Source organism: Arachis hypogaea, chromosome 7, assembly GCF_003086295.3.
Source record: "Arachis hypogaea cultivar Tifrunner chromosome 7, arahy.Tifrunner.gnm2.J5K5, whole genome shotgun sequence".
NCBI classification, from domain to species: Eukaryota; Viridiplantae; Streptophyta; class Magnoliopsida; order Fabales; family Fabaceae; genus Arachis; species Arachis hypogaea.
The window spans coordinates 38,777,085-38,838,390 of record NC_092042.1 but is presented as its reverse complement, the minus strand read 5'-3'; the positions used below and the strand labels follow the sequence as shown (position 1 = coordinate 38,838,390).

Sequence of the window (61,306 nt, the reverse complement as noted above, 5' to 3'; positions counted from 1 at the left end):
TGAGGGATTGAGCAAAACTCTGAAAAAGGCTGACAAAAGGACTGCTGATGTTGTTGGAATCTGACCTCCCTGTACTCGAAATGGATTTTCTGGAGCTAGAGAACTCCAATTGGCGCGCTCTCAACGGCGTTGGAAGGTAGACATCCAGAGCTTTCCAGCAATATATAATAGTCCATACTTTATTCGGAGATTGACGACGTAACTTGGCGTTAAACGCCAAGTTCATGCTGCTGTCTGAAGTTAAACGCCAGAAAAACGTCATGATCCGGAGTTGAACGCCCAAAACACGTCATAACTCGGAGTTCAACTCTAAGAGAAGCCTCAGCTCGTGGATAGATCAAGCTCAGCCCAAGCATACACCAAGTGGGCCCCGGAAGTGGATTTATGCATCAATTACTTACTCATGTAAACCCTAGGAGCTAGTTTATTATAAATAGAAATTTACTATTGTATTAGATATCTTTTGACCACTTTAAGTCTTTGATCATTCGGTCACTTGATCATGGAGAGGGCTGGTCATTCGGCCATGCCTGAACCTCTTTACTTATGTATTTCCAACGGTGGAGTTTCTGCACACCATAGATTAAGGGTGTGGAGCTCTGCTGTACCTCAAGTATTAATGCAATCTATTTTCTTTTATTCAAATCTCTCTTATTCGTATTCCAAGATATTCATTCGTACCCAAGAACATGATGAATGTGATGATAAGTAACCTCATTATCATTCTCACTTATGAACGCACGTGATTGACAACCACTTCCGTTCTACATGCAACGAGCTTGAATGTGTATCTCTTAGATTCCCCAACAGAATCTTCGTGGTATAAGCTAGATAGATGGCGGCATTTATGAGGATCTGGAAAGTCTCACCTTGTCTGTGGTATTCCGAGTAGGATCCTGGGAATCCGGAAGGTCTAACTTGTCTGTGGTATTCCAAGTAGGATTCTGGTAATGAATGACTGTGACGTACTTCAACTTGCAAGTGCTGGGCGTTAGTGACAGACGCAAAAGAATCAAGGGATTCTATTCCAGTAGGCGCAGGAACCAACCAGTGATTAGCCGTGCTGTGACAGAGTGCGTGAGCATAGTTTTCACTGCGAGGATGGGATGTAGCCTCACCAGGGTGATGCCTCCAGACGATTAGCCATGCGAGTGACAGCCGCAGAGGATCATTTTCCCGAGAGGATTCAAAGTAGCCATCATCGACGGTGAACCCCTATACACAGCTTGCTATGGAAAGGAGTAAGAAGGATTGAGTTGAAGCAGTGGAGAGCAGGCGTCCTTGAGCCATACAGTATCTCCATTCGCTTATCTGAAATTCCACCAATGAATCTGCATAAGTGCTCTATCCCTTTTATTATTTATTTTCTTATTTCTATTTTCAAAACCCATAAACCAATTTAATCTGCCTAACTGAGATTTACAAGGTGACCATAGCTTGCTTCATACCAACAATCTCTGTGGGATGGACCCTTACTCACGTAAGGTTTATTACTTGGACGACCCAGTACACTTGCTGGTTAGTTGAACGGAGTTGTGTTCACCGTGCCAATTAAATTCATAAAAATAATTAGAATAGTGATCACAATTTCGTCCACCAAGTTTTTGGTGCCGTTGCCGGGGATTGTTCGAGTATGGACAACTGACGGTTCATCTTGTTGCTCAGATTAGGTAATTTTCTTTTCAAAAACTTTTTCAAAATTTTCTTTTCTTTTTCGTTTTTCCAAAAATGTTTGTCGAAAAAAATTAATAAAAATACAAAAAAATAGAAAATATAAAAAAAAAAATATTTTGTGTTTCTTGTTTGAGTCTTGTGTTAATCTTTAAGTTTGGTGTCAATTGCATGTTTTAAAATTTTTCTTGTATTCTTTTCGAAAATCCATGCATTCATAGTGTTCTTCATGATCTTCAAGTTGTTCTTGATAAGTCTTCTTGTTTGATCTTGATGATTTCTTGTTTTGTGTTGTTTGTTGTTTTTCATGTGCATTTTGCATTCATATTTTCCATGCATTAAAGATTTCTAGTTTGGTGTCTTGCATGTTTTCTTTGCATAAAATTTTTTTCAAAATTATGTTCTTGATGTTCATCATGATCTTCAAAGTGTTCTTGGTGTTCATCTTGACATTCATAGCATTCTTGCATGCATTCATTGTTTTGATCTAAAAATTTCATGCATTGAATATTTTTGTTGTTTTTCTCTCTCATCAATAAAAATTTCAAAAATCAAAAAAATATCTTTTCCTTATTTCCCTCCAAATTTTCGAAATTTTGGGTTGACTTAGTCAAAAATTTTTAAAATTAGTTATTTCTTACAAGTCAAGTCAAAATTTCAATTTTAAAAATCTTATCTTTTCAAAATCTTTTTCAAGAAATCATATCTTTTTCATTTTTTTATTTTCGAAAATTTAAAAATTAATTTTCAAAATCTTTTTCTTATCTCTTATATCTAATTTTCGAAATTAGCTAACAATTAATGTGATTGGTTCAAAAATTTGAAGTTTGTTACTTTCTTGTTAAGAAAGGTTCAATCTTTAAGTTCTAGAATCTTATCTTGTAGTTTCTTGTTAGTTAAGTCATTTTAAAAATTAAATCTTTTTCAAAATATCTTTTTCTTAAAACTTTTATTTTATCTTTTATCTTATCTTTTTCAAAAATTTTATCTTTTTCAAAATTTGATTTCAAAATATCTTATCTAACTTCTTATCTTCTTATCTTTTTCAAATTTTGATTTCAAATCTTTTTCAATCAACTAACTAACTTTTTGTTTGTTTCTTATCTTTTTCAAAACCACCTAACTACCTTTCCCTCTCTAATTTTGAAAATATCTCATCTCTTTTTCAAAAATTCTTTTTGTTTTAAATTTTAATTTTAATTATATTTTGTCTTTGATTTCGAAAATTACTAACCTCTTTTTCAAAAAATTATTTTTGAAATTTCTCTTCTCTTCTCTTATTCTATTTAAATTAATTAATTACTAACACTTCTCTTCACCTCTCTTCATCTAAGAATCCGAACTTCTTATATCCCTTGTATTGATTCTTCTACCCCTTTCTTCTTCTACTGACATAAAGGAATCTCTATACTGTGACATAGAGGATTCCTCTTTCTTTTCTTGTTTTCTTCTCTTTCATATGAGCAGGAACAGGGAAAAAGGCACTCTTGTTGAAATTGATCCAGAACCTGAAAGGACTCTGAAGAGAAAATTAAGAGAAGCTAAATTAAATTATTCTAAAGGTAACCTTTCAGAAATTTTCGAACAAGAGAAGGACATGGCAGCCGAAAATAATAATAATAATGCAAGGAGAATGCTTGGTGACTTCACAAAGCCAACGTCCAAGTTTGATGGAAGAAGCATCTCCATTCCTGCCATTGGAGCCAATAACTTTGAGCTTAAGCCTCAACTAGTTGCATTAATGCAACAAAACTGCAAGTTTTATGGACTTCCATCTGAAGATCCTTATCAGTTTTTAACTGAGTTCTTGCAGATCTGTGAGACTGTAAAGACGAATGGAGTTGATCCTGAAGTCTACAGACTCATGCTTTTCCCTTTTGCTGTAAGAGACAGAGCTAGAATATGGTTGGATTCACAACCTAAGGATAGCCTGGACTCCTAGGATAAGCTGGTCACTGCCTTCTTAGATAAATTCTTTCCTCCTCAAAAGCTGAGCAAGCTGAGAGTGGATGTTCAAACCTTCAAACAAAAAGATGGTGAATCCCTCTATGAAGCTTGGGAAAGATATAAGCAGTTGACCAAAAGATGTCCATCTGACATGTTTTCAGAATGGACCCTATTAGATATATTCTATTATGGTCTCTCTGAATTTTCGAAAATGTCATTGGACCATTCTGCAGGTGGATCTATTCACCTGAAGAAAACGCCTGAAGAGGCTCAAGAACTCATTGATATGGTTGCAAACAACCAATTCATGTACACCTCTGAGAGGAATTCCGTGAATAATGGAATACCTCAGAAAAAAAGAAGTTCTTGAAATTGATGCTCTAAATGCCATATTGGCTCAGAACAAAGTGTTGACTCAACAAGTCAACATGATCTCTCAAAATCTGAATGGGCTGCAACATGCATCCAACAACACTAGAGAGGCAGCTTTTGAAGAAGCTTATGATCCTGAGAACCCTGCCATGGCAGAGGTTAATTATATGGGTGAACCTTATGGAAACACCTATAATCCATCATGGAGAAATCATCCAAATTTCTCCTGGAAGGATCAACAAAAGCCTCAACAAGGCTTTAACAATGGTGGACGCAATAGGCTAAGCAATAGCAAGCCATATCCATCATCTTCTCAGCAATAGACAGAGAATTCTGAACAAAACACTTCTAATTTAGCCAATATTGTCTCTGATCTGTCAAAGGCCACTTTCAGTTTCATGAATGAAACAAGATCCTCCATCAGAAATTTGGAAGCACAAGTGGGCCAGCTGAGTAAGAAAGTCATTGAAACTCCTCCCAGTATTCTACCAAGCAATACAGAAGAAAATCCAAAAGGAGAGTGCAAGGCCATTGATGTGATCAATGTGGCCGAATGCACAAGGGAGGAGGAGGACGAAAATCCTAGTGAGGAAGACCTCCTGGGACATCCCTCAAGCAAGAAGAAGTTTTCCATTAAGGATCCAAGGGAATCTGAGGCCCATACAGAGACCATAGAGATTCCATTAAATCTCCTTCTGCCATTCATGAGCTCTGAAGACTATTCTTCCTCTGAAGAGGATGAAGATGTGACTGGAGAGCAAGTTGCTCAATATTTAGGAGCTATCATGAAGCTGAATGCCAAGCTGTTTGGTAATGAGACTTAGGAAAGTGAACCTCCCTTGCTCATTAGTGAACTAGATACTTGGATTCAGAAAACTCTACCTCAAAAGAAACAAGATCCTGGCAAGTTCTTAATACCTTGTACCATTGGCACCATGAGCTTTTTCAAAGCTCTATGTGATCTAGGGTCAGGGATAAATCTTATGCCACTCTCTGTAATGGAGAAGTTAGGGATCACTGAGGTACAACCTGCCTTGTTCTCATTGCAATTGGCAGATAAGTCATTGAGACAAGCTTATGGAATAGTAGAGGACGTGCTAGTAAAGGTTGAAGGCCTTTACATCCCTGCTGATTTCATAATCTTAGACACTAGGAAGGAAAAGGATGATTGCATCATCCTTGGAAGACCTTTCCTAGCCACAGCAGGAGCTGTGATAGATGTCAACAGAGGTGAATTAGTCCTTCAATTGAATAGGGGACTACTGATGAGCGGATAATTTATACGCTTTTTGGCATTGTTTTTATATAGTTTTTAGTAAGTTTGAGCTACTTTTAGGGATGTTTTCACTAGTTTTTATGTTAAATTCACATTTCTGGACTTTACTATGAGTTTGTGTGTTTTTCTGTGATTTCAGGTAAATTCTGACTGAAATTGAGGGATTTGAGCAAAACTCTGAAGAAGGCTGACAAAAGGACTGCTGATGGTGTTGGAATCTGACCTCCCTGCACTCGAAATGGATTTTCTGGAGCTACAGAACTCCAATTGGCGCGCTCTCAACGGCGTTGGAAAGTAGACATCCAGGGCTTTCCAGCAATATATAATAGTCCATACTTTATTCGAAGAATGACGACGTAACTTGGCGTTAAACGCCAAGTACACGCTGCTGTCTGGAGTTAAACGCCAGAAAAACGTCATGATCCGGAGTTAAACGCCCAAAACACGTCATAACTCAAAGTTTAACGCCAAGAAATGCCTTAGCTCGTGGAATGATCAAGCTCAGCCCAAGCATACACCAAGTGGGCCCCGGAAGTGGATTTATGCATCAATTACTTACTCATGTAAACCCTAGTAGCTAGTCAAGTATATATAGAACATTTATCTATTGTATTAGATATCTTTTGACCACTTTAAGTCTTTGAATCATTCGGTCACTTGATCATGGAGAGGGCTGGCCATTCGGCCATGCCTGAACCTTTTGCTTATGTATTTTCAACAGTGGAGTTTCTGCACACCATAGATTAAAGGTGTGGAGCTCTGCTGTACCTCAAGTATTAATGAAATTCTATTTTCTCTTATTCGGTTTCTATCTTATTCTTATTCCAAGATATTCATTCGTACCCAAGAACATGATGAATGTAATGAGTTCAATTACCCTCATTATTATTCTCACTTATGAATGTACGTGATTGACAACCACTTCCGTTCTACATGCAACAGAGCTTGAATGTATATCTCTTAGATTCCCCAACAGAATCTTCGTGGTATAAGCTAGATAGATGGCGGCATTTATGAGGATCCGGAAAGTCTCACCTTGTCTGTGGTATTCCGAGTAGGATCCTGGGAATCTGGAAAGTCTAACCTTGTCTATGGTATTCTGAGTAGGATTCCGGTAATGAATGATTGTGACGTGCTTCAAACCTGTAACCTGCTGGGCGTTAGTGACAGACGCAAAAGAGGGATTCTATTCCAGTAGGGGAGGGAACCAACCGGTGATTAGCCGTACTGTGACAGAGTGCGTGAGCATTAGTTTTCACTGCGAGGATGGGATGTAGCCATCAGCCATGGGTGATGCCTCCAGACTGGTTAGCTATGCGAGTGACAGCCGCATAGGATATTTCCCCGAGAGGAAGAAAGTAGCCACAGTTGATGGTGAACCCCTATACAAAACTTGCCATGGAAAGGAGTAAGAAGGATTGAATAGAAGCAGTAGGAGAGCAGGCGTCCCTGGGCTCTACAGCATCTCCATCCGCTTATCTGAAATTCCTACCAATGAATCTGCATAAGTGTTCTATCCCTTTTATTATTCCTTTTTATTTCTTTTTTCCAATAATCACAATTACCCTTTAATCTCCCTAACTGAGATTTACAAGGTGACCATAGCTTGCTTCATACCAGCAATCTCTGTGGATTCGACCCTTACTCACGTAAGGTTTATTACTTGGACGACCCAGTACACTTGCTGGTTAGTTGAACGGAGTTGTGAGAATAAACAGTGCCCTAAGAGTAAATATATGCTAAAGCTCAAAAGATAGAAATCACAATTTCGTCCACCAAGTTTTTGGCGCCGTTGCCGGGGATTGTTCGAGTATGGACAACTGACGGTTCATCTTGTTGCTCAGATTAGGTACTTTTCTTTTCAAAAATCTTTTTCAAAAATTTTCTTTTATTTTTCGTTTTTACAAACTTTATTTTCGAAAAAATATTAATAAAAATTCAAAAAAAATTCATAAAATCATAAAAATAAAAAAATATTTTATGTTTCTTGTTTGAGTCTTGTGTTAATTTTTAAGTTTGGTGTCAATTGCATGCTTTTAAAATTTTTCTTGCATTTTTTTCGAAAATCTCATGCATTCATAGTGTTCTTCATGATCTTCAAGTTGTTCTTGACAAGCCTTCTTGTTTGATCTTGATGATTTCTTGTTTTGTGTCTTTTCTTGTTTTTCATGTGCATCTTTGCATTCATATTTTTCATGCATTAAAGATTTCTAAGTTTGGTGTCTTGCATGTTTTCTTTGCATTAAAAATTTTTTCAAAATTATGTTCTTGATGTTCATCATGATCTTCAAAGTGTTCTTGGTGTTCATCTTGACATTCATAGCATTCTTGCATGCATTCATTGTTTTGATCTAAAAATTTCATGCATTGAATATTTTTGTTGTTTTTCTCTTTCATAATTAAAAATTCAAAAAATCAAAAAAAAAAATATTTTCCTTATTTTCCTCCAAATTTTCGAAATTTTGGGTTGACTTGGTCAAAAATTTTTAAAATTAGTTATTGCTTACAAGTCAAGTCAAAATTTCAATTTTAAAAATCTTATCTTTTCAAAATCTTTTTCAAAAATCATATCTTTTTCATTTTTGACATAATTTTCGAAAATTTCAAAATTATTTTTCAAAATATTTTCAAAAATCTTTTTCTTATCTTTATATCAAATTTTCGAAAATTAGCTAACAATTAATGTGATTGGTTCAAAAATTTGAAGTTTGTTACTTTCTTGTTAAGAAAGGTTCAATCTTTAAGTTCTAGAATCTTATCTTGTAATTTCTTGTTAGTTAAGTCAATTTAAAAAATTAAATCTTTTTCAAAATATCTTTTTTCAAATATATCTTTTTATCTTTTATCTTATCTTTTTCAAAAATTTTATCTTTTTCAAAATTTGATTTCGAAAATATCTTATCTAAACTTCTTATCTTCTTATCTTTTTCAAATTTTGATTTCAAATCTTTTTCAATCAACTAACTAACTTTTTGTTTGTTTCTTATCTTTTTCAAAACCACCTAACTACTCTTCCCTCTCTAATTTTCGAAAATTCTCCCTCTCTTTTTCAAAAATTCTTTTTTTAATTTTAATTTTAAACTTATTTTATTTTTAATTTTCGAAATCACTAACTTCTTTTTCAAAAATTATTTTCGAAATCTTCTTTCTCTTTTCTTATTCTATTTAATTATTTAATCACTAACACTTCTCTTCACCTCTCTTCATCCAAATCCGAATCCATCCCTCCTCTTTCTTCTACCCCTTTCTTCTTCTACTAACATAAAGGAATCTCTATACTGTGACATAGAGGATTCCTCTTTCTTTTCTTGTTTTCTTCTCTTTCATATGAGCAGGAACAAGGATAAAGGCACTCTTGTTGAAATTGATCCAGAACCTGAAAGGACTCTGAAGAGAAAATTAAGAGAAGCTAAATTACAACAATCCAGAAACAACCTTTCAGAAATTTTCGAACAGGAGAAGGACATGGCAGCCGCAAATAATAATGATAATAATGCAAGGAGAATGCTTGGTGACTTCACAAAGCCAACATCCAAGTTTGATGGAAGAAGCATCTCCATTCCTGCCATTGGAGCCAATAACTTTGAGCTTAAGCCTCAACTAGTTGCATTAATGCAACAAAACTACAAGTTTTATGGACTTCCATCTGAAGATCCTTATCAATTTTTAACTGAATTCTTGCAAGTCTGTGATACTGTAAAGACGAATGGAGTTAATCCTGAAGTCTACAGACTCATGCTTTTCCCTTTTGCTGTAAGAGACAGAGCCAGAACATGGTTGGATTCACAACCTAAGGATAGCCTGGACTCCTGGGATAAGCTGGTCACTGCCTTCTTGGATAAATTCTTTCCTCCTCAAAAGCTGAGCAAGCTGAGAGTGGATGTTCAAACCTTCAAACAAAAAGATGGTGAATCCCTCTATGAAGCTTGGGAAAGATACAAGCAGCTGACCAAAAGATGTCCATCTGACATGTTTTCAGAATGGACCCTATTAGATATATTCTATTATGGTCTCTCTGAATTTTCAAAAATGTCATTGGATCATTCTGCAGGTGGATCTATTCACCTGAAGAAAACGCCTGAAGAGGCCCAAGAACTCATTGACATGGTTGCAAACAACCAGTTCATGTATACCTCTGAGAGGAATTCCGTGAATAATGGGGTACCTCAGAAGAAAGGAGTTCTTGAAATTGATGCTCTGAATGCCATATTGGCTCAGAACAAAATGTTGACTCAACAGGTCAACATAATCTCTCAAAATCTGAATGGATTGCAACATGCATCCAACAGTACTAGAGAGGTAGCTTCTGAAGAAGCTTATGATCCTGAGAACCCTGCCATGGCAGAGGTTAATTACTTAGGTGAACCTTATGGAAACACCTATAACTCATCATGGAGAAATCATCCAAATTTCTCCTGGAAGGATCAACAAAAGCCTCAACAAGGCTTTAACAATGGTGGACGCAATAGGCTGAACAATAGTAAGCCATATCCATCATCTCCTCAGCAACAGACAGAGAACTCTGAACAAAATAATTCTAATTTAGCTAATATGGTCTCTGATCTGTCAAAGGCCACTTTTAGTTTCATGAAGGAAACAAGATCCTCCATTAGAAATTTGGAGGCACAAGTGGGCCAGCTGAGTAAGAAAGTCATTGAAACTCCTCCCAGTACTCTCCCAAGCAATACAGAAGAAAATCCAAAAGGAGAGTGCAAGGCCATTGATTTAATCAAAGTGGCCGAATGCATAAAGGAGGAGGAGGACGAAAATCCTAGTGAGGAAGACCTCCTGGGACATTCCTCAAACAAGAAGGAGTTTCCTATTAAGGATCCTGAGGAATCTGAGGCTCACTTAGAGACCATAGAGATTCCATTAAATCTCCTTCTGCCATTCATGAGCTCTGAAGAATATTCATCCTCTGAAGAGGATGAAGATGTGACTGGTGAGCAAGTTGCTCAATATCTAGGAGCTATCATGAAGCTGAATGCCAAGCTATTTGGTAATGAGACTTGGGAAAGTGAACCTCCCTTGCTCATTAGTGACTTAGATACTTGGATTCAGGAAACTCTACCTCAAAAGAAACAAGATCCTGGCAAGTTCTTAATACCTTGCACCATTGGCACCATGAGCTTTGAGAAAGCTCTATGTGATCTTGGGTCAGGGATAAACCTTATGCCACTCTCTGTAATGGAGAAGCTGGGGATCATTGAGGTACAACCTGCCTTGTTCTCATTACAATTGGCAGACAAGTCAATGAGACAAGCTTATGGAATGGTAGAGGACGTACTAGTGAAGGTTGAAGGCCTTTACATCCCTGCTGATTTCATAATCCTAGATACTAGGAAGGAAGATGATGAATGCATCATCCTAGGAAGACCTTTCCTAGCCACAGCAGAAGCTGTGATAGATGTCAACAGAGGAGAGTTAGTCCTTCAATTGAATGGGGAATACCTTGTGTTTCAAGCACATGGTCATCCCTCTGTGACAAAAGAGAGTAAGCATGAAGAGCTTCTCTCAGTTCAAGGTCAAGAAGAGCCCACACAGTCAAACTCTAAGTTTGGTGTTGTGAGGCCACAACCAAACTCTAAGTTTGGTGTTCAATTTCCATATCCAAACTCTAAGTTTGGTGTGGAGACAACACACTAAATTGACCTGATCATCTTGTGGCTCCATGAGAGCCACTGTCAAGCTATTGACATTAAAGAAGCGCTTGTTGGGAGGCAACCCAATTTTATTTATCTAATTTTATTTTATTTTGTTTTGGTGTTATTTTTGTGTTGAATTAGGTACATGATCATGAGGAGTCACTAAAAAATCAAAAAAAATAAAAACAGAGTCAAAAACAGAAGAAAAAAAATTTTCACCCTGGAGGACGCACGGGCTGGCGTTCAACGCCCAGAAGATGCATCTGGCTGGCGTTCAACGCCAGAACAGAGCATCTTTCTGGCGCTGAACGCCCAAAACAAGCTACATCTTGGCGTTTAACGCCAGGATGCGCACACAGAGGACAATCTGGCGCTGAACGCCAGAAACAAGCTTGAAACTAGCGTTCAACGCCAGAAACAAGCATCACATGGGCGTTTAACGCCCAGAACATGCACCAATGGGCGTTTGAACGCCAGAATGATGCATGAAGGCAATTTACACGCCTATAGGGTGAAGGAATGGTATTTCTTTTCACCTCAGGATCTGTGGACCCCACAGGATCCCCACCTCAGGATCTGTGGACCCCACAGGATCCCCACCTACCTTTTCTTTTAATCCTAATCACACTCTCCTAATCCAAATCTCATTTTCAATGTCACACTTCCCAAAAACCTTCACCAATCACCTCAACCCCTCTTCCCAATTTCCCCATGCACCATTCACATCAACCTCCTCTTCCCCATAAACCCCACCTACCCTCATCAAATTCAAATTCAATTTCCCACCCATTCCCCCCCAAAATGGCCGAAACCCAACCCTCCCTCTCCCTATAAATACCTCTCCTTTCTTCTTCATTTTCACACAACAAAAACCCCTTCTTCTCTCCTATAGCCGAACCCCCTCCTCTCCTTCTCTACCAAAATTTTCTTCTTCTTCTTCTACTCTTCTTTTCTTTTTGCTCGAGGACGAGCAAATTTTAAGTTTGGTGTGGTAAAAAGCCTAAGCTTTTTATTTTTCATTCACCATCAATGGCACCCAAGACCGAAGTTTCCTCAAGAAAAGGAAAAGGGAAGGCAAAAGCTTCCACTTCCGAGTCATGGGAGAAGGAGAGATTCATCTCCAAGAGCCACCAAGACCACTTCTATGATGTTGTGGCAAAGAAGAAGGTGATCCCCGAGGTCCCTTTCAAGCTCAAAAAGAATGAGTATCCGGAAATCCGACATGAAATTCAAAGAAGAGGGTGGGACGTCATAACCAACCCCATGCAACAAGTCGGAATACTGATGGTTCAAGAGTTCTATGCTAATGCATGGATCACTAGGAACCATGATCAAAGTATGAACCCGAATCCAAAGAACTATCTCACAATGGTTCGGGGGAAATACTTAGATTTCAGTCCGGAAAATGTGAGGTTGGCGTTTCATCTACCCATGATGCAAGGTGATGAACGCCCCTACACAAGAAGGGTCAACTTCAATCAAAGGTTGGACCAAGTCCTAATGGACATTTGTGTGGAAGACGCCCAATGGAGAGTAGACTCCAAAGGCAAACCAGTCCAACTAAGAAGACTAGACCTCAAGCCTGTAGCTAGAGGATGGTTGGAGTTCATCCAAAGATCCATCATCCCTACAAGCAACCGATCTGAAGTTACTGTGGATCGGGCCATCATGATTCATAGCATCATGATTGGAGAGGAAGTGGAAGTTCATGAAGTCATATCCAATGAACTCTACAAAATAGCCGACAAGCCTTCATACGTGGCACGGCTAGCCTTCCCCCACCTCATATGCCATCTATGTTATTCAGCCGGAGTTATCATAGATGGAGATGTCTCCATTGAAGAAGACAAGCCCATCACCAAGAAAAGGATGGAGCAAACAAGAGAAGTTCCTCACGGCCCTCAAGAAGAACATGAGGAAGTTCATCATCAACAAATGCCTCAAGGAATGCACTTTCCTCCCAACAACTATTGGGAGCAACTTAGTACCTCTTTGGAAGACTTGAGCCATAATGTTGAACAATTAAGGGTGGAACACCATGAACACGCCCTCACTCTCCAAGAAATAAGAGAAGATCAAAGAGTAATGAGGGAGGAGCAACAAAGGCAAGGAAGGGACATAGAAGAATTGAAGAACATCATTGGTCCTTTAAGAAGAAGACGCCACTAGAGGTGGATTCATTCCTTGTTCTTTATTTTCTTTCTGTTTTCGGTTTTTAAGTATTATGTTTATCTATGTTTTTGTGTTTCTACTTCATGATCATTAGTGTGTAACCATGCCTTAAAGCTATGAATAAAATCCATTAGTCTTTCACCTCTCTTAAAAGAAAAATGTTTTAATTCAAAAGAACAAGAAGTACATAATTTTCGAAATTATTATTGAATTTAATTTAATTATATTGATGTGGTGGCAATACTTTTTGTTTTCTGAATGAATGCTTGAACAGTGCATATTTTTGATCTTGTTGTTTACGAGTGTTAAAATTGTTGGCTCTTGAAAGAATGATGAACAAAGAGAAATGTTATTGATGAACTGAAAAATTCATGAATTGATTCTTGAAGCAAGAAAAAGCAGTGAAAAGCAAAAGCTTGTGCGAAAAAAAAATAGAAAGAAAAAGCAAGCAGAAAAAGCCAATAGCCCTTAAAACCAAAAGGCAAGGGTAGCAAGGATCCAAGGCTTTGAGCATCAATGGATAGGAGGGCCCAAGGAAGTTAAATCCAGGCCTAAGCGGCTAAATCAAGCTGTCCCTTACCATGTGCTTGTGTCATGAAGGTCCAAGTGAAAAGCTTGAGACTGAGTGGTTAAAGTCGTGATCCAAAAGAGTGTGCTTAAGAGCTCTGGACACCACTAACTGGGGACTCTAGCAAAGCTGAGTCACAATCTGAAAAGGTTCACCCAGTCATGTGTCTGTGGCATTTGTGTATCCGGTGGTAATACTGGAAGACAAAGTGCTTAGGGCCACAGCCAAGACTCATAAAGTAACTGTGTTCAAGAATCAACATGCTTAACTAGGAAAGTCAATAACACTATCCGAAATTCTAAGTTCCTAGAGAAGCCAATCACTCTAAACTTCAAAGGAAAAAGTGAGATGCCAAACCTGTTCAGAAGCAAAAAGCTACAAGTCCCGCTCATCTAATTAAATTAATATTCATTGATATTTTGGACTTTATAGTATATTCTCTTCTTTTTATCCTATTTGATTTTCAGTTGCTTGGGGACAAGCAACAATTTAAGTTTGGTGTTGTGATGAGCGGATAATTTATACGCTTTTTGGCATTGTTTTTATATAGTTTTTAGTAAGTTTGAGCTACTTTTAGGGATGTTTTCACTAGTTTTTATGTTAAATTCACATTTCTGGACTTTACTATGAGTTTGTGTGTTTTTCTGTGATTTCAGGTAAATTCTGACTGAAATTGAGGGATTTGAGCAAAACTCTGAAGAAGGCTGACAAAAGGACTGCTGATGCTGTTGGAATCTGACCTCCCTGCACTCGAAATGGATTTTTTGGAGCTACAGAACTCTAATTGGCGTGCTCTCAACGGCGTTGGAAAGTAGACATCCAGGGCTTTCCAGCAATATATAATAGTCCATACTTTATTCGAAGAATGACGACGTAACTTGGCGTTAAACGCCAAGTACATGCTGCTGTCTGGAGTTAAACGCCAGAAAAACGTCATGATCCGGAGTTAAACGCCCAAAACACGTCATAACTCAAAGTTTAACGCCAAGAAATGCCTTAGCTCGTGGAATGATCAAGCTCAGCCCAAGCATACACCAAGTGGGCCCCGGAAGTGGATTTATGCATCAATTACTTACTCATGTAAACCCTAGTAGCTAGTCAAGTATATATAGAACATTTATCTATTGTATTAGATATCTTTTGACCACTTTAAGTCTTTGAATCATTCGGTCACTTGATCATGGAGAGGGCTGGCCATTCGGCCATGCCTGAACCTTTTGCTTATGTATTTTCAACAGTGGAGTTTCTGCACACCATAGATTAAAGGTGTGGAGCTCTGCTGTACCTCAAGTATTAATGAAATTCTATTTTCTCTTATTCGGTTTCTATCTTATTCTTATTCCAAGATATTCATTCGTACCCAAGAACATAATGAATGTAATGAGTTCAATTACCCTCATTATTATTCTCACTTATGAATGTACGTGATTGACAACCACTTCCGTTCTACATGCAACAGAGCTTGAATGTATATCTCTTAGATTCCCCAACAGAATCTTCGTGGTATAAGCTAGATAGATGGCGGCATTTATGAGGATCCGGAAAGTCTCACCTTGTCTGTGGTATTCCGAGTAGGATCCTGGGAATCCGGAAAGTCTAACCTTGTCTGTGGTATTCCGAGTAGGATTCCGGTAATGAATGACTGTGACGTGCTTCAAACCTGTAACCTGCTGGGCGTTAGTGACAGACGCAAAAGAGGGATTCTATTCCAGTAGGGGAGGGAACCAACCGGTGATTAGCCGTACTGTGACAGAGTGCGTGAGCATTAGTTTTCACTGCGAGGATGGGATGTAGCCATCAGCCATGGGTGATGCCTCCAGACTGGTTAGCTATGCGAGTGACAGCCGCATAGGATATTTCCCCGAGAGGAAGAAAGTAGCCACAGTTGATGGTGAACCCCTATACAAAACTTGCCATGGAAAGGAGTAAGAAGGATTGAATAGAAGCAGTAGGAGAGCAGGCGTCCCTGGGCTCTACAGCATCTCCATCCGCTTATCTGAAATTCCTACCAATGAATCTGCATAAGTGTTCTATCCCTTTTATTATTCCTTTTTATTTCTTTTTTCCAATAATCACAATTACCCTTTAATCTCCCTAACTGAGATTTACAAGGTGACCATAGCTTGCTTCATACCAGCAATCTCTGTGGATTTGACCCTTACTCACGTAAGGTTTATTACTTGGACGACCCAGTACACTTGCTGGTTAGTTGAACGGAGTTGTGAGAATAAACAGTGCCCTAAGAGTAAATATATGCTAAAGCTCAAAAGATAGAAATCACAATTTTGTCCACCAACTACCTTGTGTTTAAGGCACATGGCCATCCCTCTGTGACAAAAGAGAGTAAGCATGAAGAACTTCTCTCAGTTCAGAGTCAAGAAGAACCCACACAGTCAAACTCTAAGTTTAGTGTTGTGAGGCCACAACCAAACTCTAAGTTTGGTGTTAAGACCCCATATCCAAACTCTAAGTTTGGTGTTGGGACTACACTAACATTGACCTGATCACCTTGTGGCTCCATGAGAGCCACTGTCAAGCTATTGACATTAAAGAAGCGCTTGTTGGGAGGCAACCCAATTTTAATTATCTAATTTTTGTTTTATTGTTATTTTGTGTTTTATTAGGTACATGATCATGAGGAGTCACGAAAAAATCAAAAAAATTAAAAACAGAGTCAAAAACAGAAGAAAAAAAAATTTTTCACCCTGGAGGTCGCGCAGACTGGCGTTCAACGCCAGTAAGATGCATCTGGCTGGCGTTCAACGCCAGAACAGAGCACCATTCTGGCGCTGAACGCCAGAAACAAGCAACATCCTGGCGCTGAACGCCAGGAATGTGCCTAGAGGAGACAAACTGGCGCTGAACGCCAGTAAAGCATGAAACTGGCGTTCAACGCCAGAAACATGCTTTCCATGGGCGTTGAACGCCCAGAACGTGCACCAGTGGGCGTTTAAACGCCAGAATGATGCACGAAGGCATTTTACATGCCTATTTGGTGAAGGATGGAATTCCTTGACACCTCAGGATCCTGTGGACCCCACAGGATCACCTCAGGATCTGTGGACCCCACAGGATCCCCACCTAATATATTCCCACCTTACCTCCTAATACTATTTTTGTGATTTGTATTCCCCATGTCATAAAACCCAACACTCCTCACCAATCACCTCAATTCCTCTTCCCAATTACCCCTTCACCACTCACATCAATCCACTCTTCCCCATAAACCCTACCTACCTTCATAAAATTCAAAATCAATTTCCCACCCATTCCCACTCAAAATGGCCGAACACCCACCCTCCCCTCTCCCTATAAATACCCTTCCATTCTACTTCATTTTCACACAACACTAACCCATCTTCTCCCCCTTAGCCGAACCTACCTCTCTCCCTCTCTACCATATTTTCTTCTTCTTCTTCTTCTCTTCTTTTCTTTCTTGCTCGAGGGCGAGCAAAAATTTTAAGTTTGGTGTGGTAAAAGCATAAGCTTTTTGTTTTTCCATTACCATCAATGGCACCTAAGGCCGGAGCATCCTCTAAAAAAGGGAAAGGGAAGACAAAAGCTTCCACCTCCGAGTTATGGGAGATGGAAAGATTCATCTCCAAGAGCCATCAAGACCACTTCTATGATGTTGTGGCAAAGAAGAAGGTGATCCCCGAGGTCCCTTTCAAGCTCAAAAAGAATGAGTATTCGGAAATCCGACATGAAATCCAAAGAAGAGGTTGGGAAGTCCTAACCAACCCCATGCAACAAGTCGGAATATTGATGGTTCAAGAGTTCTATGCCAATGCATGGATCACTAGGAACCATGATCAAAGTATGAACCCGAATCCAAAGAACTATCTCACAATGGTTCGGGGGAAATACTTAGATTTTAGTCCGGAAAATGTGAGTTGGCGTTTCACTTGCCCATGATGCAAGGAGATGAACGCCCCTACACTAGAAGGGTCAACTTTAACCAAAGGTTGGACCAAGTCCTTATGGACATATGTGTGGAAGGAGCTCAGTGGAGAATAGATTCCAAAGGCAAGCCAGTTCAACTAAGAAGACTGGATCTCAAGCCTGTGGCTAGAGGATGGTTGGAGTTCATTCAACGCTCCATCATTCCTACTAGCAACCAATCTGAAGTCACTGTGGATCGGGCCATCATGATCCATAGCATCATGATTGGAGAGGAAGTAGAAGTTCATGAGGTCATCTCCAATGAACTCTACAAAATAGCCGACAAGTCCTCCACCATGGCACGGCTAGCTTTTCCTCACCTTATTTGCCATCTGTGTTACTCAGCTGGGGTTATCATAGAAGGAGACACCTCCATTGAAGAGGATAAGCCCATCACCAAGAAAAGGATGGAGCAAGCAAGAGAAACCATGCACGGTTCTCAAGAAGTGCATGAGGAAGCTCATCATCAACAAATTCCTGAGATGCCTCAAGGGATGCGCTTTCCTCCCAACAACTATTGGGAGCAACTCAACACCTCCTTAGAAGATTTGAACCACAATGTGGAACAATTAAGGGTGGAACATCATGAGCACTCCATCATTCTCCAAGAAATAAGAGAAGATCAAAGAGCAATGAGGGAAGAGCAACAAAGGCAAGGAAGGGACATAGAAGAGCTTAAGGACATTGTTGGTCCTTCAAGAAGAAGATGCCACTAAAGGTGGATTCATTCCTTGTTCTTTATTTCTTTCAATTTTCGGTTTTTAATGTTGTGTTTATCTATGTTTTGTGTCTCTACTTCATGATCATTAGTATGTAACCATGCCTTAAAGCTATAAATAAAATCCATTAACCTTTCACCTCTCTTAAATGAAAAATGTTTTAATTCAAAAAGAACAAGAAATACATGAATTTCGAATTTATCATTGAATTTAATTTAATTATATTGATGTGGTGACGATACTTTTTGTTTTCTGAATGAATGATTGAACAGTGCATATGTCTTTTGATATTGTTGTTTATGAGTGTTAAAATTGTTGGCTCTTGAAAGAATGATGAACAAAGAGAAATGTTATTGATGATCTGAAAAAAATTATGGAATTGATTCTTGAAGCAAGAAAAAGCAGTGAAAAAGCAAAAACTTATTCAAAAAAAATGGCGAAAAAAATAGAAGGAAAAAGAAAAAGCAAACAGAAAAAGCCAATAGCCCTTAAAACCAAAAGGCAAGGGTAAAAAGGATCCAAGGCTTTGAGCATCAATGGATAGGAAGGCCCAAGGAAATAAAATCCAGGCCTAAGCGGCTAAATCAAGCTGTCCCTAACCATGTGCTTGTGTCATGAAGGTCCAAGTGAAAAGCTTGAGACTGAGTGGTTAAAGTCGTGATCCAAGGAAAAAGAGTGTGCTTAAGAGCTCTGGACACCACTAACTGGGGACTCTAGCAAAGCTGAGTCACAATCTGAAAAGGTTCACCCAGTTATGTGTCTGTGGCATTTATGTATCCGGTGGTAATACTGGAAAACAAAGTGCTTAGGGCCACGGCCAAGACTCATAAGTAGCTGTGTTCAAGAATCAACATGCTTAACTAGGAAAGTCAATAACACTATCCAAAATTCTGAGTTCCCAGAGACGCCAATCACTCTGAACTTCAAAGGAAAAAAGTGAGATGCCAAAACTATTCAGAAGCAAAAAGCTACAAGTCCCGCTCATCTAATTATAATTAATATTCATTGATATTCTGGAATTTATAGTATATTCTCTTCTTTTATCCTATTTGATTTTCAGTTGCTTGGGGACAAGCAACAATTTAAGTTTGGTGTTGTGATGAGCGGATAATTTATACGCTTTTTGGCATTGTTTTTAGGTAGTTTTTAGTAAGTTTGAGCTACTTTTAGGAATGTTTTCATTAGTTTTTATGTTAAATTCACATTTATGGACTTTACTATGAGTTTGTGTGTTTTTCTGTGACTTCAGGTAATTTCTGGCTGAAATTGAGGGACTTGAGCAAATCTCTGAAAAAAGGCTGACAAAAGGACTGCTGATGCTGTTGGAATCTGACCTCCCTGCACTCGAAATGGATTTTCTGGAGCTATAGAACTCCAATTGGCGCGCTCTCAACGGCGTTGGAAAGTAGACATCCAGAGCTTTCCAGCAATATATAATAGTCCATACTTTGTTCGGGAATTGACGACGTAACTTGGCGTTGAACGCCAAGTACATGCTGCTGTCTGGAGTTAAACGCCAGAAAAACGTCATGATCCGGAGTTGAACGCCCAAAACACGTCATAACTTGGAGTTCAACTCCAAGAAAAGCCTCAGCTCGTGGATAGATCAAGTTCAGCCCAAACATACCCAAGTGGGCCCCGGAAGTGGATTTATGCATCAAATACTTACTCATGTAAACCCTAGTAGCTAGTCTAGTATAAATAGGATAAGTTACTATTGTATTAGACATCTTTGGTCTCAGTTTTGTTTTATTCTTCATCTTAGGAGACTATTGATCACATTCAGGGGGCTGGCCATTCGGCCATGCCTGAACCTTTTTACTTATGTATTTTCAACGGTGGAGTTTCTGCACACCATAGATTAAGGGTGTGGAGCTCTGCTGTACCTCAAGTATTAATGCAATTCTATTTTCTTTTATTCAAATCTCTCTTATTCTTATTCCAAGATATTCATTCGTACCCAAGAACATGATGAATGTGATGATTAAGTGACGCTCATTATCATTCTCACTTATGAACGCACGTAATTGACAACCACTTCCGTTCTACATGCAACAGAGCTTGAATGTGTATCTCTTAGATTCCCCAACAGAATCTTCGTGGTATAAGCTAGATAGATGGCGGCATTTACGAGGATCCGGAAAGTCTCACCTTGTCTGTGGTATTCCGAGTAGGATCCTAGGAATCCGGAAAGTCTAACCTTGTCTGTGGTATTCCGAGTAGGATTCCGGTAATGAATGACCGTGACGTGCTTCAGACTCGCAAGTGCTGGGCGTTAGTGACAGACGCAAAAGAATCAAGGGATTCTATTCCAGTAGGAGCGGGAACCAACCAGTGATTAGCCGTGCTGTGACAGAGCGTGTGAGCGTAGTTTTCACTGCGAGGATGGGATGTAGCCTTCGGCCAGGTGATGCCTCCAGACGATTAGCCATGCGAGTGACAGCCGCAGAGGATCATTTTCCCGAGAGGATTCAAAGTAGCCATCGTCGAATGGTGAACCCCTATACACAGCTTGCTATGGAAAGGAGTAAGAAGGATTGAGTTGAAGCAGTGGGAAAGCAGGCGTTCTTGAGCCATACAGTATCTCCATTCGCTTATCTGAAATTCCCACCAATGAATCTGCATAAGTGCTCTATCCCTTTTATTATTTCTATTTTCTTATTTCTATTTTCAAAAACCCATAAACCAATTTAATCTGCCTAACTGAGATTTACAAGGTGACCATAGCTTGCTTCATACCAACAATCTCTGTGGGATCGACCCTTACTCACGTAAGGTTTATTACTTGGACGACCCAGTACACTTGCTGGTTAGTTGAACGGAGTTGCGTCCACTCGTGCCAATTTCAAATTCCATAAAAATATAACTTAAAGAATAATGATCACAATTTCGTCCACCACTCTGTAAAGAGGCTAGTGTGAAGATGGGAGTAGATGAATTCATACACATTGAACATCCAATCACCAAGAAGTCAATGGAAGGACAAATGCAAGACAACTCTATCAAGAGGAGGGCGCAGGAATTCCTCCCTGAATTCCCTAAAATTGACTACTGGACCAGCCTAGAAGCATCTATCACCAAGTTACAAGAAACTATGGAGCAACTTAAGGAAGAACAGCAGAATCAGAACTGCATGCTCTGCAAATTGCTGAAGGAACAAGAGAAGCAGGGGCGTGAACTTCAAGAGTTGAAATGCCAAAAGCTCTCCTCTCAAGTTGAGGGAGCATCCACTTCTCAAAATCAAGGTTGTTAAGTCCTAATTCTGTGATAACCTCTATCATTAGGAGCCTATTTAAATTTTTGTTTTCTATTCCTACTAGTCTTATCTTATATCTATTTTTGAGTCTTGTTCTTAATTCATAATTAATAAAATTTAAAGTTCATGCCTTAAAGCTATGAATGTCCTATGAATCCATCACCTCTCTTAAATGAAAAATGCTTTAATCACAAAAGAACAAGAAGTACAGGATTTCGAATTCATCTTTGAAACTAGTTGAATTAGTTTGATGTGGTGACAATGCTTTTTGCTTTCTGAATGAATGCTTGAACAGTGCATATGTCTTTTGAATTTGTTGTTTTAAGAATGTTAAAATTGTTGGCTCTTGAAAGAATGAAGGAAAAGGAGACTTGTTATTGAGGATCTGAAAAATCATCAAATTGATTCTTGAAGCAAGAAAAAGCAGTGAATTAAAAAAAAACGAAAAAAAGAAAGAAAAGAAAGAGAAAAAGAAAAAGAAAGAAATAAAGTTGTGATCCAAGGCAAAAAGAGTGTGCTTAAGAACCCTGGACACCTCTAATTGGGGACTCTAGCAAAGTTAGGTCACAATCTGAAAAGGTTCACCCAATTATGTGTCTGTGGCATGTATGTATCCGGTGGTAATACTGGAGGACAGAGTGCTTTGGGCCACAGCCAAGACTCATACAATAGCTATGTTCAAGAATCATCATACTTAACTAGGAGAATCAATAACACTATCTGAGTTCTGAGTTCCTATAGATGCCAATCATTCTGAACTTCAAAGGATAAAGTGAGATGCCAAAACTGTTCAGAAGCAAAAAGCAACTAGTCCCGCTCATCTAATTGGAGCTTAGTTTCTTTGATATTTTGGAGTCTATAGTATATTCTCTTCTTTTTATCTTATTTGATTTTCAGTTGCTTGAGGACAAGCAACAATTTAAGTTTGGTATTGTGATGAGCGGATAATTTGTACGCTTTTTGGCATTGTTTTTAGTATGTTTTTAGTATGATCTAGTTAGTTTTTAGTATATTTTTATTATTTTTTAGTTAAAATTCACTTTTCTGGACTTTACTATGAGTTTGTGTGTTTTTCTGTGATTTCAGGTATTTTCTGGCTGAAATTTAGGGACCTGAGCAAAAATCTGATTCAGAGACTAAAACGGACTGCAGATGCTGTTGGATTCTGACCTCCCTGCACTCGAAGTGAATTTTCTGGAGCTACAGAAGCCTAATTGGCGCGCTCTCAACGGCGTTGGAAATTAGACATCCTGGGCTTTTCAGCAATGTATAATAGTCCATACTTTGCCCGAGATTTGATGGCCCAAACCGGCGTTGCAAATCAGCCTCAGAATTCCCAGCGTTTAACGCCGGAACTGGCATAAAAATTGGAGTTAAACGCCCAAACTGGCATGAAAGCTGGCGTTTAACTCCAGAAAAAGTCTCTACACATGAAGGCTTCAATGCTCAGCCCAAGCACACACTAAGTGGACCCAGAAGTGGATTTTTACGTCATTTACTCATTTCTGTATACCCTAGGTTACTAGCTTACTATTAATAGGATCTTTTGACATTGTATCTGTACCTCATGACACTTTACACGTTTCTTTGTGTACTTCCTACGGCATGAGTCTCTAAACCCCATGGTTGAGGGTAAGGAGCTCTGCTGTGTCTTGATGGATTAATGCAATTACTACTGTTTCTTATTCAATCATGCTTGCTTCCGTTCTAAGATATCACTTGTTCTTAACCCGGATGAATGTGATGATCTGTGACACTCATCATATTCTCAACTATGAACGCGTGCCTAACAACCACCTCCGTTCTACCTTAGATTGAGTAGATATCTCTTGGATTCCTTAATCAGAATCTTCGTGGTATAAGCTAGAATTGATGGCGGCATTCAAGAGAATCCGGAAGGTCTAAACCTTGTCTGTGGTATTCTGAGTAGGATTCAATGATTGAATGACTGTGACGAGCTTCAAAATCGTGATTGTGGGGCGTTAGTGACAGACGCAAAAGAATCACTGGATTCTATTCCGACATGATCGAGAACCGACAGCTGGATAGCCGTGCCGTGACAGGGTGCGTTGAACATTTTCACTGAGAGGATGGGGGGTAGCCATTGACAACGGTGAAACCCTACATACAGCTTGCCATGGAAGGAGCCTAGCGTGCTTGAAGAAGAAGACAGTAGGAAAGCAGAGGTTCAGAAAACAGAGCATCTCCAAAACCTCAACCTATTCTCCATTACTGCAAAACAAGTACTTATTTCATGTTCTTTACTTTTCACAATCAAACTTGATAATTATTGATATCCTGACTAAGAGTTACAAGATAACCATAGCTTGCTTCAAGCCGACAATCTCCGTGGGATCGACCCTTACTCACGTAAGGTATTACTTGGACGACCCAGTGCACTTGCTGGTTAGTTGTGCGGGATTGCAAAAGTGTGATTGCAATTTCGTGCACCAACGCTGCAGAGCTCCTCACCCCCAACAATGGAGTTTAGAGACTCATGCCGTCAAAAAGTATGTAATTCAGATCTGAAAATGTGATGAGGTACAAGATAAATCTCTAAAAGTTGATTAAATAGTAAACTAGTAACCTAGGTTTACAGAATATGAGTAAACTAAGATAATTGGTGCAGAAATCCACTTCTGGGGCCCACTTGGTGTGTTCTGGGGCTGAGACTAAAGCAATCCACGAGTTGAGGCCTTTCTTGGAGTTGAACTCCACGTTATAACGTGTTTTGGGCGTTCAACTCCGGATCATGACGTTTTTTCTGGCGTTTAACTCCAGACAGCAGCATGTACTTGGCGTTCAACGCCAAGTTACATCGTCTATCTTCGCGCAAAATATGGACTATTATATATTGCTGGAAAGCCCTGGATGTCTACTTTCCAACGCCGTTGAGAACGCACCAATTGGACTCCTGTAGCTCTAAAAATTCCATTCCGAGTGCAGGGAGGTCAGGATCCAACAACATCAGCACTCCTTTTTCAGCCTAACTCAGATTTTTGCTCAACTCCCTCAAATTCAGCCAGAAAATACCTGAAATCACAGAAAAACACACAAACTCATAGTAAAGTCCAGAAATATGATTTTTGCCTAAAAACTAATAATATCTTACTAAAAACTAATTAAAACATACTAAAATCTACATGAAATTACCCCAAAAAGCGTATAAAATATCCGCTCATCATGAAGCGTACAAGGAGATGCTTTGGATGAAGAAATTCTTGAAGGAACTCAGGTTTGCTCAAGAGATATATGTCTTGTTTGTGATAGTCAAAGTGTTCTACATCTTATTTTGTGAGGTATCATTGTATACTTGATGTTTTGGATTATGAGTTGTTGGAACTTGAAAAGGTTTATACATTATACTGATTAGAATGGTTCTGATATGATGACCAAGGCATACCAAGGTAGAAATTTAAAGTTTGTTGCTTAATCGCCGGACTGACAATTACCTCCACATAGTCGTGAGGGGAGATTTGTTGGGTTTCGGGCTCCCTTTCTATGTGAGAAAAAAGTCCAGATGTTAGTATCAAAGCCCATGGTTGCTCTTTGCTAAGGGTAAAGTAGCTGAGGTGAGTTAGGAATGCAAGAGAGATAACACTAAACATTGAAGAGAAGAAAGAAAGTATTTTCGCACAAATACAAAGCTATATCTGTAAATCGATCACTGCAGATTCGTTAACCATTGGATTGAGCTCAAATTTGGATAATGTGTTCCAGAAACCTGGTTCTTTGTTTTCATCATTCTGATCTACAATTCAAAATCTATAGTTAGAAATATTGGCCACGCAGAAATATCTTTGTTCTTGTGGTATTTTCATCTTCTTGTTCTTGTTTTGTAAGTTTTGATGCTTAGATTGTTTGGCTTGTCATATGCATGTTTTGTATAGTGAATTGTGACTCTCTTGTACCTTATTTTGATCATAGTGAAACTATTTCTCCGGTCCTGGTGACTGATAGTTTTTACTTCTCGCATTAAAGAGATTTTCTACGTTAAAAATCTTGGTGTATTTTTGTCTCTATTTTTAATTTTTCTATACATTTTTTTTGCTGTTATTGGTGTGCTATTGCTGCTGCTATTTATTTGTGAGTGAATATTATTTCTCCTCTAATTCTTATAAGTAGAAAATTATGTGATTTATTTCTATTAAGATTTTGAAATTATGGTAACAATATAGAGCAACTAACTATCATTAGGTATTGAAGAGAAATAGCAATAATGATATGGAAGATAATAATTACAATGTCAGCTAAAATCATCATTCCCTCTATGCAAAGACACAGTGGAGAAAATGGAAAACATACAAAGGCAAAGGGAGCTGTGAGAAGTATGAGATTGTAGAAGTCTTTGGATACAACGTGAAATGTTTCAGCTTGAAATAATCTGATGCAAGACTACTATGTGAAAAACCTTGCTTTATAATAATGTTATAGGATTACAGCAGAGCTTTGGAGAATATTACTTGGCATGGTTTTGGCTTGGGACAGGGGTTTCAAGCAAATTGTAATTTAGAGGGATTCACTATCAGCAATAAAGATGAGGACAAACCAAGATAAGAGCAATCAGAACCATAATCCTTTCATCAACAAATTAAGGAGCTAATGAACAGGAATTGGGGAACCCAATTCAAATATACATTGATAAGCTTGTCAATATTGGAATCGACAGCGTGCAAGACTTGAGCATTTGGCAGAAGTCACCACCTGCTGTTGCCATGGAGATGCCACATCATGGGAATTTTTTTCTTTTTTTTTTTTTGGTTTTGTCAAGATGGAAATTTTCTTTTAATTTGGCTATTTGGGTGTTGCTTATTTTGATTTCGTTGGACCTTCAGCCGTCTTGTATGATAAAAAAAAAAAAAAAAAAAGCAGAATACAAGATAGATGGACTGTAATTATTATTTTAGTAGTTACAATTTACGTGCTCCAATTTATATATTAATGGAAAATTTTCAAGTATTATATTCCAATAATTTTCGTCATTGATCTCAATCATAAAATTTATATATTTATATATAATTGAAATTAACTGCTAAAATTATTGGAAGAGTGATATTAGTAGAATATATAAAACTTTTCCTATATCATGATCATTAAAAGTTAAAATTAAGAAGCATTAAAAGCTTTTAGCATTCTAATCATAACTAATGTAAAATTGAAATCAAGATACAATTATTTTGAATAAAATGGTATGGAGAAATTTAAGCGTAAATGAAAATCTTTGATTTATATAGTTCATCTCATCTAACGGAATAAGATTTTATTATTGTTGTTATATTGTTATGCTCTATTGTAAAAAGTTCTATGATGACAGAAATAATATGCACAGATTAGCCTTGTATATATATAGCCACATGTTTATTGTTGGAGAGTATATAATGTTGGATAAAGATGATTTTGAAAGAGAAAAATTTTGAGGTAAAGATGCTATTAATAATAAAGTAAGAAATGAGAAGAACTAAACCGAGATTAGTTGCGCGTGCCCCCTACATCAATTACAGGAGAACCCCTAGAATAAACTGAATTATGAATCTAAACAGTGCTGGCTAAGGTACCACTCCTAGAAGAACCAATTTGCATACCAGGTGTTTATTCATTATTTTTCTGCTGTTGTTGCTGGTGCAATTGATCTTCAACAAGATCAACAATCCTAGTTCTCTTTGGGAATTTAGCTAAAGACTCAGTAGGTCCAATCCCAACCCCTATGCTGAAATTAATCAACTATTTCATGAAGTTTCCAACCTGTGATATTTGTAGGCACGAGGCATCCAACATATCTCTTAGCATATCCTAAATAATTATCAAGAATTGGAACTTCCAATTTCTTGCCTGTACGTTTGCTGTTGCAACCAACTTATTGCTACTTTGACGAAACTCCTCAACAGCTACATGCTGCAAAATCCCGGTACTTTGAAAGAGCATCACCAATTTGATTCACATTTGGAAACAACTACATTCTGCTACTGAACACTAGGTGGCGCGTGGTGCAGAATTCTCAAGAACATATCTTGATGTAAGGGGAGAAGACTATTCCAATGGAACCGTCGTGCACATCGCAAAACTTGTTGAACAAGCTTTCTTTTGTTACTTTTGAACAGAACAAAACAATGGAGCCATAAGGGCCTCTGAATTCACGAGGAATGTCGACAAAAAGCTTCTCTTCCCAACAGTCCGCTTTGATATTTCACTTTGGAAAGCCTTGGAAGAAGCTCAAAAGTCAAAACACACTTCAAATTTATACTAATTTAATACGTTCATAAGAATACAATTTTGATTTGACAAAAAATAAATAATACAATTTTACCCGAAAAATAAAATAATATAATTCGTTTTGGGTTATCCAAAATATCCACCCAGCAAAAAAAAAAAGTTTATCGAAGTAAAAAGAATTCCATGTACAGTAGTGCTAATCCAAATATTTCCCGCACATTGTTTGACAAAATTCTTTGCTACTCCCATTAAGTAATTGTTAGCAGCTAATTCTGAATCAACAAATTATTATTCAGCTAGAGCTACCATCAACTCCTCTTTGCTTCAGATATTCCTTGGCCTCCACCAGGGACGGATCCAGAAATGATATTATGGGAGGCCAATAACACATATAATATTAAAAATTATGTAAAAAAATTATATAAGATAAGATGTATTACAAAAATATATTGACAAAGAATATATTTTAAAGTAAAAAGAAATATGTGTATACTTTTTACTAACGAAATGGTCGATTCTTCATATCATAAAATTCACCAATAATAGAATTTGTGTAAAATTTTTCAGTAATTTTTTTTTCAATATAATTAAAAGAAAATTATCAAGAAATTCATCTTTTATTTTGTTTCTAAGTTATTTTTCACAATATTCATAGTTGAAAAAGATCTCTTAATTGTAGCAGTTGAAACAGAAAAAATTAATACCAAATGAATAAAAAAAGACGGCTATAAGAAGAAAAAGAATTCACTTTATAATATTTGAAATTTTTTATTTAATTAAAAAATATTAGTAATAATATATTTTTCAAATTTCTTTAATATTGTTACTTACTTTTTAGATATTAAAAATTATTAATATTTAAATTTGACTGAATTTTTATTTATACTAGACTAAATACTAAATATTTTTTTAAAAAAAATTAAATTATACATAATAACTTATTACTCTTAAAAAAAGTTGGGGGGGGGCCGAGGCCGCCACTCGCCCCCCCTTATATCCGTCCCTGGCCTCCACAATGTCCTAGATAGAAGCAAAATAAGCAACATTCTTAATCAACAAGCACATTCATAATAACATTAAAAATTGTAGGACTACTTAAAAATCAGTTCTATTTGGAGACCAGAATTATATTCTAATCCTTCTGCCCCAAGCTTAACACTCCCATAAGTAAAAGGATCAATATGTAGATGAATCGACAACAAAACACCAAAAACATTAGAACCATCAAAATTACATGGTTAATACCAAAACCAATAAAGAACTGAAGTGAATTACATTGGAGCCCAAGATACAGAACAACCTGCGATAGCTGAGGAAGGAATATTTGACATTTTTTGTGGTTCTATTTTCAAGTGAACTTGGATAGGGCAGTTTAGCAAATCTGTTATTTTTACTTCCTTTTATTTTATTTTCCTTTACATTTGTTTTAACTTCATTTTTGGAAGGATATCTTCTGCAACAACCTTTTTAATCTCAACAATATCCAGTTTTATATTCTAAAAACAAACAAGAAAAGTATCCATGAAATAGAAGCATTTTTCTATCCTGAAATTATTTCAATTCGTACTCACATCCAAGCATATCTATATATATGACAGGCACTATGAAATGCACATGCCATGACTAATAATAGAAGACATCAATCTGTAACCAACAGAAGGATAGAATGATACCTCTTGCAACAGCAGAGCTTCTTGAGGACAAGTTGGGAAATTCATCAGACCAACTCCAACCATTAACAGACCATAACATCCTAAAGACACAACAAAATAGACTGGTAGCTGTGTGCGGACAGAAATAAGGTATAGTCAGTATCATGCAAATTATCATTCTAAAAAGATAATAACAATAATGAAGAAAGTAAATTGCCAATGGTATTGGTTCAGTGGGAACAGATTTAAGCTTTTTGCTTGTAAGCATTAGGCAAACAAATTAACAAGGTCTGGTGCATGCTATGTTGCATTGGTAAGGGAATGGTGGGGATTCGAGTACATAAGAAAAAAACATTTTTTTTACAAAAAAGTGGAGTATTTATGCGTGAAAAAGTGTCTATGTATATGATTATAATGGCTATGAAACTTTGGCAACACTTAAAAAGTGTAGCTAAAATTTAGGTCATTTTTGTTATTTGGCAAAACTTTTTAACTTGATCACACTAATGTTTTAGATTTTTCAAATTGAAAAGTGTTCCCAAATAGTAAGAAGTGTGACCTTAATTTTGGCTACACTTTTAAAGTGTTGCCAAAGTTTCATAGCCACCAATATATATTAAACGATACAAAAATCTAGCTAATTTTATACAATATAAAAACTAGAACTTTATATGATAAACGAAACACATACCAATTTTAACATAAAATAATATAGTGTACAGTGTTGCTCAAACTTTCATCTATAATTAGAAAGCTAAACTACTTAAAATGCACTAAACTAAAATTCATATGGTGATAAAAGAGTTATCCTAATAATTTTTTTCTTTCCAAGGTCTGCACTCTCTTGTATATATTTACCCACTCAATCTGGACTATCCACATTTGATAAATGCAGGAAAATCCCAAACCATATTGCAGAACATGGAGGGGGAAAAAGAGAAATAAACAAATGAAAATACTTTAAAAGGAAAAGCAAGAGGGTTTTATGGCATTCAGCAGTGTGTGATTAGGAATGATCAGCTCGAGGCTGTCCGCAAGGCACAACAGAGATGACAAGTGGCAACTCACCATGGATCCACCACCTATGAAAATGCTGATCAAGCTTGCTCACATCACCGTCGGGCAGCTGCTGTTTTGTTGCCATTGATGATTGGAGGACAAGAATGGTGGTGGGTAACTGAGATCATGGTACCTAGAAGTGTTCACGTGGACCAGAAGCGCATACATACCAGACTACCAGATAGGGATACTTTGGCAATTTTGCCATACCAGTGCAACACAGCTTGCATGTGACCCTTGCCCAAATTTTCGGAAACCCGAAAACAGAAAACTAAAAAGATAAACAAAGAATCAAGCATATAATGACATAACTACTTACCAGACAAGTATGACTACGTGGAATAACAGATGATTGTAAGAGGCCAATCCATAATGCAGTGATGGCCACCACCAATGAGAAAATCTTCACAATGTGCTTCATTTTTCAATCTGAAAATTGATAAAGCCTATAAATATTATCAAATGCTTATTACATAGGATATTATGAGGATGTTTGGATGCTCTCTTAGGTGGCTAAAGATATAAACACAATTTCTTTGAGAGCTCCATTGCAACAAATATAAAAATAAAAAATAAAACAAAAATAAAAAAATCGAAGAACATCCCCTCCATTATCATGAATCCTGTTAATGGTGGTGGCAAGTGGCAAAAGGATAAACTAAGACAACAGATAGAAAAATAGTGGAAGAGAACAATCTAACCAGATAGAGCTTGGAAAAGGCCTTGTCAAGTTGAAAACAAATGAAAGTTAATCTGCAACTGTCGCTTATCAAATGTGAAATTCAACTGCTAAAATGGATATATAGCCTAATCAGTGCATGCAATTGCAATTATAATGAACAAATAGGCACATAATAGTGCAGAACAATTTACTACCACCAGCTACGGTAAAACAAGAATCAATAGTAACTAGAATCAATAAGAGAGAAAGATCCTCTTGCACTACTTGATCAATATTAATTATTTTTCCACTTCCATCAGACGGGATCTTCATGAAGTTCATTTCATTGTTTACAATGACTCAAAGCCCATGCGCAATTTTCCCAGCATCACTTGGAAGTTTAAGCCACTAGCCCCATACTAAAACACTTGTTAACCAAATCAAAGCAACCATGCAATCATTCCACCACACATCAATGCAATTGAAAGAAGAGCTCTCATGGAAATCATAATGAGACTGTGTGTGTGGCCCTTCCCCAGACCCTATGTAACACGGGATGCTTTGAACTATGTGATGATTTGGTATCGTAGAAGAAGTAACAGATTACAGTGTATTCAAAATCCTTATACAGCCTAATTAACAACCAGTGTATTTACTAATCTCTTTTTTAACCTACCTTCTTTCACCATAAAAAGCATATAACATTTTAAAATCATTTCCAAGGACCCATGGCTTGGAATCAAGAATAACGAAAATTCAGATCATGAATGAGTTAATTTGATTAAATCTTCCATCAGATGGGATTTCCAGAAATTTATTTCATAATTCAGAATGACTCAAAGCCCATGCGCAATTTTCCCAACATCACCTGGAAGTTTCAGATTCAATCAATCATACAGAACCAATCAAATATAGCTTTAATCGAATTACTAACGAACTAATTCCTAACTTAAGAAAACATGCATCACATGAATCTAACAGGAATTCAATTCCATGAACACAATAGACAAAGCAAGCAATTAAACTACATTACCGGTGGGGAAAAAAAACATTGATAGGCAATAACAATAGAGGAAGAAATCGCAGAGACAGAGACAAACAATGATGGGGCGGAGGAATGGAATGGCAGCAGAGCACCGAAGACAATGATGGGGCGGAGGAATTCAATTCCACACACACACACACACACACACACACACAGATGGCAATGGTATCCCATGGGGGCAGGGACCCTCCCCCCTCCCCGTTTAGCAAATTGCCCCCATCCCCAATCCATCCTCGTCACAGTCCACATTTATCCCCCCACGAGGAGGCATCCATGGATATTAAACTTTAAAGAATAAAAAAGTAAACAAAACCACGATAAAATTCCTTACAATTCAACTAAAATGTCTCAAATTAAACACAATTCAAACACATTCAACATAATAACATAAACAATAAATCTCCAACATACAAATTAAAATAAAATGAAATAGAAAAGTTTCCAACAAAACAACATAACAAATCTTGGTCGACGATCATAGCTTGGTGAAACACATGATTGTATGACCCAGTTTCAATTAATTTTCAAAATCAGCTTTTTACATTCTCAATTTCTCATAGTTGAGTCACAAAATGCAATTTGTAAGATGTAGTCAAGTCAGGAAGCTTTTGCAGAAAGAGATCAGTGTGATGGATTGAGGAACACAATAAATGAATTACAAAACAGGGCAATCACTCCTAATTCAATAATTCACACCAACTTTACCCTCATTCTTACATGCATACATCAAAAACAGCAAACTCAGTCATCATTAATAAAATTATAAGATCTATTAACATTGTATAAAAAAACCCCAACTACCAACAACACTCAGAAACTAAAATTTTTCACATTAACAACATAATAACAACACAAAGGTGCAGTAACAGTTTCAGGAGAAGAGGAAGATGAACCTGGAAGGTCTTTGCCGGCGAGAACAGGTTCAGTGACGGAAGGGAGACGGGAGAGCTTCGGTGACGGCCACAGGAGAGGTTCGGCAATGGTGACGGGAGACCTTCCGCAGTGAAGGGAAAGGAAGGCGACGGCGCTGGTTGATGGGAGACCTTCTGCACGGTAGACCTTCAGCGACGGTGGCTCATGGGAACGACGGGAAGGCGACGGCGAAGCTTGCACGGGAGACATTCAGACTTCAGCGACTGACGATGGCGACGGCGTGGTTGGTGTTGGCGACGGAAAGGGGGGAGAGGGCCAGAGCGTGGTTGAAGAGATGGAGGGGTAGATGAGAGTGTCGCGCAGCCGTTTGAGAGAGAGGTTCAAAATTAGGGATCTTTCACATCTTTTACGAGTGGCATTTAAGGAGTTAAATCTCAAAGTAGTTCCTGAACTTGCATTCGAGCGGCAAAATGATCCTGAAGTTAATAACTACGCAAATTCGTTCTGAAATTGTCCCTCATAATAGTCTCTAAAATAATTTCCGTCTATCCTTGCCATTAGAGAGGACTGAAACGACGTCCATTTTCTTCAGATGCATGATAGATTCTTCAAACCTCCCAACAATGCAAAAACCTTTCATGATGCTGGTGTTTATGGTAACATTGTCTTCTAAACCATTCAATCACATCCTAGTCAACATCTTCATGGCCTCGTCCACATTCCCACCCAAGCAAAGGCCTTCAATCAAAGTATTGTAAGTCAACACATTTGGATGACAACCCTATTTTACCATTTCCTCCATACACTTCAAAGCTTCGCGGAACTCACCTTTCTTTGAATATCAATCAATCAAAGTAGTATAAGTCACCACATCCGGCTTGCAACTCTGACCCCTTACTTCCACCATTCTATCAAAAACCCTCTTGGCACCCTCCAAATCACCGTTCTTGCAAAACCCGTGAATCAAAGTGTTGTAAGAAACCGAATTAGGCGCACAGCACATTTCATCGAAAACCTTGAGTGCACTGTGGACCATGCCAATTTTGCAAAAGTCCCTAATCATGGTGGTATAAGTGAACACATCGAGCTCAAACACACCCTCCTCCACAACCTGGTCAAAGATAGACTTTGACAAATTGATCTGATTGGCTCTTACAAGAACACCCAAGACGGCGTTACAGAATAACAAGCATCGGCCATGTGAAAAGCTCTTGGCTTTGTGGAACCAGTGAATGGTGCGCCTGATATCGCCACGATTGCCGAGAGCGATGATGAATTTGCAAATTAAGAGTTGGAGAGGTTGTTGATGCGGTGGAGGAGGTGGTGGTCGGTGGAGAAGAGAGAGTGAGAGAGAAAGGAGTTGGTCATGGCGGCGTAACAGCGGTGCATGTGAGAGTAGTTGTTAGGGTTGGGTTAGGGTTGGAGGCCCAGTTTAAGAAGAATAGTGCGTGGTTGGGGAGGGGGACTCAAAAGGGATTTTTTAAATACAAAACTACGTTCAATCCTTTCGATGGTAAAGATGGATAAAAATTATTTTAGGGACTATTATGAGTTTTAGAGGACAATTTCAAAGACAAATTTGAGTAATTAATTTTATGAATCACTTTGATGTTGGAGTGCAAGTTCAAGATTATGAGATTTAACTCGGCATTTAAGCAATTTCACTTTAGTGGGAATTTCGTGGGTTCTGATAGAGCGGAAACCTCAGCTCCAACTTTCATTTAAGCTGCATTTTTAACAAAGTTCTGAAAATCAAACCGGTCATCAAACCGTTCTAGCTACTAGTTTATTGGTTTATTATTCCAACCGGTCTCACCAGTAGTTCAACCAGAAAAACTATTTTAAAATAAAATACTAAATAAATTATAAATAGACATCTTAAAATATAATTATAGTCTAATATAAATATTAAAATATTTTCCAAATTTAAATACTACATAAAATATCTTCAACCAAATCCATATGATCTTATAAAAATACAAACTCAAGTTAAATAGTAAAAAAAATTAAATATTAAATACCAACATAAAGATTTATCAATCATCAAAATCCGCAAAAACTTGTTGCAGACCACACTAACAGCAGCTCTCCAAAGATAAACCCAATCAAAACATCATTAATAAGAGACTAAACAGAGCATAAAGTAACCACACTAAACCTGAAATCAATAAAGATAAACAAAAATAAAAAATTTCAATAATAATTTGATTTTTATTTTTTGCAACGGCAAGAAAATTTCAACAAAAATTTTAGAAATTGAAAAAAAAAAGCAGCAGCACAAAATCAATGAGCAAAAGCACAAGATTTTCAGTAATTATTTGATTTTCATATTTAGCAGCAGCAACCAAATTTCAATGAAAACTTTCAGAAATTTAAAACATAATAGCAGTAGCACAAAATCAATGAGTAGCAGCACAAAATTTGAATAATGATTTCATTTTCATTAATCGATTCACAAATTTTGCTCCAACCAATAGAAAAATTAGCATTATCACCAACAGACAAATAGATTGAAAAGCAATTTATTTTATTCCCTTTTAGATGTATACGAATCCGCCTAAAAATCAAAACCTAAGCGCGTATATATATATATATATATATATATATATATATATATATATATATATATATATATATATATATATAAAACAATGTATCAGAGAGAATGCCTATTGCACAATACATATATAGGAGTTGGTTGCAAGCAATTTTCATGAACGCAGTGCCACTAACATTCAATGGAGAGACAGACGGCGAGCGGCGAGAGGACGGCGAGTTGCTCTAAGCCTCGAACAGAGAAGCCAGGGATGATGGGGATGACGTGCCGAGCTACAGCCAACAAGAGATGGCCCGGGTTCGCTAAACGGAGAAGAAGGAAGCCACGAACGGCGACGACAACACGGACGGCGATATCACTGCGGCAAAACCATTGAGAAGCCAGGGACGATGGGGATGACGTGCCAAGCTACAGCCAACAAGAGCGGGCTTGGGTTCGCTAAAGGGCGAAGGAGGAAGCCACGGACGGCGGCGACAATACGGACGGCGGCGACAATACGGACGGCGGCGACAATACGGACGGCGGCGTTACTGCGGCAGAGCCGTTGAGGAGGAAGCTAGGGTTTTAGGCTTTAAATGGGGTGAGTGAGAGTGTCTGAGTCTGTGTGTGAGATTTGTTAGTGAAGAGGGGGTGGTTGGGGGAAGGGGTGGGTAGAGGTGAAAACAGGCCAAGTCAGGTCAGGCTTTGCTCTTAATAGGCCTGGCCTGTCATGCAGTTGATTGGCCTGAGCATGGCCTGCAGCCTGTTATAGGCTCTTTATAAAGTATTAGACCTGGCCTGTTATTCAACCTGGCCTGGCTTGAAGTATGTTAAAAGGCCTAATAATTTTTTCATACAAAAATAAAAATATTATTTAAAAAATTATTTTTTAATAAAATAGTTATATATAATATGTCATATATTTAATATTTATAAAAAAATTTAAACTTTTAAAATATACAAAAATATTTATAATAAAATATAATAAATTTAAAATATCTCATAATTTTATTAATAATAAATAATTATTTATATATTTAATTATATTTTAACAGGCCTAGACAGGCCTGACAGGCCTATAAAGCTAATTAGTTAGCCTGGCTTGGCTTATTAATGTATTAAGCCTTTTAAAAGAGTCTGAGCATGTACCTATTTTATAACAGGCCAGACCAAACACAGGCCAGGCTGCAGGCCCCTAGCAGGCCGTCTGGCCTTTTTCCACCCCTAGGGGTGGGTGATTGACCGGGTACGTTTCACCTTTTTTTTAATAAAAACGCAATGTTTATACATAACTGGCCAGTTTTTGGTCCGGTCCAATAAGCCAGTTTCTGGCTAGTTCAACGGTTTTAAAGCGGTTTGTGGCTGAACAGTTATAGACAGTAGGGCTCAAAGTGAACCAAGTTGAACCGAGCTGGATCAAGCTCAAACTCGGCTCACAAAAATTGAGATTGGCTCATGGCTCGACTCATTAACAATGGAGCATATTTCTTAAACTCAAGTTCAACTCACCGAAAGCTCACGAGCTGGCTCAAACTCACGTACTAGCTCAAATGATAAGAACATAATCTATAATTCTATATCAATAAATTATAACTTGTTTATTTTAAAAAATATTTAAAAAGATCAATTTGTATATATTGTTTTTCTATTAATAAATTATAAATTTTTTATTTATATCCTACATCAAAATTATATATAAAAAATAAATATAAAATTTTAAATAATTAAGATTAAGAGTGTGCATAAAAAAGAATTCAATCTACCCAATTAACAGATTTAATTTTATCTGTATTCAATCTAAATTTTGTAGATAATATCCGATCTACTAGAATTAAGATCATTAATATATATATATATATATATATATATATATATATATATATATATATATATATATATATATATATAATCGATCCAGCTCACAAGCTAATAAGCTTAGTTTATCCAAGATCAAGCTCGACTCATTTAATTTATGAGCCCAATTCCAGGCTCAAGTTTGGCTCACCAACTCATGAGTTTAGCTTATCGAGCTATTAACGAGCTGAGCTCGAACTGACTTGACTCACTTCTAGCCCTAATAGGCAGCGAATCGAACCTTTTTTCCGGGTCTCTGTTGAATCGATTTAACCGATCGGTTCAATTTTAGAACCATGATTTTTAAGAATATGACAAGATAAGACACTAAAAATAAGACACAAGGATAATGACATAAAATTTTATATTCTTATATTTTATTTGGTAATAACTTAAAATAAATTATAAAAGTCCAATTTATTCTTAATTTTTCATTCAAAAAATTTGAGATGAAAAATATAATAATAAAAAATTAACAAGAATAATAAAAAATAAAAAATAAAGTGTGTCTTTTGTTAGTGTCTTGATGTCCTTTCTGTTAGAATGGACACAAAATACACTAATTCAGTGTCTCATCTATCAAACACGATTTTGTATTTCTGTGTCCCTGTCTTAGTGTTCCATCTCAATAAACAAATGCAGCTTATTTACAGAACAAAGTCCTGTTTTGAAAAAAAAATTTGGATTTCTAGTTGTTTTCAGTGTGAATAATCCTCGCGATATCCGTGAGTTTAGGTTTTTTTTTTTGGCTATTCCTAAAGCTGCGTTATTTTACAACATGGGATATTGAGACATTCACTTAATTTTACCCAAGTTACATTCTAGTCATAAATAAATCACTCTGGTTGGGTTCTATAGAAAGTGATAATTATGCTATGAAGTCTTGCTTTCGCTATGGTTCTGAGAGTTTCCCTTTACCAAATCACAGTTTATGAGTCGTCGACTCATTCTTTAACAGGCACATAGTTAGAGTCTCGGGCTGGACTTCTTCTTCTGCTTGGAAATTTATAGTTTTATGTTCTATTTTACTCTTTAATGGGGTCTTTTCACCCTTCCCTCACGGTATTATTTTACTATCGATCATCTAGGAGTATTTAGCCTTGCAAGGTGATCCTTGCTGATTTACACGGAATTTCATGTGCCCCATACTACTCGGGTTAGAGCGTAAGCTAGTGATCTTTTCGGTTACTGGACTTTTGCCATCCAGAATGTAGCACTCCACCGCTTTACCTAGCAGCACGACGCTTGTATAACTCTCCTACAATCTTGTTTTCACGACTTAGATTAACATAAAGTCATATTTGACAGATGAGATATGGAAAGAGACATTATGTTGAATTAAATTAATTATTTGCATCTTATTTTTTACTTTTATGGCATTCTCGACCTCTATTGAGAACTTGTGGTTTGGTTCTCACCCCAAAATTTTTCCACCCTTTTAGTGACACAAGTTTAAAGACGCAATATGATGCTGCGAGCGATTAGTAGGCTTTCTTTATGATTTCAACTGCTTTCATTGAGTCCCCTCACTCTTGTCCCTTGAGATTTTCTTTTAGGTTTAATTACTCTGTTGGTCCCTATAGTTTCACCAAATTTTTAATTAGGTCCCTATACTTTTTTTCTTTCAATTGGGTCCCTACATTGCTTTAATTTTGTAATTGAGTCCTTTCTAGTATAAAAAGTATTAGAGTTAACTGAATATTTCTTCGTAAATTGAAGGTATTTATAATTAAAAACTTAATTAAATCTTTGACCGCATGTATTTTGTATTATGTTAATTTTATTATTTTTAACATAGAAAAAGACGTGATTACAAAATTAAAATTAATATAGGGACCCAATTGAAAGGAAAAAAAGTATAGGGACCTAATTAAAATTTGGTGAAACTATAGGGACCAACAGAGTAATTAAACCTTTATTTTACATAGAGGGGTAGGTATGATATGTTGTATTTGAGTTTTATTTGATTTCTTTTGTATAACACTTATTACTAATAGTATTTATTTGATTATTATTACTTGTAAATCTTTGATATATGTCATTAAAGAATAAAAACAAAAATTTCTGACATTTTCTTAAAACTAAAATGTAATATCGATAAAGGCTCAATAATTAAGTAGTTAATATTAGAAAATATTACGTAATGTTCTTTCTAGTAGAAATGCCATAACTTAAATAAGATATTTTGCTAGAAGGGACGTTACAGATGTTCTTGTACATTTATGCTATGTTATTTATTTTAATTAAGGTAGTTTAGGTTATTGGATAGTCCAATTATTTCTAAAGTTTTCAATTGGCTGTTGACAAAAAGTGTAGCAATAATTGCAAATACAATTTGAATTTGTCGAAAGTGATGTATAAGATATGGCGACCACTCTGATAAAGACATCATAAATGTCTTTTTTTAAAGACGTTACGTGTGTCATATTGCTATTGGACGAATTATTAATCGGTCAATAAAATATTTTGAATAAACCAGAATAAAATCAGTTTATTATAATTATCAGATCTGATTCGATCCGATCACTTTACACAATCTGAACCAATTATATTTAAAATTTTTTATTAAAATGACAAATATATCCCTAACTTTTCATTTCACAGACATTTAAATCCATAAAAATTTAAAATTACAATTAAGTCCTTGGAAAAAAAATCTAACCTTAAACCCTTACTAATCCAAGCCCAAGCCAAGCCAAGCCCAAGCCAAATATCTCATCAATCTCTCAATCTGACCCCAAAAAAGCCCTAGCTCCCCTCCCCCCGGTGGTTACCCCCACCCTTTTCCACCTAAAATAGAAAAACCAAAATGAAGAAAAGGAACAAAAGAGGAAGAAGAAAGAAAAGGAAACGAAGAAGAGGGAGGTGACAGAGGGTGGCCGCTGCCGTCGTGCTGTGGCTGTAGGACTTGTCAAGATAGGCTTGTCATTCTTCATCTCTCTCTCTCTCACTCTCTCTGCTGGGGTTCATCGCACCGCTGTCACTGGTGTTCCCCATCACCGCCGTCGCCAGGGTTCAGCCGCGCCGCCATTGTTAGACCAACCCTCTACTGCTCCCCTCATCTTCTCTATGCATCTGCGGGCTTTTTCTTCACCGTTGCGAGGCCTGGGCTCTAGTTCCTCTCCCGTCACACTATGTTCTGCTGCGCCGCCATCGCTAGAGTTTCAACCGCTTCGTCGTCGCTGGGCAAGGGTTTCATTGCTCCCCCATCATTGCTGTACATCTGCTTTGTCTCTACTATCGTTGGCAAGAGTTTCGTTCTTCCTTTTTTATGTTTTTTTTTTATTTTTGAAGAACATAAACATCATTTTTTTCTTTCTAACTTTTTTTTAATTTCTATTGCTGATTTTGAATCTGAAATTACGTTTGATGATTACTGAATTATTGTTTAATTTGAAATTTCTATTAAATTTATTTTGTGGTTGTTGTTGATGCTGAATGGGTGGAAAGAAAAGGGCTGGGGGTAGTGGATGGGTTGTAGTGATTTAGGATGATGAGCATATTTTTCTTTTGGTTTTATGTCCAATAATTACAGATGTCCATAATCTTGGATTGTCTATTTAAAATTCTTGTTACATAAGACCATCTTTCTTTAATCTAACATATATTATCAAATTTGGAGTTCGTATACTTACATATTTATTCATGAATATTCTTAGATTGGATATGTATTTATGTGTTGTCAAATTAGGTGAATGCTAGCCGGCAGTTTGTTGGAGTAGCTGAGATGCTTTGACCAGTGGACTTCAACAAAGACATGAAGTTTTGGAAACTTTACAAATACAATGGATTCTTCCCAATTAGGTGGTATATAATAAAGGATGTTCCTAACGCTCAATTTTGTCATATTCATATCATCATTGAAAACGAGAACAAGGACGTTACTTACACCAGGGATACACAAGAGGTAATTCTTAGTTTTCAGTGTTTAGGAAACAGATTGCTGCTTGTGTGTGATTAGGGGGAAAGTGTTTGTTGCAGCATAACCATGTGAAAAGACTATTCAGATCATTTGTTAAACTGCAACTTCCTTAAACATGTGGTTACATGGTTTGCAGATTGGACTAAAGCAGGGCCTGGAGATGCTGAATATCTTCAAAAGCTATTCTGCCAAGACATCTCTACTAGATGATTTTGACTTCTATGAGAATCAAGAGAAATTACTTTGTTTAGATAAAAGATCCAAGGGGGATTTTGATGGTTTATTCTAGCTTCTTAAGAAAAGCATAAACCAATTTTTCACTTTGCTAAACTAATAAAAAATTCAAGTAGTTTTGGTATTAGCTTTTAAAGGTGAAAAAGAGTGCCTTTTTATTTTACATTCAAACTTTTATATACAATCTTATCAGCTATTGGAGGATCAGAACAATATCAAAGCAAGCATAAGCGTACAATCCGAGGACCGAAAGGATATGGGTATGACCGTTACCAAGTAAGTTCTATTTTTGTTGAATGGAATGATTCTCATTCACCTTTGCAATTGGAGCATTAGTATGTGAATTGTAGTATTTAAAGTTAATCACAGGTGTAATTTTGTAATGCTGTGTTGCTACATTAGTTATTAGTTCCTGATTTGCATGCTATAGCAACTTTTTTTGGGTAAATTTACTTGGACTTTTGTAATAAGTTGTCTGCTAATTTTCAGCAGAATACTGCCAAAGCAAGAGAGACGAAAATAGGAATGCAATCAAGTGGTACTAAAGAAGATAACATAGTCTCTCTTAGGACTTGTTTGGGTGAGCTTCTAAGAAAATATCTTTTTTCGAGTTATCTTTTTTTTAAAAGATCTTATGGAGAAGTAAAAGTAATCTTATATTTGGATATTTCATGCAAAAAGATCTTTTAATCTATCAATTATGTTTGAGAATAATAAATTAACAATATAAAAGTACTCTTTTGTTTATTTATTACATGAAAAACATCTTTTTTAAGAAAAAAGATTTTTTTTAAAAGATGTAAATTACAGCTTCTCAAAAAAGATATTTTTTATTTTTCTAGTGCTTTTACTTTTACTACTAGAAATTTGCCAAACATGCTAAAAAAATAAAAAAGATCTTTTTTCATTAAAAAAAGATTTTTTAACAATATAATGGCGCCCAAACAAACACTTACAAAGCAACTTTCTCTAAATTCCTTTTGCAAAAACAAGTCTTCAAATAGCTAGATTATTACGATAACAAAAGCTAGTTTCTTATTTATTTCTTCATTTTTGGTGTCATATCCCCTTGTTCAATGTTGATAAACCCCATTTTTAGGGTTTATCTTGTGTTGAATTTAGAGCATTTTGATAACCTTTTCTCACATTTAGCCAATGAATTAGCATAGTTTTGTAATCTCTCCCGTATTTGTGCTTGAATGTAAAAACATGCTTTTCAAGCCTTTAATTTGGTAATTTTAATTCATCATTGATTCCATAAGATGCCTTGATGTGTTTGCTAGCAATCTCAGGTTAAAATAGGCTAGGCATGGATTAAAGGAGCAAGAAGGGAAGCATGCAAGTAGAGAGAAGCATAAAAAGCCAAAGAAGTAATCACAGCCAAGGACGCGCACGCACACAAGGCGCTCGTGCGCACATTGCGATATTGGCCAGGGACGCGTACGCGTACCGTGCGTGTCCGCGCCGATGGCCGCACATGGATTTTAAACAGAAAACGTGCCCAGCAATTTCTGGGAAGTTGTGGGGCCCAGTTGCAACCAATTTTGGCGCCAAAGCACTTTAAAGGACCAAGGATTGAAGGGGAAGGCATCTTATTTTTCATTAGGACTTTAGATCTACTTTAGAGATAGTTTTTAGAGAGAGAAGCTCTCACTTCTCTCTAGAATTAGGATTAGGTTTAGGTTAACCTCTCTTCTTAGATCTAGGTTTAATTCATGCTTTGATTTACTTTTCCTCTATCAATTCTTACTTCTCTACTCTCATTCTCTCTAGTTTTGTATTTCAATTCTTGTAATTCTTCACTTTGTTGTGGACCTATTCTTGTTCTTTTGTTTTCTTTCAATAATGCAATTTGAGGTAATTCATGATAATTGTGATTTCCTTGTTTGTTGTTGTTAATTCTTTGTATTCAATTGTAGTTAGAATTCTTTCTTGTTGTGATTTACTATAATTTTCTTTTGTACCTTCTAAGTGTTTGATGGAATGCTTAGGAGAATGTTAGAGTAGAATTTTATGTTCTTGGCTTGGGAAGATAACTTAGGAACTCTTGAGCTACTAATATCCAAGTGATTGATAGTTGATAGCAATTGACTCTAGCTTTCATTAATTCAATTTGTGGGAACTAGGATTTATGGATTTGGATTGATATAACTCACTTGACTTTCCTTTGCTATTAGTTAGAGGATGACTTAGTGAGATTGCAACTATCATAATTGTGATTAGTGATAATGATATAGGTCCTTGATCATCAAACCTTGCCAATACTATTTTGTTAATAAAATTTCATTACCATTTACTATTTATGTTTCTCATCTAAAATCCCAAAATAAATAAGTTCATAACCAATAACAAGAACACTACCTTGCAAGTCCTTTGAGAGACGACCCAAGGTTTAAATACTTCAGTTTATAAATTTTAGGGGTTTGTACTTGTGACAAACAAATTTTTGTATGAAAGGATTATTGTTGGTTTAAAGACTATACTTTACAACGAGATTTCATTAGTGAAATTCTAAACCGTCAAAAATCCAATCATCAAAATGGTGCCATTGCCGGGGACTTACAATGGTGTTATGTTATTGGTTATTGTACAGATGTGAATATTGTAAATAGGTTGCCTTTGTTTGTTTACTAGTTTAGTTAGTTTTATTTTGTTTTTCCATAATGAATTCTCACTTTGGCTATAAGTTTGGGTCTAATTGTGTTGTAGGAAATGTGAACTTCAATAATGACACTCATTGTGGATGGAACACTCCAAGATGGGAGGAGCCTTAAGGAATTGATCACTCCTATTGGCAACAATCTCCGGACACTTATAGGTATAATTTCCATCCTAATGCATGCCAATTCAATGGCTATGGTGACCCCTTTTGTGATAATCAACCACCACCATATGCCTATGAATCTTATCCTCAACATGATGCTCAACCATACTCACAAGCCCCTTTCCACCAAGTACCTTTATGTGACCCTTATCCATCATATAACCAATCACCCATACCACATCCTTATTATCATTATGAGCAAGAACCTTTAGAACCACCACAACCCTATCAAGACTATCACCAAGAACCACCTCAATGCATATCTTCTCCACAATTTTACCAAAAGGAACCACCTTCCTACCATGAACCCTCTCTCCAAAACAATAAACCTTCCTACCCGTCCCGAGCCCCAATAGACAATTCTCTCACTTTGTTACTTCAAGGACAAGAAGCCATGAAGCGAGATACACTTGTGTTTATAACTAATTTGACCAAGGTGGTGCACGCTTTAGCCCACCAATGTTTGAATACTTAGGTTGTTTCCGTAGCCCCATGTGAAGAACCAAAGAAAGAGCAAAGCATAGAGAAGATATCGGAAAATCCGGTGAAAAAGGAAGAACCGATAGTAGTAGTGGAACAATTGGAGAAGCTTATGGTTATTGAAACAAAGGAGGAAGTGGTCCAAGATTTAAGAGATGTGGAACTGCCATGTGAATCTCAACAACCTCCGGAGCATATCAAGATTGAAGAACACGAGAAGGTTGATCAAGAAATAGATTCAATCATGGAGGAATTTCTATCTACAATTGAATCTCTTCCTAGTAGACATGAAGTTGAAATTATAGAAGAATGTGCACAACCTCCCAAGGAAGAAGAAATTGGCATGGTGTATATCGAAATTGAAGAATATGAAGAGGTTGATCAAGAAATGGATTTATTCATCAATGAATTCCTATCCAAAATTGAATCACCTTCCATTGGACAAGAAATCAAAATTCCTGAAGACAACACCAAGCTAAATGATGAAGGGGAAGAGGTTGAAAGTGAAGAAACTCGTCAAGAGGTGGAAGCAACAAAAGAAGAGCATAAAGAAGTCAACCTTGCATTGTTTAAATATGGGGAGAATCACCCCCTAGATTGCCATCTTCCACAACATTCAAGTGGGTAAAATTCTTGTCCCTAAGCTTTACTTTCTCGCTTGAATATAGTTTGATTGAAACGGATGGACAACTTAGAGCTCTTTATGGAATTAAAAGTAAGAACGAGTTGTGTAGTGGTTGCAAGTTAGGTATTAGGCTCATTAAGGTCAAGCTCATAAGGTATGGGGACTATGATTGGAAGAATACCACTTTGTATGGGTCTAGAAGGAAGGCTTGGTGTGATAAAGAGAATTCTATGTGTCAACCACCCGGAAAGAAAAAATATGAAGATCAACTTGAAGATGGGTGCGAAAATAAGATATGGGATCCTGGATCGAAGAATGAAGACCAACTATGGAAACTCATATCTTGGGTAGAACTCTATCCAAGCTTGGTGAAGATGGTTGGAAATTCTATCAACCAATTGAGAAGCAAAGATCCTTGGAGATTTAAGGATGAGTACAAGCACAAGCCGCCATGACGATGAGCTTCCCAAATGTCCAACTTAAGGACTTAAACTAAAAGTGCTAGGTGGGAGACACCCCACCATGGTATACTCTTTCCGCTCTCTTGTAGATTTCATTAATAAGTGATTTGAGTTACCATTGTAGGTAGTTCCCCATTTCATTTGAGTTGCCTTAATAAAGTGATTGTTAGCATAGTCACATGTATGTTGTGCTTAGTAGAAGATGAATAAATCAAATTGCATTTTTGTGAATTGTATGATTTTTGAGTGAATAAAAAATTGTAGGCATTCTAGGGAGCTCTTGGGGCAATTTTTCCTCTGGTTTTTAGCAGATATATAAAAAAAGGAGAGGGGGGAAAGACGCGTGCGCACGCTGTACGCGCACGCGCCCATGAGCGGCTGCACCACCATACTGAACTCCAGAGAGTTGGGCCCCTCTTGGGCGAACATTGTGCCCTTAGCCTAACTCGTTCCACGCGAACGCGCACTTGCCGCATACACGTCCCTAAGCTGATGGCACCAGCCCATATATTTTTTAGAGTGTTGGGCCTCCCTTAAGCCGACCCTAAGCTCCAGGCCCAAAACCCATCATGCGGACGCGCACTGCGCACATGCCCACACATGAGTTTATAAGCGTATGTGCGCGCTCACGCACTTGCCGCGTGCGCGCCGATCCATTGACGGGACTTCCAGGCCAATGACCCAAGAGTTGTGCCAACTCTAGGCCAACCTTAAGCCTCCAACCCAACTCCTAGCACGCGTGCGCGCACTGTACGCACACGCGTACTTACTAATTCTCACCACCTACGCGTAAGCGCACAAGGCGCGCACGCGTTGGTTCCCAAATTCATCAATGTACGCGGACGCGTGCTGTGCGCGCCTGCGCAGATTCAAATTCTATAACCCTAGGACGCGAGGAACGCAGCGCAATCGCGCAGCTCACCCCTTACTCTCATCTTCTCCAACGTCTCCTACCCTATCTTCTTCCCTGTCATACCTCCAACCCTCACAGCCTCCGGCAACGACAGCCGCGGCAACCTCACCCTCATTTTGTCCCTCTCTCTCACCCATCTCCTATCTCTCTCACTGCCACAACCGGCAACCGCCGGAGCTCCTCCGCCACCGCATCTCCGCCGCTACCATCTGAGGCGGCACCTCTCTCTCTACCTCTGCCCCGTTGCCTACCCACCCCCATTTCTAATTCTGCCCAGCCTCCAGGTTACCTGCTCAACTCTGTTTTCTTTACTCTTCGTTACTGTTAATTTTAGTTAGTTAGAATTTAATTTTTGCATGCTAGGATATATAGAAATAACTATTGTTAGGTAGCTAGGATGTGGTTAGAGGATTCTAGGCCTGATAATTGCTCTGTTTGTGTTCATTCTCTGTTTAATTACCTGCCTGCTGAATGTTGATTTTGAGTTGCTCTGTATTCATACTAGTGTTGCCTTGCTGTTACATCACTGCTGCTGTGTTTAATTGATGCTGTAATCATACTATTTGTGCTATGTTTGCTATCCGGGAACATCCAATTTTAAGCCGGAATGCTGCCCAATTTTTGATAAAACTGTTTCACTTTCAGTTACTAATCTCGGGATTGAGCTTGGCACTCACAGCTTAACCTTTTTCCTAACTCACTCCAAGTTCAATGCCCGGAGTTTTTGGGCCAGCATTCCAGCACTTATTTTTTATTCCCGTAATCATTACATGTTGTTCATCCTCTTACAATAGTTGGAATGCTTTGACTGTGCAACTTCCTTTTAACTCAACTTAGTTTTCAACCTTGCATAGTTGCACAATTGCATTTTATTGCTTGTAACACAAACTATTGTGAGTTCATTTTCATGCATTTGTGAGAATTCCATACACTCATGAGTGTGAACATGATTGTTGTACACATTTCGCAATTCGATTCTATTAGACAAGTTTCCATCATAACACTAACTAGCAATCTCATTTTTTAACTCACTCACTTGTTTAACCTACTAACTTCAGCTCTCATTTCATTTACCTATCTAACAATTCTTTTGAAGTTATGATGATTCTTGTACCTATTACATGAGCATTATGTTACATTGATTGAAATGTTGAATTCTTGGTTTATGGCTATGTTTTCTGTGCTTACTTGCTATCCAAGTTTTCAATTTTTGTTCACCTCATGCCTATTTATCTTTCATCTTACATCCTGAACATGTCTTACTTGCTTTGTGCTACTTGCTTAATTGCTTATATTCTATTCTATTCTAATTTTCAGGATGTCCGACAAAGGAAAGGCCATAGCCACTACTTCCAAGAAAAGAAAGCACTCTAAGACTTCTACCCCTTCTCCTTATACCAATTATGCTAAGAATCCGCTGAATGAAACGGATAAGGAAAATCACTTGCTACCTTCCACTGATCCAGAAAAATTTTTCAACCTTTACTGTGAACTTTGCCTTCCCAGGTATCGGAAGAAGAACTTGAACATTGAAAAGAAACTAGTCCTCCCCAATGATGTGAGACGCGCCATCAACACCCGTATTCTAGAGTTGGGTTTGGAATTTGTTGATAGGGATATGGGAAACATCAACGTCTCATGGGTCAAGAAGTTCTATTGCAACTTCTTCTGTCCTACTTTGGATTCAGTGCAGCTAAGGGGTAGAGAGATCATGATTACTGAGGTTGCTATTGAAGAGGCATTGCAGTGCTGACACCTTACTGATAGCACCTGTGCTCATCAGTAGGCAGAGACAGCTATCAACTGTATGACTTTTGACTATGAGGTGCTTAAGCGCGTGATTGCCCCACTCGATGCTCCTTGGGTCATGGATTCGAGCAACACAAAGCCCAAAGGGATGCTTTTGCTCATTTGACTAGAGAGGCCAAGACTTGGTAGATGATATTTGCCCATTATGTCTTACCCACTACCCACTTTTCTGAGATCCGGATGGAGATGTTACTCTGATTGGCTGTGTCATGGAGGGTGATGAGCGGATAATTTGTACGCTTTTTGGCATTGTTTTTAGTATGTTTTTAGTATGATCTAGTTAGTTTTTAGTATATTTTTATTAGTTTTTAGTTAAAATTCACTTTTCTGGACTTTACTATGAGTTTGTGTGTTTTTCTGTGATTTCAGGTATTTTCTGGCTGAAATTGAGGGACCTGAGCAAAAATCTGATTCAGAGACTGAAAAGGACTGCAGATGCTGTTGGATTCTGACCTCCCTGCACTCGAAGCGGATTTTTTGGAGCTACAGAAGCCCAATTGGCACGCTCTTAACGGCGTTGGAAAGTAGACATCCTGGGCTATCCAGAAATATATGATAGTCCATACTTTGCCCAATATTTGATGGCCCAAACCGGCGTTCAAAGTCACCCTCAGAAATCCCAGCGTTAAACGCTGGAACTGGCACCAAAATGGGAGTTAAACGCCCAAACTGGCATAAAAGCTGGCGTTTAACTCCAAGAGAGGTCTCTGCACGAAAATTCTTCATTGCTCAGCCCAAGCACACACCAAGTGGGCCCGGAAGTGGATTTTTATGTCATTTACTCATTTCTGTAAACCTTAGGCTACTAGTTTTCTATAAGTAGGACCTTTTACTATTGTATTGAGACATCGAGGGTAGCTATCTTCATTGTTATGCTATCTTAGATCATTGGGAGGCTGGCCTCATGGCCATGCCTAGACCTTGTTCTTATGTATTTTCAACGGTGGAGTTTCTACACACCATAGATTAAGGTGTGGAGCTCTGCTGTACCTCGAGTATTAATGCAATTACTATTGTTCTTCCATTCAATTCCGCTTGTTCTTGTTCTAAGCTATCACTTGTTCTTCAACTTGATGAATGTGATGATCCGTGACACTCATCATCATTCTCACCTATGAACGTGTGACTGATAACCACCTCCGTTCTACCTTCGATTGGGTGAATATCTCTTGGATTCCTGATTGCACGATGCATGGTTGATCGCCTGACAACCGAGCCTAGCATTCCGTGAGATCAGAGTCTTCGTGGTATAGGCTAGAACTGATGGCGGCATTCAAGAGAATCCGGAAGGTCTAACCTTGTCTGTGGTATTCTGAGTAGGATTCAATGATTGAATGACTGTGACGTGCTTCAAACTCCTAGCAGGCGGGGCGTTAGTGACAGACGCAAAAGAATCGCTGGATTCTATTCCGGCCTGACCCAGAACCGACAGATGATTAGCCATGCTGTGACAGAGCATAGGAATATTTTCACTGAGAGGATGAGAGGTAGCCACTGACAACAGTGAAACCCTTGCATAAGCTTGCCATGGAAAGGAGTAAGAAGGATTGGATGAAGACAGTAGGAAAGCAGAGAAACGGAAGGGAAGGCATCTTCATGCGCTTATCTGAAATTCCTACCAATGAATTACATAAGTATCTCTATCTTTATCTTTATGTTTTATTCGTATATCACCATACCCATTTGAGTTTGCCTGACTGAGATTTACAAGGTGACCATAGCTTGCTTCATACCAACAATCTCTGTGGGATCGACCCTTACTCACGTAAGGTTTATTACTTGGACGACCTAGTACACTTGCTAGTTAGTTGTGCGAAGTTGTGTTTATGCCATGGTATTGAACACCAAGTTTTTGGATTCATTACCGGGGATTATTTGAGTTGTGAAAAGTACTGATCACAATTTCGTGCACCAGAGGGTAAGGAAGTATATTTTCCCTGCTTGATCCGGCAGAGCATGTGGCGAGCACACATCTGTGGCCTACTCCCATTTCCTATACTGGTCACCAGCATGGCTGCATTAGCCGAGGTTCCTTGGCTGGATGATGATGTGACACCACCACTCCCAGATGACGATGACAAGGAGGTTACTATTCCTTGCGGTGGCTGGGGCCATGAGAAGCCCCCGACTAGACATCGTTCTCGGGCTAGGGCAGCTAGACCTTCACCCGCCACAGCAGCAGCTCCATCCTCTTTTATAGCCCCTTCTTCAGTAGCCACAGCCCATGTAACACCACTAGCACCTGAGTCGACATACCTACTGGTTCAGCGCCTGTTTCGGTTTATGGAGCGCAGTAAGCGCCAGCTCATGTGCCGCTTGGATCGGATTGATCAGGTGTTTATCTCACAGGGTATTGAGCTACCTCCGCTCCTAGATTCTCCAGCCTCCGATGAGCTGGATCAGGAGGAGGAGATTAGCACAGAGACCACAGAGACCCAACAGCCAGTACCACCGACTCAGCCAGAGCCAGAGCCTACCGGTGCACCTATCCTTGATCCTCAGGATTAGCATCGAGGACGATGCTTGATCTTAAGTGTGGGGAGGTTGCCGGTGTCACCATTAGAGGACCGGTGAACATTTTGGCATATTTTCTAGTTATATTACCTAGCTATCTTATTTTGTGCACTTTTGTATATATTTGTCATTTTGGATATTTTAGATACTTTTGACTTAGCAGTTGCGTACTTTGCTATTTTGGATTTTTTTTTCAAAGATACTTGCTATCAATTAATGATTTGATTCAACATATCAAGTATGTTGCCTTTTCTGTTGAGAAAGGTTTAATGTTTGGATCATATCTTTTCTTGATAGCCAAGTCATTAATTTTTAAAATCAAATCTTTTTAAAATATTTTTCAAATCATATCTTCTCAATCACATTTTTTTTAAAAACTAATCATATCTTCTTAACCACATCTTTTTCAAAATAGTTTTCAATCAAATCTTTTTGATTTCTAATTTCAAAATCTTTTTCAAAAATCACTTGATTTCTTTTCCACTTTCATTTTCAAAAATCAATTAGTGTTTTTCAAAAATGTTTTCAAAATCTTTTCCTTAATTTCGAAAATTACTTCCCTTCTTCTCACATCTTTCTATTTATGGACTAACACTATTCCTTAATGCAAAATTCGAACTTCATCTTCTTTGATAAGTTCGAATTTTCTACTTCTGCCTTCCATTTTTCTTTTCCTCTGACACCTCAAGGAATCTCTATACTGTGACATAGAGGATTCCATATTTCCTTGTTCTCTTCTCTTTCTTATGAGCAGGAGCAGAGACAAAAGCATTCTTGTTAAGGCTGATCCCGAACCTGAAAGGACCTTGAAGCGAAAGCTAAGAGAAGCTAAGGCACAACTCTCCATAGAGGACCTAACCGAATTCTTCAAAGAAGAAGAACTCATGGCAGCCGAAAACAACAACAATGCCAACAATGCAAGGAAGGTGCTGGGTGACTTTACTGCACCTACTCCCGACTTCTATGGGAAAAGCATCTCTATCCCTGCCATTGGAGCAAACAACTTTGAGCTTAAGCCTCAATTAGTTTCTCTAATGCAACAGAATTGCAAGTTCCATGGACTTCCATTGGAAGATCCTCATCAGTTCTTAGCTGAATTCTTGCAAATCTGTGACACTGTCAAGACTAATGGGGTTGACCCTGAGGTCTACAGACTTATGCTATTCCCTTTTGCTGTAAGAGACAGAGCTAGAACATGGTTGGACTCACAACCTAATGAAAGCCTGGACTCTTGGGAAAAGCTAGTCAATGCCTTCTTGGCAAAGTTCTTTCCACCTCAAAAATTGAGTAAGCTTAGAGTGGAAGTCCAAACCTTCAGACAGAAGGAAGGAGAATCCCTCTATGAAGCTTGGGAAAGATACAAACAATTAATCAGAAAGTGTCCTTCTGATATGCTTTCTGAATGGAGCATCATAGGTATTTTCTATGATGGTCTCTCTGAACTATCCAAGATGTCTTTGGATAGCTCTGCAGGAGGATCTCTTCATCTGAAGAAGACGCCTACTGAAGCTCAAGAACTGATTGAAATGGTTGCAAATAACCAATTCATGTACACTTCTGAAAGAAATCCTGTGAACAATGGGACTAGTCAGAAGAAAGGAATTCTTGAGATTGACACTCTGAATGCCATATTGGCTCAGAATAAAATATTGACTCAACAAGTCAATATGATTTCTCAAAGTCTGTCTGGAATGCAAAATGCACCAAGCAGTACTAAGGAGGCTTCATCTGAGGAAGAAGCTTATGATCCTGAGAACCCTTCAATGGAAGAGGTGAATTACATGGGAGAACCCTATGGAAACACCTATAATCCTTCATGGAGAAATCATCCAAATTTTTCATGAAAGGATCAACAGAGACCCCAACAAGGTTTCAACAACAATAATGGTGGAAGAAACAGGTTTAGCAATAGCAAGCCTTTTCCATCATCTTCTCAGCAACAGACAGAGAGTTCTAAGCAGAATAACTCTGACTTAGCAACCATGGTCTCTGATCTGATCAAAACCACTCAAAGTTTCATGACTGAAACAAGATCCTCCATTAGAAATTTGGAGGCACAAGTGGGTCAGCTGAGCAAGAAAATTACTGAACTCCCTCCTAGTACTCTCCCAAGCAATACAGAAGAAAATCCAAAAGGAGAGTGCAAGGCCATCAACATGGCCAAATTTGGAGAGGAAGAAGTGGCAGTGAACGCCACTGAGGAAGACTTCAATGGACGTCCACTGGCCTCCAATGAGTTCCCCAATGAGGAACCATGGGAATCTGAGGCTCAAAATGAGACCATAGAGATTCCATTGGATTTACTTCTGCCATTCATGAGCTCTGATGAGTATTCTTCCTCTGAAGAGGATGAGTATGTCACTGAAGAGCAAGTTGCTAAATACCTTGGAGCAATCATGAAGCTAAATGACAAGTTATTTGGAAATGAGACTTGGGAGGATGAACCCCCTCTGCTCACCAAAGAACTGGATGACTTGTCTAGGCAGAAACTGCCTCAAAAGAGACAGGATCCTGGGAAGTTTTCAATACCTTGTGCCATAGGCACCATGACCTTCAAGAAGGCCTTGTGTGACCTTGGGTCAAGTGTAAACCTCATGCCTCTCTCTGTAATGGAGAAGCTAGGGATTTTTGAGGTGCAAGCTGCAAAAATCTCACTAGAGATGGCAGACAACTCAAGAAAACAAGCTTATGGACTTGTAGAGGATGTTCTGGTTAAAGTTGAAGACCATTACATCCCTACTGATTTCATAGTCCTAGAGACTAGGAAGTGCATGGATGAATCCATCATCCTTGGCAGACCCTTCCTAGCCACAGCAAGGGCTGTGATTGATGTTGATAGAGGAGAGTTGATCATTCAAGTGAATGAAGAATCCTTGGTGTTTAAGGCCCAAGGATATCCCTCTGTCATCATGGAGAGGAAGCATGAAGAGCTTCTCTCAAAACAGAGCCAAACAGAGCCCCCACAGTCAAACTCTAAGTTTGGTGTTGGGAGGCCACAACCAAACTCTAAGTTTGGTGTTGAACCCCCACATTCAAACTCTAAGTTTGGTGTTGGGAGGTTCCAGCATAGCTCTGAGCATTTCTGAGCCTCCATAAGAGTCCTCTGTCAAGCTAATGACATTAAAGAAGCGCTTGTTGGGAGGCAACCCAATGTTTTATAATTAACTATTTTCTTTTGTTATTTTATATTTTTTGTAGGTTGATGATCATAAGAAGTCACAAAATCAATGAAAAAAGCAAAAACAGAATGAAAAACAGGAAGAAAAACAGCACACCCTAGAGGACGCACCTACTGGCGTTTAAACGCCAGTGAGGCTAGCTGTTGGGCGTTTAACGCTCAGTCTGGCACCATTCTAGGCGTTTAACGCCAGAAAGGGGCACCAGACTGGCGTTAAACGCCAGAAAAGGGCAAAAAGCTGGCGTTAAACGCCAGAAATGGGCACCAGCCCGGCGTTTAACGCCAGAATTGGCACAAATCGAGATTTTGCTTGCCATTTGTTGCAGGGATGACTTTTCCTTGACACCTCAGGATCTGGGGACCCCACAGGACCCTCACCTACCCCACCACTCTCTCTCTTCTTCACGCATTCACCAATCACCTCCACACCTCTTCCCCAAAAACCCTTCACCTATCAAATCCCATCTTTCTCTTCACCACTCACATCCATCCTATATAAACTCTCCTTCACTCCTTCCTTTCCACACAACCTAAACACCATTTCTCCCCCCTTTGGCCAAACACAAAGCCATTCCCTTTCTCCTCATTTCTTCTTCTTCTCCTCTCTTCTTTCTCCTTTTGCTCGAGGACGAGCAAACATTTTAAGTTTGGTGTGGTAAAAGCATTGCTTTTTGTTTTTCCATAACCATTTATGGCATCCAAGGCCGAAGAAACCTCTAGAAAGAGGAAAGGGAAGGCAAAAGCTTCCACCCCCGAGTCATGGGAGATGGAGAGATTCATCTCAAGGGTGCATCAAGACTACTTCTATGAAGTTGTGGCCTTGAAGAAGGTGATCCCCGAGGTCCCTTTTTCACTCAAAAAGGGTGAACATCCGGAGATCCAACATGAGATCCGAAGAAGAGGTTGGGAAGTTCTTACCAACCCCATTCAACAAGTCAGAATCTTGATGGTTCAAGAGTTCTATGCCAATGCATGGATCACCAAGAACCATGATCAAAGTGTGAACCCGGATCCAAAGAATTATCTTACTATGGTTCGGGGGAAATACTTGGATTTTAGTCCGGAAAGTGTAAGGTTGGCATTCAATTTGCCCATGATGCAAGGAGATGAACACCCTTACACTAGAAGGGTCAACTTTGATCAAAGGTTGGACCAAGTCCTCACAATCATATGTGAAGAGGGCGCCCAATGGAAGAGAGATTCAAGAGGGAAGCCGGTTCAATTGAGAAGGCATGACCTCAAACCCGTGGCTAGAGGATGGTTGGAGTTTATCCAACGCTCAATCATTCCCACTAGCAACCGGTCCGAAGTTACCATAGACTGGGCTATCATGATTCATAGCATCATGATTGGAGAAGGAATAGAAGTTAATGAGGTTATAGCTCAAGAGCTCTATAAGGTGGCGGACAAGTCCTCTACCTTGGCAAGGTTAGCCTTCCCTCATCTCATTTGTCACCTCTGTTATTCAGTTGGAGTTGACATAGAGGGAGACATCCCTATTGATGAGGACAAGCCCATCACTAAGAAGAGGATGGAGCACACAAGAGACCCCACTCATCATGAGATCCCTGAGATACCTCAAGGGATGCACTTTCCTCCACAAAACTATTGGGAGCAACTAAACACCTCCCTAGGAGAATTGAGTTCCAACATGGGACAACTAAGGGTGGAGCACTAAGAACACTCCATCATCCTCCATGAAATTAGAGAAGATCAAAGAATCATGAAAGAGGAGCAAAAAAGACAAGGAAGAGACATTGAGGAGCTCAAGCACTCCATAGGTTCTTCAAGAGGAAGAAAGAGCCGCCATCACTAAGGTGGACCCGTTCCTTGATTTCCTTGTTCTTTATTCTTCTGTTTTTCGAATTTCATGCTTATGTTTATCTATGTTTGTGTCTTGTGATCATTAGTGTCTTAGTGTCTATGCCTTAAAGTTATGAATGTCCTATGAATCCATCACCTCTCTTAAATAAAAACGTGCTTAATTGAAAAAGAAAAAGAATTGCATGAATTTTGAATTTTATAACAGTTTAATTATTTTGATGTGGTGGCATTACTTTTGTCTTCTGAATGTATGCTTAAACGGTGCATATGTATCTTGAATTTGTGGTTCATGAATGTTGGCTCTTGAAAGAATGATGAAAAAGGATACATGTTACTGAGGATCTGAAAAATCATAAAAATGATTCTTGAAGCAAGAAAAAGCAATGAAAAAAAAAATCGAAAAAAATAGAGAAAAGGGGAGAAAAAGAAAGAAAAAGAAATAAAGTTGTGATCCAAGGCAAAAAGAGTGTGCTTAAGAACCCTGGACACCTCTAATTGGGGACTCTAGCAAAGCTGAGTCACAATCTGAAAAGGTTCACCCAATTATGTGTCTGTGGCATGTATGTATCCGGTGGTAATACTGGAAGACAGAGTGCTTTGGGCCACAGCCAAGACTCAATAAGTAGCTTTGTTCAAGAATCATCATACTCTACTAGGAGAATCAATAACACTATCTGGATTCTAAGTTCCTAAAGAAGCCAATCATTCTGAATTTCAAAGAATAGAGTGAGATGCCAAAACTATTCAGAGGCAAAAAGCTAAAAGCCCCGCTCATCTAATTAATACTGATCTTCATAGATGTTTTTGGAATTCATTGCATATTCTCTTCTTTTTTATCTTATTTGATTTTCAGTTGCTTGAGGACAAGCAACAATTTAAGTTTGGTGTTGTGATGAGCGGATAATTTGTACGCTTTTTGGCATTGTTTTTAGTATGTTTTTAGTATGATCTAGTTAGTTTTTAGTATATTTTTATTAGTTTTTAGTTAAAATTCACTTTTCTGGACTTTACTATGAGTTTGTGTGTTTTTCTGTGATTTCAGGTATTTTCTGGCTGAAATTGAGGGACCTGAGCAAAAATCTGATTCAGAGACTGAAAAGGACTGCAGATGCTGTTGGATTCTGACCTCCCTGCACTCGAAGCGGGTTTTCTGGAACTACAGAAGCCCAATTGGCGCGCTCTCAATGGCGTTGGAAAGTAGACATCCTGGGCTTTCCAGCAATATATGATAGTCCATACTTTGCCCAAGATTTGATGGCCCAAACCGGCGTTCAAAGTCACCCTCAGAAATCCCAGCGTTAAACGCTGGAACTGGCACCAAAATGGGAGTTAAACGCCCAAACTGGCATAAAAGCTGGCGTTTAACTCCAAGAGAGGTCTCTGCACGAAAATTCTTCATTGCTCAGCCCAAGCACACACCAAGTGGGCCCGGAAGTGGATTTTTATGTCATTTACTCATTTCTGTAAACCTTAGGCTACTAGTTTTCTATAAGTAGGACCTTTTACTATTGTATTGAGACATCGAGGGGTAGCTATCTTCATTGTTATGCTATCTTAGATCATTGGGAGGCTGGCCTCATGGCCATGCCTAGACCTTGTTCTTATGTATTTTCAACGGTGGAGTTTCTACACACCATAGATTAAGGTGTGGAGCTCTGCTGTACCTCGAGTATTAATGCAATTACTATTGTTCTTCCATTCAATTCCGCTTGTTCTTGTTCTAAGCTATCACTTGTTCTTCAACTTGATGAATGTGATGATCCGTGACACTCATCATCATTCTCACCTATGAACGTGTGACTGACAACCACCTCCGTTCTACCTTCGATTGGGTGAATATCTCTTGGATTCCTGATTGCACGATGCATGGTTGATCGCCTGACAACCGAGCCTAGCATTCCGTGAGATCAGAGTCTTCGTGGTATAGGCTAGAACTGATGGCGGCATTCAAGAGAATCCGGAAGGTCTAACCTTGTCTGTGGTATTCTGAGTAGGATTCAATGATTGAATGACTGTGACGTGCTTCAAACTCCTAGCAGGCGGGGCGTTAGTGACAGACGCAAAAGAATCGCTGGATTCTATTCCGGCCTAACCCAGAACCGACAGATGATTAGCCATGCTGTGACAGAGCATAGGAACATTTTCACTGAGAGGATGGGAGGTAGCCACTGACAACGGTGAAACCCTTGCATAAGCTTGCCATGGAAAGGAGTAAGAAGGATTGGATGAAGACAGTAGGAAAGCAGAGAGACGGAAGGGAAGGCATCTTCATGCGCTTATCTGAAATTCCTACCAATGAATTACATAAGTATCTCTATCTTTATCTTTATGTTTTATTCGTATATCACCATACCCATTTGAGTTTGCCTGACTGAGATTTACAAGGTGACCATAGCTTGCTTCATACCAACAATCTCTGTGGGATCGACCCTTACTCGCGTAAGGTTTATTACTTGGACGACCCAGTACACTTGCTGGTTAGTTGTGCGAAGTTGTGTTTATGCCATGGTATTGAACACCAAGTTTTTGGATTCATTACCGGGGATTATTTGAGTTGTGAAAAGTACTGATCACAATTTCGTGCACCAGAGGGTAAGGAAGTATATTTTTCCTGCTTGATCCGGCAGAGCATGTGGCGAGCACACATCTGTGGCCTACTCCCATTTCCTATACTGGTCACCAGCATGGCTGCATTAGCCGAGGTTCCTTGGCTGGATGATGATGTGACACCACCACTCCCAGATGACGATGACAAGGAGGTTACTATTCCTTGGGGTGGCTGGGTCCATGAGAAGCCCCCGACTAGACATCGTTCTCGGGCTAGGGCAGCTAGACCTTCACCCGCCAAAGCAGCAGCTCCATCCTCTTTTATAGCCCCTTCTTCAGTAGCCACAGCCCATGTACCACCACCAGCACCTGAGTCGACATACCTACTGGTTCAGCGCCTGTTTCGGTTTATGGAGCGCAGTAAGCGCCAGTTCATGCGCTGCTTGGATCGGATTGATCAGGTGTTTATCTCACAGGGTATTGAGCTACCTCCGCTCCTAGATTCTCCAGCCTCCGATGAGCTGGATCAGGAGGAGGAGGATGTTGAGGAGCCGGCACAGCAGGATGCACCACTGGAGAAACATGTCACTACAGAGACCACAGAGACCCAACAGCCAGTACCACCGACTCAGCCAGAGCCAGAGCCTACCGGTGCACCTATCCTTGATCCTCAGGATTAGCATCAAGGACGATGCTTGATCTTAAGTGTGGGGAGGTTGCCGGTGTCACCATTAGAGGACCGGTGAACATTTTGGCATATTTTCTAGTTATATTACCTAGCTATCTTATTTTGTGCACTTTTGTATATATTTGTCATTTTGGATATTTTAGATACTTTTGACTTAGCAGTTGCGTACTTTGCTATTTTGGAATTTTTTTTTCAAAGATACTTGCTATCAATTAATGATTTGATTCAACATATCAAGTATGTTGCCTTTTCTGTTGAGAAAGGTTTAATGTTTGGATCATATCTTTTCTTGATAGCCAAGTCATTAATTTTTAAAATCAAATCTTTTTAAAATATTTTTCAAATCATATCTTCTCAATCACATTTTTTTAGAAACTAATCATATCTTCTTAACCACATCTTTTTCAAAATAGTTTTCAATCAAATCTTTTTGATTTCTAATTTCAAAATCTTTTTCAAAAATCACTTGATTTGTGAAATATGTTTTGAGCTAAGAACACAAGCAAGTGAGCTGGTGCACGAAATTGCAATCACACTTTTTGCAACTCCGCACAACTAACCAGCAAGTGCACTGAGTCGTCCAAGTAGTACCTTGCGTGAGCAAGGGTCGATCCCACGGAGATTGTCGGCTTGAAGCAAGCTATGGTTATCTTGTAAATCTTAGTCAGGATATCAGAAATTATCAGGATTGATTATGAAAAGCAAAAGAACATGAACTGATTACTTGTTTTGCAGTAATGGAGAATAGGTTGAGGTTTTGGAGATGCTCCATCTTCTGAATCTCTGCTTTCCTACTGTCTTCTTCTTCAAGCACGCAAGGCTCCTTCCATGGCAAGCTGTATGTAGGGTTTCACCGTTGTCAATGGCTACCTCCCATCCTCTCAGTGAAAATGTTCCTATGCTCTGTCACAGCATGGCTAATCATCTGTCGGTTCTCGATCAGGCCGAAATAGAATCCAGTGATTCTTTTGCGTCTGTCACTAACGCCCCGCCTTCAGGAGTTTGAAGCTCGTCACAGTCATTCAATCATTGAATCCTACTCAGAATACCACAGACAAGGTTTAGACCTTCCGGATTCTCTTGAATGCCGCCATCAGTTCTAGCTTATACCACGAAGATTCCGATTAAAGAATCCAAGAGATAACTACTTAATCTAAGGTAGAACGGAGGTGGTTGTCAGGCACGCGTTCATAGTTGAGAATGATGATGATTGTCACGGGTCATCACATTCATCCGGGTTAAGAACAAGTATTATCTTAGAATGGAAGCAAGCATGATTGAATGAGAAACAGTAGTAATTGCATTAATCCATCAAGACACAGCAGAGCTCCTCACCCCCAACCATGGGGTTTAGAGACGCATGCCGTGGAAAGTACACAAAGAAACGTGTAAAGTGTCATGAGGTACAGATACAATGTCAAAAGATCCTATTAATAGTAAACTAGTAACCTAGGGTATACAGAAATGAGTAAATGACGTAAAAATCCACTTCTGGGTCCACTTGGTGTGTGCTTGGGCTGAGCAATGAAGCATTTTCGTGTAGAGACCTTTTCTGGAGTTAAACGCCAGCTTTTATGCCAGTTTGGGCGTTTAACTCCAAGTTTTATGCCAGTTCCAGCGTTAAACACTGGAATTTCTGAGGCTGATTTGCCACGCCGGTTTGGGCCATCAAATCTTGGGCAAAGTATGGACTATCATATATTTCTGGAAAGCCCAGGATGTCTACTTTCCAACGCCGTTAAGAGCGTGCCAATTGGGATTCTGTAGCTCCAGAAAAATCCACTTCGAGTGCAGGGAGGTCAGAATCCAACAGCATCTGCAGTCCTTTT

The 61,306-nt window shown here is 38.5% G+C and overlaps 1 protein-coding gene, 1 long non-coding RNA gene and 2 other non-coding genes across 11 annotated transcripts; 1 reads left to right on the top strand and 3 right to left on the bottom strand.

The window, feature by feature from the left end:
• Nucleotides 1-3,667: 3,667 nt before the first annotated feature.
• LOC112704815 (small nucleolar RNA R71) lies at nt 3,668-3,771 on the bottom strand. Its single transcript, XR_003155421.1, has one exon. It is a non-coding gene; the product is annotated as a small nucleolar RNA R71 (small nucleolar RNA).
• A 23,208-nt stretch (nt 3,772-26,979) lies between these two features.
• On the bottom strand, nt 26,980-34,583 carry LOC112702949 (dolichol-phosphate mannose synthase subunit 3). Of its 6 annotated transcripts, none has more exons than XM_025754190.3 (5): nt 33,089-34,583; nt 31,191-31,275; nt 30,809-30,918; nt 29,452-29,559; nt 26,980-27,766 (listed from the first exon to the last, which is right to left on the bottom strand). In XM_025754190.3, exons 3-5 carry the CDS (start codon nt 30,908-30,910, stop codon nt 27,653-27,655), a joined length of 324 nt encoding a protein of 107 aa, XP_025609975.1. In that variant the 5' UTR covers nt 30,911-30,918; nt 31,191-31,275; nt 33,089-34,583; the 3' UTR covers nt 26,980-27,652. The 6 variants fall into 6 exon arrangements, with proteins under 6 accessions (XP_025609975.1, XP_025609976.1, XP_025609974.1 ...); XM_025754191.3 differs by having other exon boundaries at nt 31,191-31,278; nt 33,089-33,236; XM_025754189.3 differs by lacking the exon at nt 31,191-31,275 and having other exon boundaries at nt 33,089-34,580.
• Nucleotides 34,584-40,184: 5,601 nt separating this feature from the next.
• LOC112704060 (uncharacterized) lies at nt 40,185-43,479 on the top strand. 3 transcript variants are annotated; one of them, XR_003154754.3, is made up of 4 exons: nt 40,185-40,675; nt 41,150-41,365; nt 41,517-41,890; nt 42,104-43,479. It is a non-coding gene; the product is annotated as an uncharacterized lncRNA (long non-coding RNA). The 3 variants fall into 3 exon arrangements; XR_011863473.1 differs by having other exon boundaries at nt 40,185-40,710; nt 42,107-43,479; XR_011863472.1 differs by having other exon boundaries at nt 40,185-40,710.
• Nucleotides 43,480-52,529: 9,050 nt separating this feature from the next.
• On the bottom strand, nt 52,530-52,637 carry LOC112704467 (small nucleolar RNA R71). Its single transcript, XR_003155091.1, has one exon. It is a non-coding gene; the product is annotated as a small nucleolar RNA R71 (small nucleolar RNA).
• Between the last annotated feature and the right edge of the window lie 8,669 nt (nt 52,638-61,306).

Excerpts from the sequence above, each read along its gene's own strand:
- LOC112702949 (XM_025754190.3), bottom strand. The coding sequence starts at position 30,910 with ATGAAGCACATTGTGAAGATTTTCTCATTGGTGGTGGCCATCACTGCA. Across the intron at positions 29,560-30,808 it reads CACGTAGTCATACTTGTCTG|CTACCAGTCTATTTTGTTGT; the intron begins GTAAGTAGTTAT and ends GTCCGCACACAG. Across the intron at positions 27,767-29,451 it reads AAGCTCTGCTGTTGCAAGAG|GCTTTCCAAAGTGAAATATC; the intron begins GTATCATTCTAT and ends GCTTCTTCCAAG.